The sequence below is a fragment of the Tamandua tetradactyla genome, chromosome 8, assembly GCF_023851605.1.
Source record: "Tamandua tetradactyla isolate mTamTet1 chromosome 8, mTamTet1.pri, whole genome shotgun sequence".
NCBI lineage: Eukaryota > Metazoa > Chordata > Mammalia > Pilosa > Myrmecophagidae > Tamandua > Tamandua tetradactyla.
In genome coordinates, this window is record NC_135334.1 from 125380408 (window position 1) to 125452496 (window position 72089).

The window sequence follows — 72089 nt, forward strand, 5'->3', positions numbered from 1 at the left end:
TCATTCTGGTCCACCAGTCATAGTAGGTGCTTATGGAGTTCAGGTGATCAATGTAATTTTAGCTAAGATCCATCTCGCAGTGGGCCCATTGGAACTCCAGACCCATTCTGTAGTCATTTCCCCAGTTTCAGATTGAATAATTGGAATCAACACACTCAAGAACTGGCAGAATCTCCACTTTGGTTCCCTGACCCATGGAGTGAGGGCTATTACAGTAGTAGAGGCCAAGTGGAAGCCACTAGAACTGCCCTTACCTAGCAGAATAGTGAATCAGAAGCAATCCCATATTCCTGCATGGTTTGCAAGGATAAGTCCCACTCTTAAGGTTTTGAAGGATGCAGAGGTGGTGATTCCCACCACATCCCCACTCAATGCTCCTAATTGGCCTATGCAGAAAACAGATGGGTCTTGAGCATGACAGTGAATTATCTTAAACTTAACTGGGTGGTGACACCAATTGCACTTACTGTTCCAGATGTGGTATCATTGCTTGAGCATTTCAACCCATCACGTGGTAACTGATGTGCAGCTATTGATTTTACAAATGCTTTTCTCTCAACAGCTATCATTAAGGACCACCAGGAACAGTTTGCATTCAGCTGGCAAGGCTAGCAATATATCTTCACTATCCTGCCTCAGGCATATATAAACTCTCCAGCCATACTTCACAATATTCTCCACAGAGACCTTGATCATTTCTCCCTCCTACAGACATCACACATCCATTATATTATTGATATCATGTTTATTGGACCTAGTGAACAAGAAGTAATAACTACTCTAGATTTATTGGTAAGTCATTTGCAGGTCAGGGTATGAGAGATAAATCCAACAAAAATACATGGGCATTCCACCGTATGAAATTTCTAGGTGTTCATTGGTGTGGGGCATGTTGAGATATCCCTTCTAAGGTGAAGGATAAACTATTGTACTTGTCCCTCCTATGACCAAAAAAGAGGCCCAATGCCTAGTTGGCTTCTTTGGATTTTGGAGGCAACATATTTCTCATTTGGGTGTGCTACTTGATCTCATTTACTGAGTGACCAGAAAAGCTGATTGTTTTCAGTGGGGAACTGAACAAGATGAGGGTCTGCATCATGTCTGGGCTGCTGTGCAAGTTGCTCTGCCACTTGGGCCATATGACCCAGCACATCCAGCGATGTTGGAAGTGTCAGTGGCAAATAGAGATGCTGTCTAGAGCATCTGGCAGGTCCCTCCCTATAGGACAATCACATCACAGACTCTTAGGATTTAGAAGGAGTGCATTACTATTCACTGCCAATAACTACTTTCCTTTTGAGAAGCAGGTTTTAGCCTGCTACTAGGCTTTAGTGGACATAGAATGCTTAACCATGGGCCACCAAGTTACCATGAGACCTGAGTTGCCTATCATGAGCTGGGTGTTGTCTGACCAACACCCCATCATAAAATAAAAATAACATATTAGAGATGGAGCTCAAGCAGGTCCTGAAGGCATGAGTAAGTTACATGAGGAACTGGACCAAATACCCATGGTCTCCACTCCTGCCACATTAGCTTCTCTTTCTCAGACCAGAGCAATGGCCTCTCAGGGAGTTCCTTACACTCAGTTGACTGAGAAAGAGAAAACTCAGGCCTGGTTTACAGGTTCTGCATGATACACAGGTACCACCCAGAAGTGGAGAGTTGCAGTACCACAACCCAATTCTGGGTTGTCCTTAATGGACAGTGGTGAGAGGAAATCCTTACAGTGGATGGGACTTCAAGTACTGTACCTGGTTGTTAATTTTTCTTGTAAGGAGAACTGGCCAGAGGTGCATTTGTATATTGGCTCATGGGCTGTTGTTAGTTGTTTGGCTAAATGGTCAGGGACTTGGAAGGAGCATGATCAGAGAATTGATGACAAAGAGGTCTGGGGAAGAGGTATATGGATAGACTTTTCTGAATGTGCAAAGAACTTGAAGATGTTTGGGACCATGTGAATGCTCACCAGAGGAAGTAGAGGAAGGTTTTAATAATCAAGTGAATAGATGACTGGTCCTGTGGATACAAGTCGTCCTCTTTCCTCAGCCAGTCTTGCCATTGCCCAATGAGTTCATGAATAAATTGGTCATGATGGTAGTGATGGAGATTATGCATAGGCTCAGCAACATGGCCTTCCACTCCCAAGGCTGACCTGACTATGACCACTGTTAAGTGCCCAATTTGCCAGCAGCAGGGACCCACACTTAGTCTCTGATTCGGCACCATCCCCTGAGGTGATCAGCCTGCTACCTGGTGGCAGGTCGATTATATTGGACCACTTCCATCATGGAAGGAACAACATTTTGTTCTAACTGGAATAGACAGATACTCCAGATATGGGTTTACATTCCCTGCATTCAGTGCTTCTGTAAAACTACTATCCATGGACTTACAGAGTGCCTTACCCACTGTGATGGTATTCCACACAGCACTGCTTCTGATTCCTACAGCAAATGGAAATGGGCACATTCTCATGGAATTCTCTGGTCTTATCATGTGCCCCATCATCCAGAGGCAACAGATTTAATAGAAAAGTGGAATGGCCTTTTGAAGACCCAATTACAGTGTCAAGTAGGTGGCAATACCCTGTAGGGCTGGGGTGGTGTTCTCCCAGGATCCCGTGTATGCTCTGAATCAGCGTCCACCCTATGGTGCTGTTTCATCATAGCCTGGATTCATGGGTCCAGGAATCAAGGTAGAAATGGGAGTGGTGCCACCCACTACTATCCTTAGTGATCTATTAGGAAAAATTTTGGTTAATGTCCCTGAAAACTTAAGCTCTACTGGTAAACAGGTTTTAGTTCCAAAAGGAGGAGTGTGCCTATCAGGAAACACAACAATGATTCCATTTAACTGGAAGTTAAGATTGCCATCTAGCCATTTTGGCTTCTCATGCCACTGAATCAACAGGCACAAAAAGAGATTACTGTTCTGTCTGGGGTGATTGTTCCTGATTATCAAGGGGAAATAGACTTCAGCTACACAATGGAGGTAAAGAAGAGTTTTCATGGAGTACAGGAGAACCTCTGGGGCATTGCTTAGTACTACTATGCTGTGTAATTAAAATCAATGGAACAGTGCAGCAAACCAATCCAGGCAGGAGTACCAATGGCTCAGAAAGTTCAGGAATGAATGTCTGGGTCACCCCACCTAACAAAGAACCATGGCCAGTTGAAGTGCTTGCTGCAGGTAAAGGGAACATAGAATGGGTAGTAGAAGAAGGTAGTGATAAATATGGACTGCAACCATGCGACCAGCTACAGAAACGAGAATTGTAATTGTATGAATATTTCCCCCTTGTTTTATTATGATTATGTTTACATTTGTACATAAGCATATCTTGTTTTCCCCTGATCATGTGACATCAGTTGATTGTTCATGTTATACTATTTAAGGCACAAGATATAAATTTTAAGAGCAAATGTTACCTAAGAACTTTCACCTTATTCTGGAGAGATGTAGCACATTTAACATTGTATGCAGGACAGTTGAGCACTGTTAAGTGAAACTTACATCTGTGGCTGTGTTCTATTTGGAAATTAAGTGTGTTTCAAGGTGGTGCATATAGCTGCCATGTTGGCAAGGTGTGAACTGCCATACCTTGGTTAGGTTCTGGTGTCAACTTGGCCAATTGATTATACCCAATTGTCTGATTAGGCAAGCAGTGGCCTGACAGTTGCTGAAAGAATATTTTATGGCTGCTCGATAAACCATAAGACTGGTATATTAAGTCATCAGGGAGTCAATTGCATGTGTGACTTATTTACATCTGCAATCAACTAAGGCATGACCCTGACCAATGAGATAATCCAATCAGCTGAAGTCTTTCAAGGGAGAAGAGAGTCTCTTTCACTGCTTTCTCAGCCAGCAAGCCTCTCCTGTGGAGTGCATGCATTGGAGCCATCAGCTTCACGACCTGCCATATGGATTTTGGACTCTTCCATTCCCACAGTTTCAAGAGACACCTTTATAAATTTCATATTTACAGATCTTTCCTGAACCGTAGCAGCTTGAAGCAACACACATATATTATCTCTCCATTTCTGTGGGTCAGGAGTCTAGGCACAGCTTTGAGGGGTTCTTTGCTTCTCAGGGTCTCCCAACCTGCAGCAAGGTGTTGGCTGGGGCTGTGCTCCCATATGCTGGCTCAGTGGGGAGATGAAGGCTGACCTTAGCTCCAGTAACTACTGGGTGTGCCTGTGGAAAGCTCTTTGGTACACTGAAACTAAAGTGCATTTGAGAGGGACTATCTTTATGACGTTTTTGGGGGAGCTCAATATTTTTGGATGCAAAGCCTATTCTTGAATTTCACTCAAACAACACATGTATGGCAACAACATATTTGGTGGATAAACTAACAATGCTGAAAATGTTCTAAAAGAGCCTTGGTGAGCTTGGTAGAGATCTAGGATTCCAAACAGAAATTCTCTTTACTAAAGAGAGCCATAATGAGGAAATTGACTTTTCTTTATTGGTCACAAAGAAGGGATATTTTAGTTTCAGACATCAACTTGGCCAGATGATGGTTCCCAGTTGTTCTATTGCTGTGGACTTAAATCACCAGCATATGATTTTCATCTATGGATGATTACATCTGTGGTCAGCTAAGGAGAGTGTCTTCCATAATGTGTGAGGCTTAAAAGGAGAGGTCAGAAGAGAGAGAAGGAGCTCAACCCAGCCCAGCACAGCATAGCTCAGAACTCAGAGCCAATATGGAGATGCAGAAAGGAAATCCCTGGGGAAAGCTGTTTGAACCCAGAATCCAGAGGGAAGGTCAGCAGATGTCACCATGTGCCATCACATGTGACAGTGAAAGCCAGAGGAAAGCTAGCTGTCTTTTCTCCAAAGAATGGTAAATTTGTAACTAAATAAATCCCCTTTTTAGAAGCCAGTCCATTTCTGGTATATTGCATTCTGGTAGCTTTAGAAAAGTAACAAAGATTTTGGTAACAGAGAAATGGGTTCTGCTGCATTTGCAAATACCAAGCATTTTGGAATGGCTTTTTGCATGGAGAAGGGCAGGATTTGGGAAGAGTTGTGAGGATCTTGATAGAGAAGGCCTATATTGCTTTGAAGAGACTGTTGGTGGAAATATGAACTCTAAAGATACTTCCAGTGCTGGTTTGAAACTATTGCATACTATAGGAAGGCCATCTTGATCCGTGTCCTGGGGTTCCCTTTGTCCTTGGGCGCCTTCCATCCTTGGGGGGCATTCTTATCTTCAGTGTCCTGACTCTCCACACCAACAGCAGATTCCAGGTGGCTTCTTCCCAGGGTGGCCCTGAGGGGACTGCTCACCATTCACAGCTAAAGCTCTGAGCCTTGCCTTATTCTGGTCTCTTCTTGCTCCTTCCTCCTCTGACATCTTTGTCCTGACTATTAAAGACAGAAAAAGTAGCATTCCCAAGTTCCTCATGTGTGTCTGGGGCCCAAAGACATTTTCTGCATCTTCCTTCCTATGTCTGAGTCTTACTGGCCTATAAAACGTGTTTTTAACGTGATTTATCCTTCCTCAGTGTCTGGGTCTACGTTAGTATACTTTTTCAGAGCTTCTACTAATCTTCCCTGAAACAGAGCACAATTTTCTTTGTCTTCTTGGGTTGTGTTCTGCAGCATAGTATGATTCACAGGGTTGACAAAAGACTTTCTCATACCCTCAGTTAGACAAGTAATCATATGATTCCTTGCCTCAAGATCTTATCTCCTGTGATAGCTCCAATTGGGGTATGTGCCAGGAACAGCTTCAGTCCCCACCATAGACTGTGTTGATTATTGCCCTTGCAGTTTGCCTACACGTCTTTGGGCTTCTGCCCAGATTCTCTGCATCTCAGGAGTGCAGCAAGAGGAGAGAATGACTTGTATATCCCCCCCAGTTAAACTCATAAGTCAGGACCAGATTTTTGAACACCTCCATAAATTTGGTGCTCCTTCTCAGAAAACTTCCCTGGTTGTCTCTTACATGGTGATATATCTGTCATGGAGAATGGGACCTGGACTCTCATACTTCCAGTGTCCATTAGCCAGTTCTTGAGGAGGGTACATTCCAGTTTTCCCTGAGTTTTTCCCTTTCTTCTCCAGAGGGTGGTAGAGGGCTCTGCTGAGAGTATACTCCACTGAGCTTGAGTAAAGGAGTCATGTAGTGGGCACTTTTCCTAAGGTGGAGGACCCAAGGGGGGCCCTGGCTTTAAGGGCTCAGGGCCTGGGTCCAGTGGCAGATTCCTTCTTGGAGGAGTTTCCAAAAATGAATCACTCAATATTTGCTTCTTTTCTTCTCTGTTCCCTGAAGGGTCCATCCATACACTCCTCTTCTATTTTTTTTTTGACACTTTTACATCTTTATTGACTAAACAGCTTTTAAAAATTATTGCAGCCATTTCCTTTTTAGTCTATTTTTTCTGCTATAAATATCACTCAGAGAATGCAAGCAAAATATAGTATTAATAATTATAGAAAAAAAGTAGCTTGTAAAAATCTTAAACACACTGAGTCATTTTATACACCTTAAATACACATTGAGTATCTATTATACACAAGGTATTGTAGGACAAAGGAAGATAAACAAGCTCCATCCTCATGCCCAAAGGTTGCATTGATCTGGCAGTGGAGGTAAGACAGGACCCCAAATGGCCAAATGATAGATGGCCTAAGGTCTGTGAACTACAAAATGTCATGTGAATTCAGAGAATTCTCTTCTAAATAACAGACTTTACAAGGTTCCTTCATGGCCTTGTCCTGACAAAGGGCCAGGAAAAGCTGGATATTTGGTATTTTGGACCATTTCCTTCTTCTTTGGCAAAAACAATCTAATTGGAGAATGGTGTTAAAGCTGAGTGCCATTTCTCTCCATCCCAGACTTGTAATGGCCTTGGCAACATTATAATAAAAAGTTTGCTTTTTCTTTTTAATTCAGTGATTGGTAGTCATTCCAATTATTCAAGAGGCATCCTAGTGGCCTGTTGACTGGAATATTGGATTCACTGCCTATATTTCTGAAAGGAGAGTGTAAATAAGATAGTCACTCACTGGTGCACAGTGTCCTGTTGCTTTCAGTTGAGGAAATCCATTGGGAAACCTTCTTATCCCTTGGCATCCCCATGGGAGAGGGCTTGAGACTCAGGAGATGGGTGGCCTGGGTGCACCCCTTGATTCCTGAGCCAGACTTAGAGGGTGGCTATCCGGGCTTATCACCTGGCTGCTCAGAGTGGGACCTCTGCTCCTTGCCCACCCTTTGGGGAGGGGCATTTTTGGAAGGCCTTATTCATGACTCTGCCCAGGAACCACCATGAGCAGAGAGCCTGGGGAGAAGGAATTTTCACTTTCCCAATTCTTAACCCTGGGAAAGAGGGCTCATATTGTGAGGAGAGTGAAAAGCGGATGCCTCTAAGAGTGGTCTCTAGGATCATTTGCAGAGGAGGAGATGAGAAAGTATTCCTTTAAAAATGTCCTCAAGCAGGAGTTGAGAGTAAAGGAGAGGTCCGGGTCAAGGATGCATGTCATCCAGAAGAATATAAAGCCGGCAGTAAGGCTAAAGAGGATGGCTCCACCAGAAGTCTTAAGGCTGATTACACTGTGACAGACTCAACATCTTAGAGAGGAAAAAATGGGCTGTGGTTGGACCAGGATGAGAAGGAATTAGCAGGAAGAAGAGTCTCCCAAGCCTGGGAGGAGAGAAAGACACAAGACAGTGATAATTTTCACTAATTGTTGGTCCTGACTTAGAAGATAAAGAGTTGGACTCAGGGCCCAGGTGGGACTCTCCTATAGAGAAAATGAAGGAGCCTGGCCACAGTTAGGGTCCTAGAAGAAAAGTAAATAAACCCAACAGAACAAGAGAAGAGAAGACAAAGAATACCCAGAAAGTGCAGGAATAGACAGCAAGAAGCAGGCATTGTAAGGGCTGGAGGGAGGAAAGGACAGAAAAAGAAGATATGAGTTCATACTATTTCCAAATTGTAAGACCTGTCACTCAGGCCCCTGGGGGGAAACAGAAAGCTATGAAGAACACAAGAATGAGGAGAACCATGGCCAAGAGGAGAAAAATAAGGAGAAAGGGCCAAGCAGTACAGCAGGAATCAGTGTCCAGGGGCGTGACATACAAAGCCCAGTTCCTATGGACCAGCAGCTCACATGGTAAGCAACTTCTGCTCCTGGCTGTCTTGCCAAATGATTTATCTGGAGTTCTTCCCTAGGCTCAGTTCAAGGATGAGAAGTAAAGCAAAGGCAAACAGCAAAGTTTATTCAAGGCAAGTCCATGCTAAGGGATTAGTGTGAGTAAGCTTGAGAGAGAGTCATGCCTTTGGGTAGATAGGATTGGTCAGTTTTACAGGGACTTTAGCCTACAGTAATTTTTTATTTTTTCCCATTTTTTTCATTAATTTTTAATTTTTCAAATAATATAACAACAAACTCAAATATTCTTAACAAATGATCATTCCATTCTACACATATAATCAGTAATTCACAATATCATCACATAGTTGCATATTCATCATCACGATCATTTCTTAGAACATTTGCATCAATTCAGAAAAAGAAATAAAAGACAACAGAAAAAACTCATACATACCTTACCCCTCCCTTTCATTGATCACTAGCACTTCAATCTACTAAATTTATTTTAACATTTGCTCTCTCTATTATTTATTTTTATTCCATATGTTCCTCTCATCTGTTGACAAGGTAGATAAAAGGAGCATCAGACACAAGGTTTTCACAATCACACAGTCAAATTGTGAAAGCTATATCATTATATGATCATCTTCAAGAAACATGGCTACTGGAACACAGCTCTACATTTTCAGGCAGTTTCCTCCAGCCTCTCCATTACATCTTGACTGACAAGGTGATATCTATTTAATGCATAAGAATAACCTCCAGGATAACCTCTCGACTCTGTTTGGAATCTCTCAGCCATTGACACTTCATTTTGTCTCATTTCACTCTTCTCCCTTTTGTCCAAAAAAGTTTTCTCAATCCCTTGATGCTGAGTCCCAGCTCATTCTAGGATTTCTGTCTCACGTTGCCAGGAAGGTCCACAGCCCTGGGAGTCATGTCCCACGTAAACAGGGGGAGGGCAGTGAGTTTGCTTGCTGTGTTGGTTGGAGAGAGAGGCCATATCTGAGCAACAAAAGAGGCTTTCTTGGGGGTGACTCTTAGGCCTAATTTTAAGTAGGTTTCACCTATCCTTTGTGGGGTTAAGTTTCATATGAACAAACTTCAAGACTGGGGACTCAGCCTATTGCCTTGGTTGTCCCCACTGCTTGTGAGAATATCAAGAATTCTCCACTTGGGGAAGTTGAATTTTCCCTCTTTCTCACCATTTCTCCAAGGGGGCTTTGCAAATACTTTTTTTTTACTCACTGTTCAAATCACTCTGGGATTTATTGGGGCATCACTCTGGACAAACCCAAAAAATCTTATGCCTTACTCAAGGTTCCATGTACTTATGGTGTTCAATTAAGCTGTACACATAAGTTATATTAGGATCTGCACTAGTCAAAATAAAAATTTGGTACCAAGTAAACATTTTTTGCTTTAGTCTCACACATAAGTTAAAATTTTAAAATATTAATTACCATCTATTTTCAGCACCCTGCAGTAATGACATTTCTTTGCTCTTCCTCATGCAAAAACATTTTTAAATGTGTACATTTAGTCACTATCATTATACACTCTAGGCATTCCTAGATTATACCATCTCAGTCTTTATCAGCTATCTTTCTTTCTGATTTCATTTGTGCCTCCATCCCTCCTCCATCATTCTCACATTCAGCTTCATTCAGTGTTCTAACATAATTGTATTACAGTTAGGTAGTATTATGCTATCCATTTCTGAGTTTTTGCACTCAGTCCCACGATTTTTTGGTGTCCACATTGTTTCAAAAGAGTTGACTGCCACCTGCACCCTTGGCCTTCCCGTGATCCCAATAGGAAACTGGTTTGCAACTTTACAGCTGGAACTAGTGGTGAGGTCATGCCTCAATTCACCCTGGGGTGCTAGTGGTGAAACTTTCACTCTTTCATGACCAGGTGGAGGACGAGTGATCAGAGCCCAGATGCCATACTCTATCCTGCTTCACCATGTCACTGTGGTTCTGTTGTGGTGCAGTGTGTTAGTGGATCTCTCAGCCTTTTATGTCCAGTGTACTTTCTGGGCATGTGAGGCAAAAAAGAATGTTTTTGCATATATCTTTCAGACTGCCACTAGTTGAATTGGAGCAGATGTACATGCACACCAATGAACAATGGTTTACTCTAACCCCTCTGGAATCCAGGAAGGAGACTCATACTGAAAATAAGGGTGGTGCCACAGGGAACTGAGGAGGAATTAGGGGTAATAAAGGCACCATGAGGTTTTGTTACCATTTGTTCTTTTCTTGATTCAGCATTTGTTTAGTTATTGTAGCACTTTGACTGATTTCCACAGTTTCTGAAACAGTTTTTTCTGACATTTGTTACTTTTTTTCAATGTTTCTTTGGAGGGATGGAAATTTGTAGTTTCTTTCTCTACTATAATGCTGATGTCATGCCTATATTCATTTATATTAAGATTTCTCACATTTATGCATGATTTGTTAATAACTCACAATAAAAGATGAGAAATACAGGGTACTAACTAACAAATTTCACCTTTGATTTTATGTTTTTACTTTCAATATAGCAAGTTATATAGTGTTTACATATTGCTGTTATTGAAATTAAATAATCCTTAATTTGCATATAGAACTATTCAAAAATTTTGAATTCCATGGTATGCAAAGCAGGCTGATTCTTTCCATAGGAAAAAATTTAATCAGCATTACTTAACCCCTGGGGTAAATCTAATTTTTATACTAAAATATTAATCTCAGTTTCTTCTATTTCTTATTATATCCTTTACTGCATTCTTTGTTTTGTTTTGTTTTGTTAGAATAGATTCTCAGATAAGTCTCTTATTCATGGTGCTTGACCAGTAAAATTTCTGAGTACTTGCTTTAATGAAAACTTATTAAATTCTCATGTTTGAAAATAGATTGGCAACTAAATAGATTATAGAAGAGAGAATAAAGGGTGTTGTCACAAGTGGAGTCTGGCTTCAGTATGAAGTCAGTGGAACTCTGAAAAAACATATTCCAATGCAAAATGGATTTCCACATGAGTCAAGGTGTCCAGTACTTTGTAGCTCCCCAGATGATGCAGCTCTCATTTCATCTGGTACAAATGTCCAAAGAAGGATGGTCTGGAGCTATTAGCAGCCCAGAATCAAAGCAGCTGGGACATGGAGGCACTGACCTAGTGGAGATTATTTTCCTAGTGGACACCTGGAAAAAACGGTGTCCGCCACAGTCTGAATCCCCACTGGCACCAGCACAGTTCAGGTTTCCATTCTCCCACACTTGAATCTTTGGGATAACCTCTTAAATGTTCTCCTACTTCAAGTCTTTTACCCACAATATAGCTAAAATTATTTTAACACTCAGGATTTAATGTATCACTCTTTATAGACCTTTCTATACTTTTCACATTGTCCTTAGCCTCAAGTCTCAATATCACTGTAAGACTCTTCTTGAGCTTCACCATTCATGTCTCTCCGGGTTCACGCCCTGCTAGTTATCCTTTCACACTCTCAGTGCATAGACAGTGCTTGGAGCACAATAGGGATTCAATCAATATTTTGTTATATATTCTGTCTCCTAGGAATGCTTTCACCACAACCTCATGCCTGCTAACCACGCAGACTCGTTTGCATCTCTCAGGTCCCGTGCTCTGTAACTTTTGTCTAGGAGGTTTTTGCTCACACTTTCCCAACTTTGCTGACATCACTCCCAGGTGCTTCCATAGCAGCCAATGCCCCTGCAATTCCTGCTCTCTTCTGGGAGTCCACCAGCACACTATAAGCTTTGAAGATGGGCAGTGGGGGAAGATCTAAGGATCTAAGCTTCTTTTTATTTTCACCGCTGAAGCCCAGCACTATCACAGGACCTGATAGTGCTCAAAATATTTGTTTCTTAGTGAAGAAAGGAAGGAAGGATTGGGAAATAGTCACTTCAGAATTGATTTATGTGCAGACAAAACCATGCGTTAGTTCAAAACAGCATTTAATAATGAAATGCTACCAAAAATTAAACTGATTAAGAGAGAAATATAAATAATTCACATTCACAAGATAATGAAGCCTTGCTGACAGCTTATAATATAGCAAGTTAAACCATTTGCTCATATGCCAGGAATCTTTTTTAAATTTCTTCAGCACTTCTGAGTTTAAGCAAGAGTAGATGAAAATTGTGATTACCCAATGAGAGTTAGCTAAAATTCTCTTTAGAATCTGGGTGAGATAAATGTAGGAAATAATTCCTATAACTTCATATTATTTTTTTCTTTATTAGAGAAAATGTAGTTTTACAGAATTATTGTACATAAAATACAGACTTTCCTTACACCACTCTATTAACACCTTTCATTGGTGTGGAACATTGTTTCACAATTGATGATAGCACATTTTTATAACTGTACTATTAACTATAGCCCACAGTTTAATTTAGGGTTAACTACTTGTGTAGTGTCATTCTACGGATTTTATTTAAAAATGTATTTTGTTACCATATATGCAATCTAATCTTTCCCCTTTTAATCACATTCAGATATATATTTCAGGGTTATTAATTACACTCACAATGCTGTACTACCATCACCACCATCCATTACCAAAATACATCCATCATTCCAAAATATAGCACACTTCACAAATCTGGGAGTCATTTTTGCACAGAGGCCATGTAATCTCTGTAACATTCCGAGCTTAGTAAAAGTGCTGCTGAAGTGAGCACCTTCCATCCTACTTTTATGCTTTGTATTTTATGTAATTTATTCACATGGTCTATACTTGTGTACATTCATCCAGTGATTGTTGTGTACCACCTGCTGTGCTACTTTGAAAAAATAATTGCATCTCACTGACAAGTAATCATCATTCTTTATTTGGGGCTATTAACATAAGCTGGGTTAAATGAGCAATACAAATTTGTTCTGAATCCCAGAAGAACGTTGGACACATGGGAAAATCTCATTACTTATCACTCAGAGATTAAATGTCCATTGTTTTTATAGCCATGAATTACAGTTTGTCACAATGATGTTGCAGAAAATTATATTCCTGAGTATGTACTGTGATATATGAAAATAAGCAGTTATTAATTGAAAATTAATGAATTTTTATCTCAACATAATGATAGAATATATACAACATATCCAGCAGAGCCCCTGGCTCAACACTTGCTGTTATAATTATTTACCATTTCTTTCATCACTGCCTGGAAGAATCTCATAGCAGTTAGAGCATGGCTGTGAAATCTATCAAAAAATGCATCTGTATTGTTATGTTCCCCTTTCTGTCAGTTTCCTGTTAGGTAAAATGGGGATGGTAGCAGAGTGTAACTCTTTGGATTGTTATATGTTTTTCAATACCAATATATTTTATTAATTCTTTGATTTTTTATGATGGAAAGTTTATGAATCCATACATTTTGATGAAGTCTATAAAACTAAGCCCAAAATTTAGTTCAATTTTCCAAATAAGCAAAGAAACATGAGGTCCTCAGTTGGTTTTTCTCCCATTCCTTGCACTCATTTCTGCTTCCTTTGATGCTTTGAAGCAATTAGTTTTTCATTCTCCCACAAGCATTTCTTGTATATACTTTGATATAAAAGTATATCAAACTTTTGATATAAAAAATGATATACTTTTTTTTAAAAATGGTTTTATTCATATACCATATAAACCCTGGTATAATCCCAGAGTTGTGCATTCACCACCAAATATACTTTTGATCCTTTACTTAGTTGAAATTCTGTTGGGACCTAAAAACATTTAGAAGTCATCTGGACCAGCTTTCTTACCAAACAGTTTCCTCATAGCATTTTTCATCTGGTCGTTTCTTAAGGTATAAATTAAGGGATTTAACATGGGAGTTATGAGGGTGTAGAATACAGCAACTGCTTTATCAACGGGTAGAGTAGTTGCAGGTCTCATGTACACAAATATGCAGGGCACAAAAAACAAGACGACCACTGTGATGTGGGATACACAGGTGGACAGGGCTTTGCGTCTCCCCTCCAAGCTGTGGTTCCTTAGGGAGTACAAGATGACCACATAGGAGACCAGCAGGAGGAGGAAGTTTAACAAGCAGAGGAACCCACTGTTGGCAGCTACAAAAAGCCCTAGAGTGTGGGTGTCAGTGCAGGCAAGATTGAGCAGAGGGTTCAGGTCACACATGAAGTGATCTATGATGTTAGGGCCACAGAAAGGTAATTTGAACGTGAAGAGGATCTGTATGGCTGCATGAATAAAACCTCCCAGCCATGACACTCCCACGAGCAGGCTGCACAACCGCCGGTTCATGATGGTTGCATAGTGCAAGGGCTTGCAGATGGCCACATAGCGGTCATAGGCCATCACAGTAAGCAGGATGACCTCAGCACCTCCAAAGAAATGTTCCCCAAAGACTTGGGTCATACATCCATTGAATGGGATGGTTTTCTTTTCATGGAGTGAATCTATGATTAGTTTTGGAGTATTGACTGAGGAATAGCAAGCATCTATAAAGGAGAGATAGGCCAGGAAATAGTACATGGGGGAACCCAACAGTGGGCTGGCAATGATGGCTACCACAATGACCACGTTTCCTACCACAGCAGTGATGTAGATGAAAAGAAACACAGCAAATATGATTTCCTGCATTTTTGGATTGTCTGTAAGCCCCAGTAGTACAAACTCTGTCACGTTGTTTCTAGTCTCCATGAATTTCATGAGGCATTTAATTACATTACCTGAAAAAAAGTTTTTATTAATGCAGGTTTGAATTTATTAAACTTCCTCATTATAAGAAAAAGTAATGTCAGGATTCTATTGATTTATCAGTTCTCATGAGTTTTTTTCAACATGGCAGAAAAAGTTTATGATTTATTGGAGCTTGCTAAAACTACTTCCCATATGAAATTCTATATATGAAGAAATTTTGTAAACAAATAATTTACATCACCTGTGCTCATTGGTGTCTAGTAGGCTAATTTATAAGTGGTGGTGAGTGTATATATTTGCATATAACCCTGAAAATGTAAGTAGAATATGCATGTAAAGTCAATAAGTATAAAGCTAAGGAATGTACTGTTCAAAGTGTAGAAAATGGAAAACTATGGAAGATGAATGGAATATGAGTAGAAGGATGTAAAATTATCTGGGGAAAGGGAAATATTGGGTTATTGGGGTATTATTAAGACCTTTGTGTGTCTTGAAGGAAGAATGGGCCAAGATTTAGAAAGGAGGTGGAAGTCAGAGACAGAGAAACTAGTTAGGAGACTATTCATTACAGTTGACATAAAGAATAATAGGGTCATGATAATGCAAGAAAGGATAAAAAAGTCTGTTGTGAAGCACTCATAATATTTTTTTGTTCATGCATACTCATATTATTATAACAAGCAATACCAAATAGCAATCTACTTTTCATATTGCCATAATATTATTATTCTGGTACTCTTATGGATCTGTGTTCCTCGGTGAATATACATATATACACATACATATGTATATATATATATATATACACACACATAATATGCATCTTGGATGTTTTAAATGTGGTTGCTCTTCCATTGAAGGGACCCTTAAATTTTAGTCCTGGCCTCTCCCTCCATCTCCAATCTCCCCTCCCTGTCTCTATCTCCCTTGGTGGTCCTCCTTACAGACTTGTGCAAAGTGCTGGAGATGACTGTCACAGTGGCTAAGTGTATTGGTTTAGAATCAGAAAGACCAGCTAAAATCCTAGTTCTTCCATCTGCAATTTCTTTTTATCTAGGGTAAATGTACCTAGGATACATTCCTTGCTGTCTCACATCATGTATAATAGAGCAGTACAGTCAATCCCATGAATCTTCATGCTTTTGGTTGTGCTAAACTTAGCTGATTTTTATGTTGTATCCTATTCCTATTTGTGTCTGTCATGTTGTTTTAAAATATTGTTTCCATCCTTATGATCAGTATTGATATAACGGAGATTTGCTCAAGATTAAAGTTCCGCAACAGAAGTCAGAGATCTTGATTACAGTGCTAGAAATTGCATATCCTCTATGAGTCGCAATATTTTTACATGTTAAATGAAGGTAATGATAGTTAAGATCTTTTGAAGGATTGGAATGGAGAAGAAGTACTCTATTACTATATTTGAAAACTGTTGAAAAGTATGACTTGTATATATGGAAAATAATCTTTAATAAGAGTCAGCACTATTGAAAAAATTCCTTAGTAGTCTTTATACATGATTTTAATGAAGTTTGTGGCGTATTCACAACCAATACCATTTTCAATCTGACCTCCTCTTAAGATAAATAACTTTCAGTGTGAAGATGTCACACATTTGAAAAGTTAACTCCAATCAACAGTGTTAAGAAAGTATTCTTAAGAGTGTTAGTCATTTCTCTTAACCTAAATCCTGGAAAACCTTTCCCCTAAAATCTGGGTTTTTAATTTTGAATGGATTCACCTGAAACACTATGGAGAACTGACCTTTTATATATGGGTGGCTCTTCTGCAGGACAAGAGGTGGAAACACATTTATGTACCACTCTGCTCATGATGAATCTTGCTCTGGGGATGTGACCAACAGCAAAACATTGTCACCTTGTACTGACTAGATATTTAAAGTTTTCCTTTATATACTAGATATATAAAGGTTCAGAGATCTGGTCTTGTGGCTGTTGCTTGCTCTCCCAGGAATTAATTAACTCTTTTGATGGAAAGCCTCTGCACTAGAAACAGGTATTTTGGTGAGTCACATTTGAAAAAACGTCCATTCATTAATGGGAATTGTATTTCCTGCACTTGGAAACTTAACCAAGTGAGAGCGTCCTCATTCTATGAACCTCTGGATATTGAGAAAGCTGAATGCTACACAAATAGCAGGGTGATATAATTCCAGTATCATTTTTCCTGTTGACTCACGTCACAGAAGGACCTTCTGTTTCTGATTAGTCTCAAACTTTTCTGGACACCCACTATTGACACTTGAGAGCTAGATCAGTGATAGCATAAAAATACTGGCAGCTATTTCAAAGCACGTTGTTTTTCCTAACATTGTTTTTCACATTTTACCATAGGGCTTCAGAAGTAGCCAGAAATACCTAAATACTGCAGATCAAAGTTACCTCTGGAGCTAACTTTAGTTAGTTAGTTCACTGGAATTCTATATATTTAGTTTATATATTTATACATAAGCTAAATATATAGAGTTTATATATATAATCACTTTATATATTTAGTTTTTGTCTTTCTTTTTCCCTTTGAGTCAATTTTGGGGGTATGTAGTGATAAATTTTTTCATGTTCTTAGTGACTAGCTCTATACCATAATTTGTTTATTTTATGTTCAAGTAGTTTATTCATTTCACAAATGGGGAATCTGGGAACTCTATGAATGAATTGAAAGTTTTATACATATATTTATGTAGTTCATTTGTCATGTATGCGATATAAGTATAATTATCTGTAAGTCTGTGGGTTGCATTTTCACTTTTAATAAAGTGTTATCTGATGATCAGAAGTTTCAAAATTTTGACAAAGTCTAATTTTCATCTTTTTCTTATAATTTATGCTTACTGTATCATAAAATAAATAGTAGTCTACTTTAATGTCATACAAAATTCTTCTATAATTTCTATAGTTTTAGCTTTAATATAAGGGTATCTGATGAAATTTGAGTTGATTTTGTCTATTTTGTGTGATTATGTTTAAGGTCCATAGTTTTCCTGTGGGTAGCCAGTTGATCCAGCAAAATTAATCACAAAGTCTATTCTTTCTTGTTGATTTACTTTGACATTTGTGTGAAAAAAAACCTTATATTTGACTCTGTTTTGGGGTTATTCATTCTGTTCTGCCTATCTGTATAATTACCCTCTAGTCAATGCCACAGTTTTTATTATTGGAGCTTCACAGGAAATCTTGAAATTAGGTAAATAAATTACTCCAACTGTGTTCTTCTTTGGAATGTGATTTGATATTCTAGATTCTTTAAATTTCTGTATAAATATCAAAATAAACTTACAATTTTCTCCAATAATTCTGTGGGTTTTTAAATAGAATTGCATTTATTCTATAAAACAGATACGGTAAAAATAATGAGTCTTCAAAGTCTTCAACTTGATACATGTCTCCATTATTTATGCTTTTAGTTTCTCTCAGAAGTGTTTTCTAGTTTTCATACATACTACTTGTATATATATATTTTAAATTTGCTTCTAATATTTTATGTTAACTATCAGTATTAGACATAACATTTTCCTTCTCATTACATTTGTAATCTGTTTTTTTGCCTGTCATTATACAATCAATTTTACTATTTTGACTTTGTGTCCTGTGACCTTACTAAATTCACTGACTGTGTCTCTTAGTGTTTTTAAAGCTTTTAGTAATTTCTTGTGAAAAATCATGCAATCTGCAAACAAATTTTACAATTTTGTATCTTCATTTCCAAAGTCTATGTCATTTATCTCTTTCTTTTACTTTATTATAAAGGTCAGAACCTCTGGTACAATCTTGAATAGAAAAATTGAGAGTAGACATTCTTATCATGATATCAGTCTTAGAGGGAATGTATTCACCATTAAGTGTGAAATTGGTTGTAAATCTTAAGCATATGCCTGTATTAGCTAGGGTTCTCTAGAGAAACAGAATCAGCAGGATATATCCTTAAATATAAACTTTATAAAAGTGTCTCATGTAACCGTGAAGACATAGAGTCCAAGGTCTGTAGGGCAGGCTGCAACTCTGATGAAGGTACTTAATGAACTCTCAGGAGAGGCTGGCTCGGCAACTGTGGGGGATGTAAGGGTTCTAGATCTGTTGGGAAAGCCACAAGCTGTTAACTCCAATAAGGTTCTTAAATGGGCTATCAGCAAAGGCTGGCTGGCTGAAGCAGGAAAAGTGATTGTCTCTTTTGAATCCTCCTTTAAAGCCTTCTGATAATTAGATTAAGCAACACTTATGCAGAAGACATTCCTCTTAGCTAAATCAGCTGTGGATGCAGCCAACATGACCATGATTTAAGTCCATGAAATATCCTCATAGCAACAGATGGGCCAGCACTTACCTGACAGTACCACTGGACACCATCACCTGGCCAAGTTGACACATGAACCTGACTATTACAGTACACCTCTTGTCAACTTGGCAGCTATACACACCACCTTAAACAACACTTACTCTCTAAATAGAAAACAACACAGACACATTTTCTCCTCACCTAACAATACTCAACTGTTCCACGTACAATCAGAAACATATCAAATCTCTCCAGAATAGGGTGCAAGTCCTTGGATAATATTCACTCTTAAACTTGATATTTTACGACTTAAATAGTATAACATGAGCAAAACAGCATTACAGTCCTCAGTTCTATGACTGATCAGGTGGTCATAGTTCATATTTATCACTACCTTCTTCCACTACCCATTCCATGTTCCCTTTACCCTCAGAAAGCACTTCAGCTGGCCATGGTTCTTTGCCTTGTGTGGTGACCCAAACCTTCATTCCTGAAATTTCAGAGTCATTGGTAGTCCTGCCTGGATTGTTCCAGTTTTCCATTGATTTTAATCACAGGGCATGGTAGTTTTAAAGACACTGTAGGAGATCTCCTATATTTCAGAAAAACTCTTCTTTACGTCCATTGTGTAGTTGCAGTCCTATTTCCCCTGATAGTCAGGGTCAGTCACATCAGCCAGTAAAATAATACCTTCTTGGCTTGTTGATACAGTGGCATGAGTAGCCCCAAGTGACCAAGTGGCAGTTTTAGATTTCAGTTGAATGGAATCACTGTTGTTTCTCCTGGTGGAAGCACTCCTCCTTTTGGAACTAAAACCTGTAGGCAAGCAGAGGTCAGGGTAGCAGGGACAGGAAGCAAAAATTTTCCTGGTGGATCACTAGGGTAATAGTAAGTGGTGCCACTCTTGTTTCCACCCCGTTGGTTCCTGAACCTATGGGTTCTGGCTATGGGAGACACAGCACCATAGAGTGGATGCTGGTTCAGATCACACAAAGCTTCTGGGAGAATATCACCCAGCCCTGCAAGGTATTGCCACTTAGTTGAACCATAATTGAGTTTTCAAAAGGTCATTCTGCTGTTCTGTCAATCCAGCTGCCACTGGATGATGGGGAACATGGTAAAACCTGAGAACTCCATGAGCATGTGTCCATTCCCACACTTTATTTGCTGTGAAGTGGGCTTCTTGATCAGAAGCAATGTTGTGGGAAATACCATGATGATGAATAAGGCATTTTGTAAGCCCACAGTTGGTAGTTTTGACAGAAGCATTGCATGCAGGGAAAGCAAACCCATATCCAGAGTATGTGTCTAGTCCAGTTAGAACAAATTTACATGAGGAAGTGGCCCAAATGCCCATGGTCTCCACTCCTGCTACATTACCTTCTCTTTCCCATGCCATAAAGGGAGTGTTCCAATGTAATCAACTTGCCACCATGTAGCTGGCTGGTCACCTCGGGGAATGGTGCCGTATCAGAGGCTGAGTGTGGATCTCTGCTACTGGCAGATTGGACACTCTGCAGTGGCTGTGACCAGGTCAGCCTTGGTGAGTGGAAGTCCATGTTGCTGAGCCCACGCATAACCTCCATCCCTACTACCATGACCACTTTGTTCATGCGCCCATTGGGCAATTACAGTAGTTGCTTGGGAAAGAGACCCGTATCCACAGAACGGGTCATCTTATCCAGTTGATTCTTAAACCTTACTCTGCTGAAGTCACCCTCTGGTGTGCATTCACATGGGACACAAACACTTTCATGTTTTTGGCCCACTTAGAAAGGTTTATCCACATACCTCTTCCCCAGACCTCTTTGTCACCAATTTTCCAATCATACAATTCCCAACTCCCTGACCATTCAGTCAAACAATTAGCAATAGTCTACGAGTAAGTATATAAATCCACCTCTGACCAGTTCTTCTTCCAAGCAAAATGAACCACCAGGTGCACTGCTCAAAGTTCTGCCCACTGGGAGGGTTTCCCCTCACCACTCTCCATCAGGGGCATCCCAGAAAAGGGTGATGGTGCTGCCTCTGTCCACTTTTGGGTGGTACCTGCACATAATGCAGAACCATCTGTAAAACAAGGTCTCAATTTTCTTTTCCTCAGTCAACGTAGTGTAAGGAACTCCCCAAGAGGCTATGGTCTGGGAAAGAGAAGGTAATGTGGCAGGAGTGGAGACCATGGACATTTGGGCCACTTCCTCATGTAAATTACTTGTGTCTTCAGGACCTGCTCTAGCCCTATCTCATAGATACCATTTCCATTTTATGATAGAGTGCTTCTGCCCTCTATCTTTATGGTTTATGGTTTGGTGGGTCAGACAACACCCAGCTCATGATAAGCAAGTTGGGTCTCATGGTAACTTTGTAGACCATGGTTAAGCATTCTGCCTCTACTAAGGCCCAGTAGCAGGCCAAAAGCTGTTTCTCAAACTTAGAGTAATTATCTGCAGCTGATAGTAAGGCTTTTTTCCCAAAATCCTAAGGATCTGTGTTGTGATTCTTCTATAGGGGCTTGCCAAAGGCTTCAGACATCATCTCTATTTGCCATTGACACTTCTAGCCCCATTTGATCTGCTGGATTATATGTTCCATGTGGCAGAGCAGCTTGTACAGCAGCCTGGACCTGTCGCAGAAGTTCTTCTTGTTCAGGTCTCCACTCAAAATTGTCTGCTTTTCTGGTCACTCGATAAATGGGCCAGATTAGTACACCCAAATGAGGAATATGTTGTCACCCAAATTCAGAGACCAAACTAGGTATTTGTGCCTCTTTTTTTGTCGTATTTGTGGCCAAATGCAGTGACTTATCCTTCACCTTAGAAGGGATATATCAACATGCACCACACCCCTGGACACCTAGAAATTTCACTAAGAAGGAGGGCCCCTGTATTTTTGTTGGATTTATCTCTTATCCTCTGACATGCATTTGCCTTACCAATAAGTATGGAGTGTTTGCTACTTCTTGCTCACTAGTTCTACTCAACATGATATCATAAATATAATGGACCAGTCTGATGTCTTGTGGGAGTCAGAAAGATCAAGGTCCCTGCAGGTGAGATTATGACATAGGGCTGGAGAATTGATATACCTCTGAGATAGGGCAGTGAAAGTATATTGCTGAACTTGCCAGCTGAAAGCAAAATGTTTCTGGTGGTCAAGCCATTAAGAATGAAGCATTTGCCAGATCAGTAGCTTCATAGCAGGCACCAGGGGATGTGTTGATTTGCTCAAGCAATGATACCACATCTGGAACAGCAGCTGCAATTGGAGTTACCACCTGGTTGTTTATTATAATCCACTGTCATCATCCAAGATCCATCTGCTTTCTGCACAGGCCAAATAGGAGAGTTAAATGGGGATATGGTTGGAATCACCACCCTTTCATCCTTCAAGTCCTTCAGAGTGGGAGTAATCTCTGCAATCCCTCCAGAAATCTGGTATTGCTTTTGATTTACCATTTGCTAGGTAAGACAGTTCTAATGGCTTCCACTTGGCCTTTCCTACCATAATAGCCCTCTCTGCAGTAGTTAGAGAGTCAATGTGGGAATTCTGCCAGTTGCTCAGTATGCTTATTGCAATTATGCATTATAGAACTGGGGAAATAACTACAGAGTAGGTCCAGGGACCCACTGGACCCACTGGACCCACTGTGAGATGGACTTGTGCTAAAACTCCATTGATCACCTGACCCTTTTGAGCCCCCACTCTGACTGGTGGACTACAGTGACATTTTGGGTCACCTGGAATTAATGTCACTTCTGAATCAGTGTCTAATAACCCCCGAAATATCTGATTATTTCTTTTTCCCAAACACATTGTTACCCTAGTAAAAGACTTTCAGTCTCTTTGAGGGACGGCTTGGAGGAAGATTGACAGTATAAATTTGTGGCAGTATAAGAAGGTCCTCCCCCAAAGGGACCTGGCCTGTCCCTCATTCAAGGGCCTCTGGGCCTATAAATTCTCAAGTCTGGAAATTGTTTAAGGAGCTGTGACTCTCTGTTTATTTAATTCAGGTAAGACATCTGTTCGCTTGACCTAGAATTCTATTTGCTTACATAGCTCAAACAAGAATTTAGTAGATTACCCATCTTGTTGTACTTCTAGATTCTCCATGATCTACTAGCCAATGTCACACGACTCTGTAAGTCAGATCAATTTGACTCCTGCTTTAAGTGTGCTGTCCATTCTGATAGCCACAACCACCATGTCTTTGGCAATTAAGTATTGCCACCTGGCTTCTACCTACTTGGGATTGGATCACCCCCATTCTGTTTAAGGATTCCAGCTCAGTGATAGCAGTTCCCACAGTAATAACTGACCTAAAGAGAAGGGCAACTACAGAGCTCTTCAGGGATGATGGAGCTAGTCTCACTAATTTATTCCTCACAGTTCTGCTAAAAGGTACATCTTCCAGACATTCTTGGGTATATGAGAAGGCTTTCCATGATAAATTCACTGTAACATTCCAATCTCTCTAAGCCACTGGATCCCCTCATCTACATTATATCAGGGCAATTCTGACATTTCTAACTCAGGTAATGTCGGCCACCTTTTGATCCATGTTTCAGCCAACCATCCAAACAAACTCTTAATGCCTTTTCTAGTCCCTTGAGTTACATTATTGAATGCAGAATTTCTGCTTAATAGGCTGATATCAATATATTCAGCTTGATCCAGCTTTATATTCCTCCCACCATTATCTCACATCCTTCAAATCCATTGCCACACATATTCCTACGATTTCTGTCTATACAAATTGGAAAACTTATCTAGCTCTTTTAGAGTATAATGTACCTCCTTATGGGTAACACTTTGTATCTCATTTTTTGGGGTCTGTTTGGACTTTAGTCTAGTTATAGGTCTGGAAGAAATGAGAGGTGGTGGGAGTGGGTCATGAAAATAATTAAAAGCATTTTCCAAGCAAATTGCTTCAGGGAATTAATTTACAGCTTCATCTGGTGAAACAGAATTGATCACTGTAAGGTTAATCCCTTCAGGTGGAGGTTCGGTGACCAACTCCTCCAGAGGAATAGCCATTTCCTCTGGGCAGACTATTACAGGGTTATCTAGAAAAGACTGAGCACCATCTAGGGTTTCAACCTCTCCACAGCCATCATTATCAATCCATATGTCACCATCTTATTTTTCAGGGTCCTACTCCTTTCTGCCAATGCCTTCACTTTACTGGCAGACAGCATGGAAGGTTGACATTTCATTTTATGTTGTAAAGTTGCTACTCTAGCAATGAGAGTCTGAGTCTGGTTTTCAGAAATTTCAAGTCTGTGGCTACATGAAATAAGATTTTTCTTCAGGGTACTCATAAAACATTTACATCTGTCAGATGGTGTGTAAACTTCTCATTTGAAATCTTCAGCTCATCCTCTTCCCTCTTCAATGTATACAGCATGTCTAACAACAACCAACAAAATAGGAGGTATGCAGCCAACATGTGCATACCTCCTATTTTCACAAAACTCCTTAAAGGTGTAAAAAACATTATTCCCCAGTGCTTCATGTAAGCAAAGTATTAGAAGAATCCAATGGTGATATTTTGACTATCTCTTTTGCCAGCTCCTTCTATGGATAGGTGGTGTCATTCTGATTATGGGAAACAGAGTCCTTAGTGCCTTTGAGTCCAGTCATAGTAGAAAACCAATTGTAAAAACCCATTTTTAAGATTCTGCTTCTTAAGAACCACTCCTGGTACAAAGCTGTATTAGCTAAGGTTCTCTAGAGAAACAGAATCAGCAGGAGATATCTGGAAATATAAAATTTATAAAAGTGCCTCACCTAACCATGGGAATGTAGCATCCAAGGTCTGTAGGGCAGGCTGCGAGGCGGCAACTCCAATGAAGGTCCTTGGTGAACTCTCAAGAGGGGCTGCTGGTTGAAGCAGGAAGAGTGACTGTCTCTTCCGAATCCTCCTCTAAAACCTTCCAGTGATTAGATTAAGCATCACTTATTGTAAAAGACACTCCCTTTAGCTGATTACAAATGGAATCAGCTGTGGATGCACTGACGTGATCATGATTTAATTCTGTGAAATGTCTTCATCGCAACAGACAGGCCAGCACTTGCCCAACCAGACACCATCACCTGGCCAAGTTGACAAATGAATCTGACCATGACATTGCTCTTTATCAGGTTCAAAAAGTTCATTTCTAGTTGCCATTTGATAACTTTTTTATAAATCATATTTCTGGGTTGAATTTTATAACATAATTCTAAATATTTCTTGAAATGGTTGTGTGGTTGTTCTCTTTCATTCAGTTAATTTAATGAATTTCATTGAGTGATTTTTGAATGAAAAATCAAGATATCACACAGGATAAACTCCAGATGGTCCTGGTAAATATCATTAGTTTAAAAAATTTTTATGTAATTTTATTTTGCTATATCCACATACCATATAAACATCCAAAATGTATACTCAATGTTTATAGTATCATACTATAGTTTGGCATTCCTCACCAAAAGCAATTTTTGAAAATTTTCATTACTCCTTAAAGAATAAAGTAAGAATAAAAATAAAAAAACTCACCAAACATCCCATACCTCTTACCCATTCAATTATTAATTTATTTATTGTCCTTATTTTGATTCATTTGTCCATAAACTGCACAAAGTGGGTGTCACCCACAAGGACTTCACAATCACATGGTTATACTGTAAAAGCTGTATCATTATACAATCATCTTCAAGAATCAGGGCTGCTGGAACATAGTCCAATGGCTTCAGGTATTTTCTTCTGTCTATACTAATACACTACAAACTAAAAAGGGATGCATGCCTATATATCCCCTAAAAATAGCCTCCAGAATGAACTCTCAACTGTATTTGAAATCTCTCAGCCGCTGAAACTTTGTTGTTTAATTTATCTTCTCATTTTTGGTCAAGAAGCCTTCCTCAATCTGATGATGCCAGGTCCAGGTTCATCCCCAAGGGTCACGTCGCATACTGCCATGGATATTTACACACTAGGTGTCATGTCCCACGGAGGAAAAGACCAATGAGCTTACCTGCCAAATTGGCTTAGAGCAAAAGAGGCTACCTCTAAGCAATGAAAGAGGTTCTGTGGGGTGACTTTTAGACAAAATTATAAGTAGATTTAGCTTCTCCTTTTCAGGAGATATTGTAATGTTTATGTCTAAGTCTAGATCATTTATTATATTATCCAATTGATCTGTTTCCTTATTGATCCTCTATCTAGACAGTCTATCCACTGATATAGGTGGTGGATTGAAGTCTTCAAATCTTATTGTAGATGTGTATACTCCCTTCTGTGTTGTCAGTGTTTGCCTCATGTATTTTGGGGCACTCTGACTCAGTGCATGAATATTTATGATTGGTAGGTCCTCTTGATGAATTATCCTTTTTATTAATATAGTTTCCTTCTTGTCTTTTGAATTTTTTTACATTTGAAGTCTAATTTGTCTGATATTAGTGTAGCTACCCCCACTATTTTCTGTCAATATGTTTTTGTCCTTAGGACTTAAGTGAGTTTCTTGTAGACAGCACATAGATGGATCTTGTTTTGTTATTCACCTATTTGCTTTGATTGGGGAGTTTAATCCATTACTACTTAGTGTTATTACTGTAACGGCAGTTCTTTCTGCAACCGTTTTGTCTTTTGTATTCTGTCATATTTTATTTTTCTCTCTCTTTCTTTTTACCCTATTAATTATCCTTTCTGCTATTCATTGTTTCTACACTCTTCTCAGGACCTCTTTCTCCTCTATTTTCCTATCTTCTTGTAGCAGTCCTTTTAGTATTTCTTGTAGGGCATGTCAATTGTTCACAAACTCAGTGTCTTTTTATGTGTAAATATTTTAAACAATCCTGTTGTAGTTTGCTAGCTACTGGAATGCAACACACCAGAGATGGACTGGCTTTTAATAAAAGGGGATTCATTTCATTAGTTCTTCAGAGGAAAGGCAGCTAAGTTTCATCTGAGGTTCTTTCTTACGTAGGAAGGCAAAGGGTGATCTCTGCTGGCCTTCTCTCCAGGCCTCTGGGTTCCAACAACTTTCCCCCAGGTGATTTTTTTCTGCATCTCCAAAGGCCTGGGCTGAGCTGTTAGTGCTGAGATGAAGTATGCTGAGCTGCTTGGGCTGTGCTACGTTGCACTCTTTCATTTAAGCACCAGCCAATTAAGTCAAACATCATTCATTGCAGTAGGCATGCCTCCTAGCCGACTGCAGATGTAATCAGCAACAGATGAGGTTCACATGGCATTGGCTCATGTCCACAGCAACAGAACTAGGTGCCTTCACCTGGCCAAGTTGACAACTGAATCTAACTACCACATGTCCACCCCTTGTCAACTACACGCATCACCTTAAACAATATTAAGGTGCAAAAAATTACCTTCTGGCTGTGGACCTGTGAATCTCAAAACAAGTTGTCTGATGCCAATATGCAAAGGAGGGACAGTCACAGGATCCATAGGGAAAAATTGGAAGGAAAACCTGCAGGGCAAACAACATTGGATTTCAAAGTCTGAAAGTCATTTATCCTTCAGCTTTAGCAAGTGGCAGCCCCACCCCTTCCAAGGGCCTATGCAGTGGCCCGCCTCTTTCCAAATCAACCTCGGGGAACATTGAGGAGACCACCTTTTTCTTGGCTCCACTCTCTCCAGGTATCAGGGCCACCCCTGGGCTCTCTGCCATTTCCAGGGCACACACCCAACCCCTTCATGTGGTGGCAGCCAGGATCTCCCCAGTCCCCCAAGAAGCTTGCTATACCTTCTCCAAGGCCTGAGGCTGCACAACTCTTCCACTGCAACAAGGTGGGAGACTCATCCTTGCCTTTCAGGGTAAACTCACCCTCTCCATGTATATGCGTGGGTCCACTCTCCTGGCCGAGGTTTCTTGGTGTCAGATCCGAGCTTCCATGGTTCTCACTCTGCAAACTCCAATTTGTCCCTCTGTGTCCCCCTTTGTCCAAACTGGCAGTGGTTCTGTTTACACCAACAGTCTCTTCAAGCACTCCAGGACTTCTCCATCATTCTTTTCACAGTTCCTCCAAAATCTTCCCCTTAGGCATCAAAAATAAAAGCCATTCCAACATATCTGGTATTTGCAAACCACAGCAGTACCCTACTCTCCAGTACCAAATCTGTTGTAGTTTGCTAGCTACCAGAATGCAACACCAGAGATGGACTGGCTTTTAATAAAAGGGGATTTATTTCATTAGTTCTTCAGAGGAAAGGCAGCTAACTTTCATCTGAGGTTCTTTCTTACGTAGGAAGGCAAAGGGTGATCTCTGCTGGCCTTCTCTCCAGGCCTCTGGGTTCCAACAACTTTCCCCCAGGTGATTTTTTTCTGCATCTCCAAAGGCCTGGGCTGAGCTGCGAGTGCTGAGATGAGGTATGCTGAGCTGCTTGGACTGTGCTATGTTGTGCTCTCTCATATAAGCACCAGCCAATTAAGTCAAACATCATTCATTGCAGCAGGCATGCCTCCTAGCTGACTGCAGATGTAATCAGCAACAGATGAGGTTCACATGCCATCAGCTCATGTCCACAACAATAGAACTAAGTGCCTTCACCTGGCCAAGTTGACAACTGAGTCTAAGTACCACAACTCCTTCCGTTTTTTGTTTTTTGCATGGGCAGGCACCAGGAATTGAACTCAGGTCTCCAGCATGGCAGGCAAGACTATGCCTGCTGAGCCACCATGGCCCACCCAACTCTTCTTCATTTTTGAAGAACAGTTTTGCTGCATATAAAATTCTTGATTAGCAGTTTTTCTCATTCAGTATCTTAAATGTATCATACCAATGCCTTATCACTTCATGACTTCTGCTGAGAGATCCACACTTAGTCTTATTGAGCTACTCTTGTATGTGATGGATTTTTTATCTCTTTGATTTCAGAATTCTCTTTGTCTTTGACATTTGACCATTTGAATAGTTAGCGTATTGGAATAGGTCTATTTAGATCTATTCTGTTTGTGATATACTGCACTCCTTGGATCTGTAATTGTATGTCTTTCCTGAGTGTTGGAAAACTTTCAGTGATTATTTACTCCATCATTCTTTCCTCCTCTCTTCCCTCTCTTCTACTTCTGGGTCACCCATAACACATATATTCATGTGCATAATGTTGTCACTAAATTCCCTGAGACCTTGCTCATTTTTTTCTGATTCTTTTCTCCATCTATTCTTTTGTGCATAGGATTTTAGATGTCTTGTCCTTTAGCTTGCTAATCCTTCCTTCTTCTTCTTCTTCTTCACATCTGCTATTGTATGACTCCATTTTGTTTTTCATCTCTTCATTTGTGACTTTCATTCCGATAAGTCCTGCCAGTGCTTTTTCAAGCTTTCAAGTTCTTTCGTGTGGACACCCTTGTCTTCTTTACATTCTTCTTCTCTTTTTCCATATTTTCCTTTAACTCCTTGAATAGGTTTATAAGATTTGTTTGAGCATCATTAATTAGTTGTTTCAACTCCTGTATCTATACTTCTTTTCCTCTCTGCTCCTCAGACCAGATAATCTCAGTTGACATATTTTTAAGTTTATTGATTCTTTTTTAAACATTTTTAATTGTGAAATATAACACATACACACACACACACACATATGCAATAATTTTTAAAGGAGATTTTATCAAGTAGTAACAGAACAGATTTCAAAGTTTAGCCTGTACTGCCATCACACATTTTCAGGGTTTTCCTTCTAGCTGCTCCAAAACAGTAGAAGCTAAAAGAAATATCATGGTAGTGATTCAGCAGTCATACTAATTCATTAATTATTTTCATTTGCCTGAGAAAATCTTCTGTTGAATTGCTCTAGTTAATTTTTTATGCCAGTATTGTACTTTCACTCCAGAATTTCCATTAAGTTCCATTATAGTTTCTATATATTTTTTTATTATTCCCTATTTTTGAGACATCATTATCCTGGTATCTCTTATTTCTTGGTCCATGGTTCCACTTAACTCATGGAAAATATATAAAACAATTGTTCAAAGCCTTTTGCTAAATTACCAATAATGGGCCATCTCAAGAATAGTTTCCACATGTTCCTGGTTTTCCTGAAAATTGAATACACTTTTTGCATCTTTCCTGCTTATAATTTTTAATTGAAAGCCCCACATTTTGAAGAATATTATGTAGTGTCATGCAGACTCTATTAGATTCTTGTCTCTCCTTACTGTTTTTTGTTGTCAGTGTATTTATATTTTGAAGTTAATAGTTATTGTAAAGACTGTATTTTGTTTTGTATGTGGTTCCTCAAGTCTCTATTCCATTAGTTCTGTGGTTTTGCTTATGATTTGACAGCGATTTGATTAAAAGATTGCAGCAAAAAATTGTACTGTTGCATTATTCGCTTTGGGTTTGGGTACTTCTTGAACACCTAGCCAGGCTCTTTACAAGTTAGCTTATACTTCCCTTACTGATTGTACTTCAGGCAGAGATAAAGCTTAAGGTCTCCTCAGGACATTTCTGAGCAGACACCTGTCTCTGAACATGCACATGGACTTCTAGTTTACCTATTATACACAAGAGCTTTTTAAAGACTTTTTTTTATTTCCCATGTATACACTTCCATGGTGTCTACCTTCTCAGATTGTTTGGTATCTCTGTTGCTTTTCACATCTGTTATTCGTGGCTTAGGCAAATTCAACCACTATATTTTCATTTGGTGTTTTATAAAATACAAACAAGGGGGTCTCCCCCAGCCTGAGAAATTTCTAAGGTATGAGTTACTTAGGCTACACCCATAGTCAGTTACTCAAGAAGCCATCAGATATGTCAAAGAACATATCAATAATTCATTGAAGTCAAGGTCTAAATTGTTCCCCATACACTAAGAACACACTTGGGTCTGTATGTCTGTCTTTGTGCCATTATTATTTTATTTAAATTATTGCAGCTTTGAAATAATTTTTAAATCAGCAAGAGTGAGTTTTTCACCTTCATTCTTTTTTCAAGGTAATTTCCACGACTCTGGGTCACTTCTCCTCATGTATAAATTTGATGACTGACCTTTCCATTTCTGCAAATAATGCCATTGGAATTTAATCAAGATTGTATTCAATGTGTAAATCACCTTGGATAAAACTGATTTCTTAATATTTAGTCTTCCAATCCAAAACACAAATGTCCTTCTATTCACTCAGGTCTTCTTTATTTCTTCTAGAAATGCTCTGTGGTTTTCAATGTATAAATCCTCTCCATCCTTGGTTAAATTTATTCCTGCATATTTGATTCCTTTCCTTATTATTCTAAGTGGATTTTAAAAATGTATTCTTCTTCAGAATGTTCATTACTAGTGCATAGAAATGCTAGGCCTGAGTCATTAAGGAATCCACACAGCACAGTGAGTCAAAGCTTAACAGATTTATTGAGGGGAGAAAGCAAGTAGAAGCCAGTAAAACCTGCCAGTGAAAGTAAAGGAAATGACTCCAGCTCTCCTTCTGAGAGCTGTGTTTTGAAGGGAAAAAAAAGGTGCTGGGAGGAGAGGGTTATTAAGCAGGGACAGGTCTTGACTGCATGGCTGTTTATCATCTTCTGATGGGTTTAGTGCCTTTTTATAGATGTAGCACTGTTATGCCTGGGGATGTTGCTGCCACAACTGGTCCTGCAAAAGAAGCTGAGGAGACCCCTGGCTAAAAAGTCCCTTTTACATGTTAAGTTCTTTTTCTGAGACCTAACATTCCTGCCTTTTTCCTTTAGCAAAATTGAATGAAGCTGGGGTTGGGTTGGGTTAATGCCTTAGCTTAGTTCAAAGCAATTTTTGGAGGGAGCAGGGGCATCATGTTCTTTCTTTAGCTATTTCCCACTGTGTCTGGGTGAAGTTGGGGACAGAATTGTTTCAAGTTGAGCAGGGGCATTATTAATTGGGTTCAGTAGCTTCTTCTGTTGGAACTGGTGGATAGTGATGTTTTTTCTGCGACAAGAGTAGATTTTCATATTTCTATTACAGCAGGAGTATGTTCTCAGAGTTTTGTTGGTTGGTCATAGCTGCTATTGACCATGAACAAACTTAGTCATACATTATAAGAAGCAGGGGGCTAGGAGGAAAATTAACAGGAGGATAATTAACAGCCCAATGAAGAGGATCAAAATAGTTCATAAAGGGGTGGAGAAGAATGAAAAAAAAACTTGAAAAAAGTTTTCTAGCCAAGATGAATTTGTTTCTGCATTTGCTAAGTTATTATTTATTATGGCCACATTCTCTTTTAGTATTTTTAAGTTTTATTCTACTTTACCTGTTTTATTGATGCAAAAACAAGTTTCAGCTGCTGCAGTTCAGACATCCAGGACTCTTCTATTTTGCATGACTACTTCAGCTAAGCTAGTTAAGGATTGTTCTTGTTCTTCTAAAGCCTGGATGGTAGCATTCCATGTTTTCTGAAGCATTCAGGATATATTTGAGATAGAGGCTTCTAGCATGAGGATGTTTACAAACCAGAAAAAACTTTGATATAAAGTATGACCAAGCCCTGGATGCTCTAGAATAAGGTTGTGGCATTCCCAGTGTCTTAATGCTGAGTTTTTACATAATTCTCCATAATTACATTTTAAAAGTTTGTTGAGATGCTTTTCAAGAGAAGATCAAAGGTTGGGAATTTTCCCTGAGGAAGCCATTTCAGGTGTTAATATCTGCACTTCAGGAAGTAATAGATAAGCCATGTTTCCACATAGGAAATAATATCCTGTGCCAATCATAGAGAGAGCTAGAGAGGATGCTCTAATCAGAACTGGTGGGAGTTAATAGGGAGAAAGTCAGCTTGGGGTTGAAATTTTTCCAACCCATAAAAAGTTCATCTTCACATAGTGGGAAACAGAAGGCCTCACAAGGTTGAGATATTTGATGTACTGGACCTTGACATAGTACGATGTGGAAGAGGAGTTGGAGTGAATTATTCCTCTTTGGTACTTTTGGGAATGAGGCATGGGCAGTTGGGTTGGCAGGGCCTTCTGTTATGTTACAGGTGCTAGTTCTATTGATATGGAAGGCACTAGTTTTATCCATGTTGGAACTGTTAAGGATTTTAATTTAACAGGATTTTAGCAGGAGACTTTGAATATTTGACTGGGTTGATGTAATTTTTTTAGTTTTAGTGATATTATGATGGGTTAGATTGAAAAGTTGGTCTGAGCAGGTCCCAATAACAGGATATTATTTACAGGACCAGGTAATAGGATTATATCTTCTGTGTATTGGTCTGAAGAATTACCTAATTTAGTGCCCTAAAGTAGAATACTAGCTTGTTTAGTTAATATGGTGAAATTGTTTAGAGTGTCAGGTACTCATTTGAGGAGGGTTGAGTTAAAAATTGGGATATAATTGCAAAAATAAGTGTTAAGATGTCCTAAATTGGTAGTTTGGGTATTGGAAGTGTAGTGGGAGAAACACAGATAGGGTCTCTCCATTAGCTGAGGTACTGTTTCAGTGGGACATGGGCCTTTCAGTTTGGGGTCTTTCTCTGATTTTGTTTCTCTCTTATGAAGTTTCTGGGGTTTGGATTGGCTACCTGGATTAAATTTCAATGTATAAGATCCAACATGTTGGAGAGTTATTTATATAAAGAAATTTAAAGTTTGGTTGGTCACCTGCATAAAATATTTTAAATCCATAGTATTGGGGAGTTATTGTAGGTAATGTTTCTAGGCTTGCTGGAAAGGCTGAGGTAGAAAGAGAAGCGGAGTGTATAGAATTTGGATATATCCAGCAGTTAGTTTTGTTAAGGGTTGTAGCAATGCTCTGAATAACAGGTCAAATGGGTGTTGAAATTGAGGAGGTAGCTGTGTTATTATAAGGAGGGACATTGTAAGCTGAGAAAGTAACATGGTGAAAAGATGCTAATAAAGTCAGAGATTAGTTGTTAAGATGATGAAAATGAAGGAGTATAAGGTAATTTGATTAGGGGTATAATCTTGCAAATCCCCTGAAGCCAAAGGTCAGTTATGAATTCCAAAAGGGCATGATAAAACACGCCAGACCACTGACACGGCAGGCCAAAGTGTCTCATCCCATTCTGGGGCTGCCCTTGGAGATCTTAAGTTTAAGTGCTCTAGTAGGTGTGCATGAATATTGCTGGTTGAGGCCCCTCATTTGGCTAGTGAGGATGCTGGGGTCCATTGCAGCTAGTTGTTGAATCAGCTTAAACCTGGACAGGAGAACCCAAAATATTAACCCTGATAATTTAGCTGCTCAGGCAGGACAGAGTATATGGTGCCAGTGTCTAAAATGAAATAAATGGGCTTGCCTGCCACCTTTATGGGTACCCTGGGTTCTGTGGCAGTGATGGTCACAGTTGGGGCAGTGCTGGAGCCTGGGCTTTGTCAGTCATCTGCAGCTAGTCTGAGGAGGTCACCCAGTTCTGGGACTGGTGACACCTGTTTAGGAGGGGAGGGCTGTTTGAATGCACAGGTAGAGGCTGCAGGACAGTTGGCTTTCCAGTGGCCTGCTTGGTGGCACCATGGGCAGGGGCTCAGCAGTGGGCCCCACTGTAGGAGACAGGATTAACATAAGACCTGCGGAACTACTTGGGAGTAGATGGCATTAGGGTGGTGGTGGCAGTAAGCTTCTTTATGTTATCTGATTTATGTAAGACAGTTTAGGAGGAAGAGAATGTTTGTTTACCCCAAATGGTTATTTTAAGTATGAAGGAAGAACACTGGAAGATAAGAACTTTGTTCCCTCAGGAAATGCATGCATGCTTATTGTCATCCTGTGGTATATAACCAGGATCTGGTTAATAAAATTGTCTGAAGTCTGTCTGAAGTAAACTCAAGCTCAGACCCCCTGAGCCCGTCTGTGTCTTTCTTTCTTTCTTCCTTTCTTTTTTTCTCATCATTCCTTAATATCCTTCGAGCTCCATTTCAATAGGAAGCAACACCCCATGATAGTTGCTGGGTGCAGCGTTTGGCCCAGTGGCCTGTTTTACCGCAATGAAAGCATGACAGATGGGACAGCATTTTCTTACCCACAAAGTTTTGGCTTCTATTGCTGTGGAATACTCTGGGTTGTCTCAAGGCATTGGCAAGGAGCAAATAATGGGTATCACCTCTCTCCTGCCTGACCAGTTCTTGCGTTGCCTTCTTTTATCCCTTATTCTGTTTCTTTTGCCTGTTTTCCTGTTCTTTTTGTCTTTCTGCCTGTTCTATTTCTTCCTGTCTATTGTTAAACACTTTAAAAGCTGCTTTCATAAGTTCTTGCTGGGGTGTCTGAGGAGACTGTTCTATTCCTTGAAGTTTCTTTCAAATATCAGGGGCTGATTGGGTGACAAAATGAGTACGAAGGAAAAGCACTCTTTCTTTGGAGGAAGGGTTAATATTTGTGTATTTTAAAATAGCCTCAGTTAAATGATTTAGGCAGCAGGCTGGGTTTTCTTCTTTTTCTTGAGTGATTTCTGAGATTTTACCATAGTTAATAGCATTGAATCCTGCATTCCTCATTCCTTCAATAATACAAGTAAAAAATGTTCCATTTTCTTTTTGTCTGGGGATTTGTCCTCATAGTTTCAATCTGGGTCTGCTGTGGGGACTGCATTTGTTCCTTGTGTACCTTGGAAAATAATGGGGTTATTTGCAAAAAGCCTGTCAGCATGTACTGTAGCCACAGCCCAAACATGATCTTTTTCTTCTGGGGTTGTAGTGTAAGTTATAATAACATAAACATCCTGGTAAGTCATAATATTAGGTTAAATATTTAAACTCTTTTGTAAACTTAGTTGGATCGGCTGAGAAGGACCTGAACCTTTTTTCAATTTGGTGTAGGTCTAAAAGAGAAAAGGGAATATGCTACCTCCTTATAGGGGAAACATGCCCTTCAATGGGGGATTTACCACCAGTGCTGGACCGTGAGATCAAGTACATGGTTGGGTAGAAACAGGGAGGGGGTATAAAATGTGGGTTCTAAAGTAGAAGAGGACTTATTGTGGATAAGGGAAGGTGTGGGATGGGAGGGGTTGAGGAAGAGGAAAGGGAAGCAGAGGGGGTTAAGGAGGATGGTGGAGGGGGAGTATAATCAGAAGGAGGATGGCCAGTGGGGTCAAAGGAGGAGAAGTGACTGGAGGACTCCTCAGCATTAGAGGAGTCTGCAGCTTCCATAGGAGAGAGAAGTGGAAGGCTTAGAAGGTTTTTCATTAAGGAGGAGGATTTGGTGTGAAGTGATAGAGTGGTACTGAGAAGGTCAAGACAGAGGGCCCAGAAAGCTTGGGGGCAGAGAGCTTCAGAGCATTTGCCATTACACTGAATAAAATGATCAAGTTTGGTGAGAATTTGCCAATCAAAAGTGCCATTTTCTGGCCATAATTTTGTTGTTATAAAGGGTATTGTGGCCAAATCATGTTGCAGAGAAAAATAAGTTTCTTTGGTTTTATTATCCCTTCTAACTGGATTTTACTGTGATTATGGAGTAAACATCTGAGGGGAGTAGATTTAGGGGGAAGAGTAGTTTTAGAGTCACTGTGAAGTGACTGGACATTGCCCATGGTTATGTGAGGAAGGGAAGGCTTATGGAGGGTTGCTCATGGAAAACGTAGGCTTAATATCTCCCTTGGAGGCTTACAGTCTCCTTGGGATGTGAGGCTGATATGTGTTGTGAGCCTTGCTCATGGGAGGCTTAAAGAATCCTGCTCATGGGAGGCTTATGAGTTACTGCTCCATTGGAGGCTTACCCAAGACATACCTCAAGTGAGATTGACCACCTATATCCATGATCCTTCACGGTGACAAAGCAGGCATCCCTGGTTTGTTTTCAAGGATCAAGAAATTGTGTGCAATCTTTCATTTAAGGCACCTTCTGTGCTACTTTTGACTGCTGCAATGGGGGAAAATGCTCCCAGAGCATTGGAGAATTTTGACTGAGCTCTGACTTTTAGGCCAGGTGTGCTGGAGTAGGCTGATGTGTTGCCAGGACACCAAACAAAACTCTCAAGGGGAAGATCTGAGCAATAAGGAATCACTTATCTAGGGCCAAATTAGTTGTAGACATTTGAGTGCCATGGATGTGAGTCGGCGTCGTGTCAAGATGGTTTGAGTTAGTGGACTTAAGCTGTCGACCTCATGGAAACCTGAACCACTATGCAGGGCAGCGAATCAAAGCTTACCAGGTTCACTGAGAGGGGAAAGCAGGTGGCAGCCAGCGAAACCTGCCAGCCATAGGAAAGAAAAGGCTCCAGGTTTCCTGAGAGCTGTGTTTTAAAGGAAAAACCATGCCAGGAGGGGAGGGTTATCAAGCAGGGAAAGGTCTTGACTGCATGGCTGCTTATCATCTTCAGATGGGTGCCGTGACTTCTGATGGGCACTGGCATGCCTGGGGATGTTGCTGCCACATCTGGTTCTGCAAAAGAAGTTGGGGGGGGGGCCCTGGCTTAAAAGTCCCTTTTATATGTGAAGTTCTTTTTCTGAAACCTGACGAGAAACACCGCTGATTTGTGACTGTTAATCTTGCATGCCTTCAATTATCTGATATTTTTACTAGCTCAAGTAGTTTGTTGTGGACTTCTCAGAACTTTAACATATCATGCTACTTGAAAATACTGAAACTTTCACTTCTTCCTTGCTAATTTGGACACATTTTATCTCTCTTTCCTAACTGCAGTGGCTAGAACTTCCAGTAAAATATGGAGTAACTTGTGGCAGTGGATATCCTTGTGTTTTTTCTGATCTTAGAGAGAAATATTCAGTCTTTCACATTTGAGTATGAAGTTAAATTTAGTTTTTTTTGTATGCTGTATGAGGGGGTCAAATTTCATTCTTTTTCCATGTGAGTGTCCCCTTATTGCAGCACCATTTTTGCTGAGTTTTTGTTTGTTTTTTTGTTTGGGGAAATGTATGGGCCTGGAATCAAGTCCAGGCTCCCACATGGCAGGTGAGAATTCTCCCACTGAACTACCCTTGCACCCCCAGCTTTAGGTTTTTTAATACAGGCTCTTTTTGTGTTGATGATTTTTCATTCTTTCCCATGTTTTGTAAGTGTTTTCATCAAAATAGTGTGCTAAAGTTTGTCAAATGCTTTTTTATACCTTTTGAGATGAACATGTGTTTTTATCTTAATTATTTTAACGTGGAATATTACATTAATTGATTTTCTTATACTGATACACCCTTGCATACCTGGAATAAATCCCAATTGATCATGATTTATGATTCTTGTCATGTGAGTGTGAATTCCATTTGGTAATATTTTGTTGAGCATTTTTTGCACCTGTATGTATTAGAGACATTAGTTTGTAATTTTTCCATAGTTTGTCTTTGTATGGCTTTGATATGGGGAGCTGTTGGTCCCATAGAAGGAATTAGGGGATATTTCCTTCTTATTTTGGTTTGCAAAAGCTGCTGGAATGCAATACATCAGACATAGTTGGGCTTTTACAATGGGGATTAATTAACTTACAATTTACAGTTCTTAGGTATGAAGATACACATTTTGAGGCTCTGTCCTTACGTGCATATATGTTCATAATTGTTATGTGTTCTTCCTGAATTCACCCCTTTATCAGTATATAATGATCTTGTAGTTACTTCAAATATAAATAGATTAGACTCACCAAGCAAAAAGTTTTGCAGAATGGATAAAAAAACATGATCCAACTACATGCTGTTTACAAGAGACACACTTTAAATTCAAGGACACAAGTAAGTTGAAAGTAGAAGTATAGAAAAATATATACTATCCAAAGTGTAACCAAAAGAAAGATGGGTTAGCTATACTAATGTCAGACTTTAAGTAAAAAAATATTAGCAAGGACAAACAAGATCATTATATACTGATAAAGGGGTGAATTCAGGAAGAACACATAACAATTATGAACATATGTCTGATGTATTGCATTCCAGCAGCTTTTGCAAACTGTATCATTACTTTTCACTCATTTGCATTTTAATACTTTATGAAGTCAGGTGCAAAACTGCATATTATAAACTACAATACAACAGTAGTTGTGGCAATAATTACCTATATTTTATCATAGAGCTTTACTTTTATCATAGAGCTTTATTTCTTTATGCCACTTTGATCTACTGTCTAGTGACCTTTCCCCTCAGCCTTAAGCCTGACTTTCATATTGCTTTTAGGGCCTGTATTGAGATGATCAAATTCCTCAGGTGTTGTTTATCTGGGAATATCTTAATTTCTCTTTCTTATTTTGGAAACAGTGTTACTGGATGTAAAATTATTGATTGGCAATTATTTTCTTTCAGCACTTTAAACATTTGACCCCACTGCTTTATTATATCCATGGTTTCTGATGAGAAATTGACACATTACCTTTAAGGACATGCAAATACAGAATACACTGAGGTTGCCTGATTCATGACATGCTGCTTTATTTTTGCTTTTTTCACAATTGTTTCATTGTTATTGGCATTCAACAATTTCATCATTATGTGTCTCTTTGTGGGTCATTTTTAATTTATGCTATTCAGAGTTCATTGAGAATCATGGATGTGTATGTTCATGTCTTTAGTCAAATTTAGAAGTTTTCAACTACTATTTCCTAAAATTTTCTTTCTTCCCCTTTCACTCTTCTCTTTCTGTAACTCCCATACTGCATATATGGGTAAACATGATGTGCCTGACAGGTTCCTTTGGCTCTGTTCAATTTTCTTCACTCTTTTTTCTTTACATCCCAAAGACTGAATAGTTTCATTTATCCTATCTCCAAGTCCACTAATTCTTTTTATTTTGTCACCTCAAATCTGCTTTAAACTCCTCTAGTCATTGTCTTTAGCTCCTTGAACAAGTTTAATTCAGTTAGTTTGAAATCTGAGTTTGATAGTACAATGTCTAGGTATCTTCTTTGATGGTTTCTTTGGCTTTAATTTGTTCCTCATAAGACCCATCTTGCCTGTTGTTGCTATATTTGTTTTGAATATCTTTGCTTTTTTTAAAATCAAAATCAGAACAGTTGAATATTTTTGTATGTATTATCTGTATTAGTTAGGGTTCTCTAGAGAAACAGAATCAACAGGGAACACTCGCAAATATAAAATTTATAACAGTGTCTCACGTGACTGCAGGAACTCAGAGTCCAAAATCTGCAGGGCAGGCTGTGAAGCCAATGATTCCGATGGAGGGTCTGGATGAACTCCACAGGAGACGCTCACCAGGCGAAGAAGGAAGAGAGCCTGTCTCTTTTGGATCCTCCTTAAAAGGCTTCCAGTGATTAGATTAAGCATCACTCATTGCAGAAGACACTCACCCTGGCTGATTACAAATGGAATCAGCTGTGGATGCAGTTGACGTGATGATGATCTAATTCTGTGAAATGTCCTCACTGCAACAGACAGGTCAGCACTTGCCCAACCAAACAGGTACCACCACTTGGCCAAGTTGACACATGAAGCTGACCTTGACAGTCCACCACTTGTCAACTTGGAAGCTATATATATATCACCTTAAAATGTACCTAATTTCTAAAAAAAAAATTACAATGCACATTTTTTCCTTTCACCTAACAATACTCAACTGTCCTGCACATAACTGAAAGTGCAGTAACTCTCTCCAGAATATGGTGCAAGTCCTTGAGTAATATTCATTCTGAAACTTGATATCTTACAACTTAAATAGTGTAACAGGAACAAAACAGCATCACATCCTCATTTCTGTAACTGATCACGTGGTTGTGATTCATATTTATAACTACCTTCTTCCACTATCCATTCCATGTTCCCTTTACCCTCAGCAAGCACTTAAGCTGGCCATGATTCTTTGCCTGATGGGGTACCAAAAACTTTCATTCTTGAAGTTTCAGAGCCATTGGTAGTCTTGCCTGGATTGGGTTGTTGCAGGTTTCCATTGATTTTAATCACAGGGCATGGTAGTACTAAAAGATTCCCTAGGGGATCTCCTATATTTCAAGAAAACTCTTCTGTACCTCCATTGTGTAGTTACAGTCTTATTTCCCCCTGATAGGGTCAATCACCCCAAACAATAATGAAATCCCCTTTTTGGCTTGTTGATCCAGGGGCATAAGTAGCCTCAACTGACTAGGTGGCGTCTTAGATTCCAGTTGAATGGAATCATTGTTGTTTCTCCTGGTGGAAGCACTCATGCTTTTGGAATGAAAACCTGTAGACAAGTAGAGCTCAGGGCAGCAGGGACAGGAAGGAAAAATTTTCCTAGTGGCTCACTAGGGGTAATAGTGAGTGGTGCCACTCCCATTTTCACCCCTTGGTTCCTGGACCCATGGATCCTGGCTATGGGAGAAACAGCACCATACAGATGATGCTGATTCAGAGCATATACAGCTTCCTAAAGAACACTACCCCAGCCTTTCCAGGTATTGCCACTTAGTTGGCATGTAATTGAGTTTTCAGAAAGCCATTCCACTGTTCTATCAATCAAGCTGCTTCTGGTTGATGGGGAACATGGTAAGACCAGAGAATACCATGAACATGTATCCGTTCCAGCACTTCATTTGCTGTGAAGTGTCTTCCTTATCAGAAGCAATGCTGTGTGGAATACCATGATGATGGATAAGGCATTCTGTAAGCTTATGGGTGGTAGTTTTGGCAGAAGAAGCATTGTGTGCAAAGAAAGCAAATGCATATCCAGAGTATGTGTCTATTCCAGTTAGAACAAATCGCTGCCCCTTCCATGAAGGGAGTGTTCCAATGTAATCAACCTGCCACCATGTAGCTGGCTGGTCACCTTGGGGAATGGTGCCATATTGGGGGCTGAATATAGGTCTCTGCTGCTGGCAGATTGGCACTCAGCAGTGGCTGTAACCAAGTCTGCCTTGGTGAGTGGAAGTCCATGTTGCTGAGCCCATGCATAACTTCCATCCCTACCACCATGACCACTTTGTTCATGAGCCCATTGGGCAATGACAGGAGTTGCTGAGGAAAGAGGTTAACTGGTATCCACAGAATGAGCCATCTTATCCACTTGATTATTAAAATCTTCCTCTGCTGAAGTCACCCTCTGGTGTGCATTCACATGGGACACAAATATCTTCATGTTTTTAGCTTACTCAGAAAGGTCTATCCACATACTTCTTTCCCAGACTTCTTGTTCACCAATTTTCCAATTATGGTCTTTACAATTCCCTGACCATCCAGCCAAACCTATAGCAACAGCCCATGAGTCAGTATGCAAACGCACCTCTGGCCAGTTTCCTTTTATCAAAATGAACAACAGGTGCACTGCTCAAAGTTCTGCCCACTGGCAGGATTTCCCCTCACCACTGTCCTTCAAGGATGCCCCAGAAAGGGGTTGTAGTGCTGCAGCTGTCCACTTTCGGGTGGTACCTGCATATCGTGTTGAGCCATCTGTAAACCAGGCCTGAGTTTTATCCTCCTCAGTCAATTCACTGTAAGGAACTCCCCAAGAGGCCATAGTTCTGGTCTGGAAAAGAGAAGGTAATGTGGCAAGATTGGAGTCCATGGGCATTTGGGCCACTTCTTCATGTAACTTACTAGTGCCTTCAGGACCTGCTCTGGTCTTATCTGATATATACCATTTCCATTTTACATTAGAGTGCTGCTGTGCACGCCTAACTTTATGGCTTGGTGGGTCAGACAACACCCAGCTCATGATAGACAACTCAGGTCTCATGGTAACTTGGTGGCCCATGGTTAAGCGTTCAGTCTCTACTAAGGCCCAGTATCAGGCCAAAACCTGTTTCTCAAAAGGAGAGTAGTTATCTGCAGCAGATGGTAAGGCTTTACTACAAAATCATAAGGGTCTACATTGTGATTCTCCTATACGGGCCTGCCAAAGTTTCCAAACTGCATCTCTATTTGCCACTGACACTTCCAGCACCATTGGATCTGCTGGATGATAGGGCTCAAGTGGCAGAGCAGCTTGTACAGCAGCCTGGACCTGTCACAGAACCTCCTCTTGTTTAGGACCCCACTCAATATTAGCAGCTTTTCTGGGCACTCGATAAATGGGCTGGAGAAGCACACCCAAATGAAGAATAAGTTGTTGACAAAATCCAAATTGACCAACTATGCATTGTGCCTCTTTTTTGGTTGTAGGAGGGGCCAGATGCAGCAACTTGACCTTCACCTTAGAAGGGATATCGTGACATGCCCCACACCACTGGACATCTAGAAATTTCACTGAGGTGAAAGGTCCCTGTATTTTTGTTGTATTTATCTCCCATCCCCTGACATGCAAATGCCTTACCAGTAAGTCTAGAGTAGTTGCTACTTCTTTCTCACTAGGTCCAATCAGCATGATATCATCAATATAATGGGCCAATGTGATGACTTGTGGGAGGTTAGAAACGGTAAAGGTCCCTGCAGACAAGATTATGACTAGGGCTGGAGAGTTGATAACCCCCTGAGGTAGGACAGTGAACGCATATTGCTGACCTTGCCAGCTGAAAGCAAACTGTTTCTGCTGGTCCTTACTAATGGCTATTGAGAAAAAAGCATTTTCCAGATCAATAGCTGCATACCAGGTACCAGAGGATGTATTGATTTGCTCAAGCAATGATATCACATCTGAAACAGAAGCTGCAATTTGAGTTACTTCTTAGTTGAGCTTATGATAATCCACTGTCATCCTCCAAGACCCATCTGTTTTCTGCAGAGGCCAAATAGGAGAGTTGAATAAGGATGTGGTGGGAATTACCACCCCTGCATACTTCAAGTCCTTAAGAGTGGCAGTAATCTCTGCAATCTCTCCAGGAATCTGGCATTGCTTCTGATTTACTATTTTGCTCAGTAGGAGCAGTTCTAGTGGCTTCCACTTGGCCTTTCCCACCATAATAGCCCTCACTGCATGAGTTAGAGAGCCAATGTGGGGATTCTATCAGTTGCTCAATATGTCCATACCAATTATGCATTCTGGAACTGGGGAAATAACTACAAAATGGGTCCGGGGGCCCACTGGACCCACTGTGAGATGGGCCTGAGCTAAAACTACATTGATCACCTGGCCTCCATAAGCCCCCACTCTGACTGGTGGTCCAGAGTGACGTTTTGGGTCCCATGGAGTTAATGTCACTTCTGAACCAGTGTCTAATAATCCTAGAAATATCTGATCATTTTCTTTTCCCCAATGCTCAGTTATCCTGTTAAAAGGCTGTTGGTCTCTTTGGGGAAGGCTTGGAGGAAGATTAAGAGTATAAATTTGTGGCAGTGTAACAGGGTTCTCCCCCAAAGAAATGCAGCCTCCCCTTTGTTCAAGGGGCTTTGGGTCTGTAAACTATTTCAAGTCTGGAAATTGATTAAGGGGCTGTGCATCTGTGTATTTGTAATTCAGGTTAGACTTCTGTTCACTTGACCTAGAACTCTTTTGTTTATGCAGTTCGAACAAGAATTTAGTACACTGACCTTCTATTGTATGTCTAGGTATCCCATGATTTACTAGCCAATGCCACAAATCTCTGTGAGTCATATAATTTTGACTCCTGCTTTGAGTTTCCTGTGTATTATAATAGCCACATCCACCCTGTCTTTGGTGATTAAGTCATGCCACTGGGCTTCTGCCAACTCGGGATCCCATCATCCCCATTGTCTTTAAGGATTCCAGGTCAGTAACAACAGCTTCCACAGTAATATCTGACCAACAGAGAAGTGCAACTACAGAGCTCTTCAGGGATGATGGTGCTAGTTTCACAAATTTATTTCTCACTGTTCTGCTAAAAGGTGCATCCTCCGGACATTCCTGGGTTGTAAGAGCAGAATTTTCATGATAAATCCCCTCTAACATTCCAATTTCCCTAAGCTTCTGGATCCCCTCAACTACATTATATGAGGGAAGTTCTGGCATTTCAACCTCAGGTAATGTCAGCCACCTTTTGATCCATGTTTCAACCAACCATCCAAACAAACTGTTAATACCTTTTCTGAACCCTTGAGCTATAACACTGAATGCAGAATCTCTGCTTAGTGGGCCCATATCAATAAATTCAGCCTGATCCAGCCTTATATTCCTCCCACCATTATCCCACACCCTTAAAATTCATTGCCACACATATTCCCCTGACTTCTATCTATATAAATTGGAAAACTCGCACAGTTCTTTGGGAGTATAACGTACCTCCTCATGTGTGATACTTTGTACCTCACCTCTAGGGGCCTGTTGGGACTTTAGTCTAGTTATAGCTCTGGAAGAAATGAGGGGTGGTGGGGGTGGGTCATGAAAAGAATTAGAAATATCTTCCAAGCCATTTGCTTCAGGGCCTTCATTTGCAGTTTCATGTGGTGAAACAGGATTAATCACACTAGGGCTAATCCCTTCCGGAGGATGTTGGGTGACCAACTCCTCAAGGCAGCTGAAGGTGGGGTGGTTATGTCCTCAGGGAAAACTATTACAGGGTTTTCTAGAGAAGACTCAGCATGAACTAGGGTTTCAACCTCACCCCTGACATCATTATCAATCCACATGTCACCATCTATTTTTCAGGGTCCCACTCCTTTCCAATCAATGCCTTCACTTTAAGGGCAGATACCATGCAACATTGAGATTTCAGCTTATGTTGTAAAGTTGCTATATTATCAATAAGATTCTGAGTCTAATTTTCAGAGATCTCAAGTCTATGGCTCAGGAAATAAGACTTTCCTTTGGGATACTCATAGAAACGTCTGTATCTGTCAGTTGGCACTTAAGCTTCTCCTTTGAAGCCTTAAGCCCATCCCTTTCACTCCTTAATGTAGCCAGTGTCTCTAATAGCAACCAGCCAACTTCTCTATTCCTCATATTTCCACAAAACTCCATAAGGGTATCAAAAACATTATTCCCCAGAGCCTGGCTTCATATAAGCGAAGCATTAGGAGAATCGAACGGTGATATTTTGACTATCTCTTTTGCCAACTCATGCCATGGATTGGGATTGTCATTCTGATTATGGGAATTGGAGTCCTTAGTGCCTTTGAGTCCAGTCAGAGTAGAAAATCATTCATAAAAACCCATTTTGAAGATTCTGTTTCTTAAGAACCATTCCTGGTACCAAGATATATTAGTTAGGGTTCTCTAGAGAAATAGAATCAACAGGGAACACTCGCAAATATAAAATTCATAACAGTGTCTCACGTGACCGTGGGAATGCAGAGTCCAAAATCCGGAGGGCAGACTGTGAAGCTGACAATTCCGATGGAAGATCTGGACAAACTCCACAGGAGAGGCTCGCCAGGCAAAGCAGGAAGAGAGCCTGTCTCTTCTGAATTCTCCTTAAAAGGCTTCCAGTGATTAGATTAAGCATCACTCATTGCAGAAGACATTCACTCACCTTGGCTGATTATGGAATCAGCTGTGGATGCAGCTGACCTGATGATGATCTGATTCTATGAAATGTCCTCATTGCAACAGACAGACCAGCACTTGTCCAACCAGACAAACAGGTACTACCACTTGGCCAAATTGACACATGAAGCTAACCATGACATTATTTTAGGAAATCAGATTCTCACAATTCCACTGTGTTTGGTGATTTTTGCTTTTACCTTTTATTTGTTAATGACTATAGTAATCATTTAATTGAGTGAATTTTTTCAGACTATGCAAAGACTTTATCTCTTCAGTGTGTAGTGACTGAAGTGTCTGCTGCTTTAGTGATTGCAGCTAATGTTATAATGGTGGCTTTCCTGAATGGCAGTAAGTAACCAAAGAGTAAACTAAAGACTCTAGCTTTCCCAGTCCTGCAGATTGTCTCTGTGCTGGCTAGCTCTTCTAGCGCTTAGCAGCATTGCACAACCTGGGGTGAACGTGTAAGGTGCTCTCAGGTCTCTCTGTGCATGTTTATGCATGAACTTATTAATTCTCTCATGTGCAAGTTCATTCCAGGGCTCCACTTTCCCCAGAAAATCTCAGATTTTCCTCACAGCTCTGTTTTTTCTATTGATAGTCCTAACTTATCTTTTGCCCCATGCAGCAGTGGTTCACACATTATCTTACAGTGTTTAGTGAGTGATCTTGTCAGCCACTGTCCAGAGTTAGATTCTGGGAGAGGCAAGGCAGAAACACGGGTGTTTCATCAGCTGTTCAAACTGCCCCCAGATGAACTCAGGCAGACATACATGCAATCCAACAGCTAGGAAAGATTACTCTACTCCTTCTTGAATCCAGGAAAGGGACCTACATTGGAAGGAAGAGCTTGGATGAAACAAAGCTAGGGAGAAAATGTGAGGTGGCTAGTGAATATTCTAGGAGTTATTCCACCATTTTAAGTTTTCTTCTTTTTAAATTCAGCATTTGCTAACTATTGTAACATGAGTATTTTCTAGAGATTTGAGAAAGTATTTCTTGAAAATTATTGCTTGTTTATCAATATTTCTGTGCAAGGGATCAACATTTGGGGCTTCTAACTATCAAAATTCTCATATCATTCTTCTAAGTTTTCTGTTTATTGATTTCTCTATTTGTACATGATTTATTAATTCCTCAGAATGAAAGTTGAAAAATTTGGTGCACTTCCCAATAAATTTCACATTTGAGTTTGCATTTTATTTATTTTTCACATATTAAGATTTATGATATTTATATATTTTGTGTTATCATAAAACTTTAAGTGCTTTTCATGTAGAGTGATTTCAAAAATTTAAATATAAAATCTTCTTATAAGAAAATTATTACTTTATAGTTTCTTTTCATTGCAGAAGCAAGGTTATTCTATTTATAGAGGAAAATGTAATCAATATTATTATATCACTTTATAGTTCTTTTTTTAAAATGAAATTATTCCCCTCAGTTTCCTCTGTTTCTTATTATAACCCTTATTTGTATTCATATTTTGTTGTTTGGATACATTCTTGGTGTATTTTTTATTCAGAATGCTTGACCAGTAAAATGTCTGAGTTCTCTTTCTGCAAACTTATTTATTTTATTTTCAAATCTGAATGCTAGAATTGATGATATAGAATTAAATGTTGCATCTCCTGCCCTTAGGTCACCGAAGACTTTGCTCCATGCACTCCCATTGTGCACACTGCCAGAATGCACTATACTGAAAATGGTTTGCATTGCAATAGGGATTTATTAACTTAGAATTTAAAGTTCTTAGTGTTTGAAAATTTCTCAGCTCAGGGCATCATCAGGATGTACCTGGACTCTGAAGACAGGCTGCTGGTATCTGAGACACCTCTGTCACCTGGGAACGGTACATGGCCGATATCTGCTGGCCCTTCTCTCTTGCGTTTCATTGTTTTCAGTTTCTGGTTTCAGTGTCTTCTTCTATGTTTTCTGTGGATCCTCTTTTAGCTTCTTCGGGGCTTTTCTCTAAATTTCTTTGGGCTCTTCTGTTTTTTTTTAATCCTCTTAAGAGGATTAAGACTCACATTGAATCTTCAACTGAGATAATTGAGTCAAATTTTTTTATTTGATTATTTGATTATTTGATTTAACCTACCCACAGTAAGGTTAAACCCACAGGAATGGATTAAAAGAGCATGATCTTTTCTGGGGTACAATAAAGCTTCAAAATACCATATAGTGTTTCAGGTGAAAGATCTCATGCCATGTGTTTTTGTTGTTGTTGTTTTGTATGGGCGGGCACTGGCACAGCAGGTGAGAACTCTGCTATTGAACCACCATTGCCAGCCCATGCCACATGTTTTTAATTCAATTTTAGGAAGAGTATTTTTTTCTCTCTGCAAAATTTATATTGCCTCTATCATTGAATGGTGAGGTAGCTTGGGAGTGGGTTCCTTTAAATTCACGCTGATGCCAGCTGATAGGCTCTTTCCCTATAAACACTTGTGTCTTCATCTCTGGAACATTCACTTCCTAGCTATCTTTGATCATTTTCTCTGCTCCATTGTTTCTGTTCTTTTCTCAAGGGACAGCAGTGAAATGTTTTGCATATGTATTTTAGTAAATAAAAATTACTCTTACATATTTTCACATATTTCCTTTATAATATCATTAAAATAGCATCTTAGATTTTAACCCATTTACAATGAGCTATTCAGTCTATAACTAATTTTTCTTCATGCTGTCAATTATTTTTACTTATCAGGTCCTATTCATTCTTTACTGCTTGACCTTCTTTCTTAGTAATGCTTTTATATTACAGACTTCATATCATTTTAAATTTCTAACAATATACAAACTAGAATTTATTAAAGTTGAAATTGTTATCAATTAGGAAATGCTATTCGCTCCTCATTTCTCACTTTATGTACTTTTCCAGTAAAGCTTTTAAAAGTTTTTATGGCTTTAATAATCATCTACATAAGATCAAGAATTCTACATTTCTTCTACCCAGTTCTTGTATTGAACATTAGATCCATTTATTCAATGCCTACAAAACATTGCTCCTTGGATGTCTTCCATGGTATCTTACCTAACATATTCCAAACTGCAGTCATCTTCCCTGTTTTGCATCCTGCATTACCCCCTTCATTCAGCGATCTAAGCCAAAACCTGGATTCCATTCATGTCTTCAACTCATATATATTACTTGAATCCTTTTATATCTCTCCATTGTAGCTCAAATTCCTTAGAAGCAAAGTCTGACATGGAGATTTTTATGAAAGTGATTTTAAAGGAGAAGGGTTGATGGTTGCAGACAATAGGGAAGAGAAGAAAGGCTGCAGTCTCTACTGGAGTCTGACTTCAGCATGGAGCCAGAGGAACCCTGGAAATGCACTGCACTACAGAGCAATGCTTCAATTCGAGGCAATGTATCCAGTCTTTGGTACTCCCATGCCAGTCAATCATTGTGCTTTGTGGGCCCTGAGAGCGTGGTAAATGAGGCAGCTTTCACCTCATTTGGTACGTGTATCTAGAGAAGTATATATTGTGCTATTTGCAGCCTGGAAGCAAAGGTGCTGAAACCTGGGGCTGAGGCCTGGTGAAGAAGATCCCTGCTGACCATGACTGTGGCTGCCCAAGTCTGAATCCCCGCTGGCACCAACAGGACTCAGGTTTTCGTACTTTCGTAGCTACATCAGTGGAATGGACTCTTGAATTTGCTCCTGATCCATCTTGTTCCCACGCAACACTTAGAGTTATTAAAATTTCAAGTCCAATTTCAATCAGTTGTCCAGTGTTTCCTCCATTGTCCTTAGCACAACTATAAGACTCTTCTAGACCGTTGTCATTCATGTCTCTCCAGCTTTGCAGCTTCCTTTTTACACCTTTACCTTCTCATTGGCCAGCACAGTGCATGACACACAATGGGGATTAAAATATAATTGTCAAATTTATACATATACTAGCAACCACAGCTATACTGAATTGTTTATATTTCATATGTACATCATACTCTATTTGACCTCTTGGCCTTTGCTATATAGTCCTTCTCATAAGAATTCTCTTACAGAACCTCATGCTTATTGAAAATGTGAAATGCTTTTCGTTCTTCAGGTTCCGTGTTTTATGTCTTTTATCCAGGAAAGTTTTCATGACCCCTTTGTGGCTTTTTCTGGGTATCCCTCATATGTGCTTTCAGAGTCCCCCACGCTGTTTTAATTTTTGCCCTACACAGAAGTTCTTCCAATGGATAATAAGCTCTGATAGTCTATTGTTGATAGCTAGATAGTTAGGAAAAATATTCAATATAATTCTTTAGTTGGAAAATACTTTGTAGTTTTCAGTAGCTAGAAAACTATTTATTATGATATGTCACTCAGGTAGCCTTGAATTATATATATAAAAGCCTTTCCTTAAATGGCTTACTGTTGATCTAATCTCAAAAAACTTACACTCCTAGCATTGCTTGCAGGATGATGCAAGAGAAAGCAAGCTATGATCTGATAATTAGTGCCTTCCTTTCCTTGTAAAACAGGCCTGGATAAGAGAGGACCTCCAAGATAACAGGATATGCTAACCAAAAAACTTTTCCTTACTTTTTTTCTTTTCTTTTCTTCCTACTTCTTCTGGATCCTGGCCATTTAAAAAATCTGTTTGGGGTTATAAAAGCCAAACTCAACCTCTTTCCTCAGAACTGGTGTTGGAAAATTTTTCCTCCAGTTCCTTAATGTGCACCTGTAATAAATCTCACCTTCTCAATAAGACAAGGAAACTTGTTTCTCTGTTTGCTACAGGATCAGGTGGGCCTAATACTAAAGACCATGTTTTCCTATGGTAACAATTTGGAGAGCCAGCCAGGAAACCTGCTGCTTTAAGTGTAGCCCTGATCCATGGCTTGTCTTCCGTGAGGCTCTCCTGGACCACTTGGCTCTGTGCCTAGCAGCTTCCCAGGAATTGTTCCTTGAGGACTGTGACTGGAGGGTCCAGGTGGAAACTTTGCCACAGATGGACACCAGGCACGTCTATGTGAATGCGACTTTGCGATCAAGACTTTCCCTGTCTACGTAAGTGTGTGCTCTTTTGTTTGTTGTACTCACTTTGCTTCCTTTTATTTCAATTATCCTGTTGTGTAAAAAGGTTTTTGAATCGATCAAAGGGTCATGAATGTGGACTCAGTGGGTGTGAGCCTCACCATCCGTGACCTTGTATTTGTAATTTTCTTGTTGATTTTATACAGTTACACTCTTAAGTTTTGTGGGAAACCAGTTATGTTTGAGGAGCTCCTATCCTGATGTTCTGTCTTTTTTATTTCTGTTGGGATTGGCCAGCCATGGGAAACTCTCAAAGAGTGCTGGCTACATCTCCCTTGGGAATTATTCTTAATTATTGGTCTAAATTTAAAAAGCATAATTTATAGAAGAATGGTTAGAACATTATTACAACTCTGTGGAGCCACAGTAACCGTGGAAAGGAGTGGAGTGACCAGAAGATGGGACTCCTGAACTTCAGGTAATAATACAATTAAAAATGTATTATAAGAACAAATGAGATGCACTGAAGCTGCAGTCAGCTGACCATCATGTGTGGTATGGCTAGTGATGACAGACTCTCTCGAGAAAGCCGGAGATATCTGCAATTTGAAGGAAAAGTTACAGTTAGAAAGACAAATCCTGACTTCCACATCTTTAGTGATGGCCTTCTAAAGCCATTAAATAAGATAAATAATGATATATAAATGCTGGCTTGTCAGGTTTTAAAATCAGGAAGTCAGAAGAAAAGACCCAGTCAAAGGTTAGAGCTATCTTAGCTAAAAAGGATTGGGATCCAAAAATCTGAAATTCTTGGGAGGTCATCAAGAAATAACTGATACAATTAAAAAATGAACAAAAATGCAAATTGTCATACAAGTGCAAAGTCCTTTTAACAGACTTGTTTGTCCAGTAAATAAAATTATGGCTGAGTGCAAGTGTGGTTCAGTGGTAGAATGCTCACCTTTCATGCAGGAAACCCAGGTTTGATTCCTGGACCATGCACCCCCCCAAAGAATATATGGCTATGAGGAAATAATCTGCAGATGATTAATTGAATTGGGAAATTTTCTCCTCTTAGTAACCAAGTAGCAAATATTTTAACCCATATCCTCCTAAGATGTCCTATACCTGCTAAGAAGAGTGCATTATGATACATAAAAAAGGGGTGAGCATAAAGAAGCAGCCACTAGGTGGCAGATGACAAAAGCATTAGGGATCCCTCTCAAATTCTCTGATTTAACAACTGTTATACACCATTGTGAAGCTTGTTCCTGGCTTCACTCTTGTTCAGTATCCTGTAGTAGTAGGCACATACATAAAGCTAATATGCTCCTGAAAGTTTTAACAAAACTGTAAAAACAAAATACCTTCATGGATTAAATCATTGTATTTAAGGGAAACAATGTGATACCGATATGTTACATTAATCCTTGTCAAAAGATTGCATACTATTGTTTCAAAATGCATTGACAAAAGTGTCTAAAGTATATAGTATTATTCTGACAAGTTTGATTTTAATGGTAATTATATATTGTTAGATGTTTGCCCGAAGACAATTTCCCAAATTATTTTTGTAACTTCAGTATGTAAGGTATAAAGGATGTATTTTTATTAAAATGGAAAAAATAAGTTTTTCCTGAATAACAGATGGTTCCAGATTAAAAAAGAAAAAGAAAATGTAAAATAAAACCTGAATAAATATGGTAAGCCACGGAAAGTTCACAGAAAAGGAAATTATAGTTAATGTTAGCAAAGATTTGATTGGTCTAGGCATGAAAAAGTTTTAAAAGCATTAGTATCAACTAATATAGCAATGCATAACTAAAATTTAGTTTTGTTGAAGTGACAAAGTTTTCTTAAATAATTAATCTGTTTTAGTAAAGTGTTATAAATTTTTTTTCTGGATGATCAGCAGAAAAGGCATTACTTCTTGTACTTTATGGTCAACAACGAAAGACTTTTTTTTAAAGAAGCAAGACAAGTATATAATTTATGTTCTCCCCATTAACTAACATAATCCTAGTAAAAATGTAAAGAATAAATTGAATTTCTATTTTAACTGAAGTGCTTACATATTTAAACAAGTCTCCTAGTATTTGCGTGGTGTCTCCCATCTGAGTTATTGCCTAGACCCATTTCTGTGGTCCCTGAAACTTTTAAAGTATCAAACACATCATATGGACATGCTCCAGAAGGAGATAGGAACATGCTCTTAATGAAAACACCCTGTAATATGGGTAACTTCGGCTCGGCCTGGCAGAAAAGACTCAGTCATTTTAGCTTTTCAGTGGACACTGCCTCCAGACTAGCTCTGTTATCTGTGCGTTTATGTCCAGAGAATCTTCCAGATTTATAAAAACTTCTCCACCCTTACTCAGCAGGATGCAATTATAGAAGATGGGATCTCTGCCCACTTTTTAAGAAATGCTTCTTAAGAAAATGTTATATAAATGTGAGAACTTGATAGCTAGATAGTTAGCAAAAATTCTCAATATAATTAAAATGCTTAGTATTGTCTTCAGTAGCTAGAAAACCATTATTATGATCACTTCACTCAAGCAGTTGAGTTAATTTAAGCTTAAAAGCCTTTGTTGAAATGGTGTGCTGCTGATCCAATCTCAAAAAACTTACTCCCTTTTCCAAAAACCCTTCCAGTATTGCCTGTAGGATGATGCAAAATAAAACAAAAACAGTCTGCACTTTCTCCTTTTGAAAAACAGGCCTGGATGGTGGGAGGATGTCCAAAATAACAGGGTCTGCTGACCAAACAGCTTTCCTCTCTCTTTGTTTTCCCTTCTGCCTTCTAAATCCTGGTCCTTTCTTTGTCTGTTTGAGGTTATAAAACCAATGTCTACTTACTTGCTCCAAACTAGCCTTGGAAAAATTTTCTCCAGTTCCTTCCATGTGCACCTGTAATAAAGCTCATCTTCTCATGAAGGTGAGGAGACTTGTTTGTTTCATGTGGGATCAGGTGGGCCTGACTATTAAAGTCAGTGTTTTCTGATATTATCACATACAGTAGGACCTGGGTCTCTTCTTACTCTCCACGGAAGCCCAGCAACTGTCACATTACTTGGGCTCAAAAACATTTATTGTTTAATTAATGAATGAAGGATGAAAGAAATAATGGCATATATTGACATGTGAGTAGACAGAGACAAGTATTTTACAAAACATTTTGATAAAATAGGTAATGAATGTTACCAAAAATTAAATGGGTTAACAGAGAAACATTACATAAACAGACCACATTTGTAAAATAATAAAAGCCTGCCAACAGTAGAGAGAATGCCAAGGTAAGCTATTTTCTCATACCTGGGAACTTTGTTTCAATTTCCTTTTCATTTCTGAGTTTAAAAAAGACTGAAAAATAAATAAATAAAATTGTGAAACATAAGATACAGTTATAACTCTTCTTAAAATCTAAAAAGGATAACAGCAAGAAATAATTCCCCAGTATTTCATACTATTTTTATGCTGAATATTTTATGCAACTTATTCACATGATTTATACTTTATGCATAAATTCAGGATTTATTGTGTATCCCCATTGTGCTACCTTGCAAAACTAATTGCATTTTGCTAACAAGTACTGCATTGACTATGACTGCTTATTTAACAAATAGAAATTTATGCCTGGCATTCAAACATTTCTTTATTTGAGTCATTATTCTTTATTTTGGATTCTAAGCTTAAGGTAGGTAAAATGAACAATAAAAATCAGCTCTGAGTCGCACAAGGAAAGTTGGAAACATGGGAAAATCTCAATACCCATTACTCAGAGATTAAATGCCCATTGTTTTATAGCCCTGAATTACAGCTAATTATAAATAATTTGTAAGTAATGACTGACCCTGAATTGTGATATAAAAATAAGTTGTTCTTAATGAAAAAATATTAGCTTTATATCTGTAGAAAATGGGATAATACATACAACATGCCAGAAGAGTTTCTAGCTCAATAAATTGTTGCTATTATAATTACTTAAATTTTGCATCATCATTGTCATAGCAGTTAAGAGCATGGCTGCGAAATAGTTAAAACATGATTCCTTACTCTTCAATTCATCTGTATTTTTTTTACCTTCCCTTTTTGTCAGTTTCCTCACTTGTAAAACAAGGCTTACCCCTTTGGATTATTATATATTAATGATGAATATCAACATATATTATTAGTTCTTTCTTTTTTGTTAAAAGCAAAATCTATGAATCCATACACAGGATAAAGCCAATAAATCTAAGACAAATTTGGCAGAATTTTCAAATACACAAAAATGGCCCTGTTAGAATTCTTCTCATTTCTTACTCTTCTCTCTTTCCTTCAATGTGGAATCTAAAAATTTTACCCATTGTTCTTTATTTTTTCTCACCCCTTAAGCATTCCTTGTTGAGATAATCCCAGATATCCTTTTGACACTTTCCTTAGTTGAAGTATACTGGAGGTCCAGAGATAGTTATTTATAACCTGAAACAGTTTTCCTATTGCACAGGTTCCTCATAGCATTTTTCATCTGGTCATTCCTTAAGGTATACATTAAGGGATTTAACATGGGAGTTATGAGGGTGTAGAATACAGCAACTGCTTTATCAATGGGTAGAGTAGTTGCAGGTCTCATGTACACAAATATGCAGGGCACAAAAAACAAGACGACCACCGTGATGTGGGATACACAGGTGGACAGGGCTTTGCGTCTCCCCTCCAAGCTGTGGTTCCTTAGGGAGTACAAGATGACCACATAGGAGACCAGCAGGAGGAGGAAGTTTAACAAGCAGAGGAACCCACTGTTGGCAGCCACAAAAAGCCCTAGAGTGTGAGTGTCAGCGCAGGAGAGATTGAGCAGAGGGTTCAGGTCACACATGAAGTGATCTATGATGTTAGGGCCACAGAAGGGTAACTGGAAGATGAAGAGGATCTGTATGGCTGCATGAAGAAAACCTCCCACCCATGACACTCCCACAAGCAGGCTGCACAACCAGCAATTCATGATGGTTGCATAGTGCAAGGGCTTGGAGATGGCCACATAGCGGTCATAGGCCATCACAGTAAGCAGGATGACCTCAGCACCTCCAAAGAAATGTTCCCCAAAGACTTGGGTCATACCTCCATTGAATGGGATGGTTTTCTTTTCATGGCGTGAATCTACGATTAGTTTTGGAGTATTGACTGATGAATAGCAAGCATCTATAAAGGAGAGATAGGCCAGGAAATAGTACATGGGGGAACCCAACAGTGGGCTGGCAATGATGGCTACCACAATGACCACGTTTCCTACCACAGCAGTGATGTAGATAACTAGAAATGCAGAAAATAAGGTTTTCCACATTTCTGACTCTCTGTAAGTCCTAGTGGAACAAACTCTGTCACATTCTTTGTACACTCCATGAATTTCATGTGGCTCTTAATTCCATTACCTAAAAAAAAGAACAGTTTTTGTTAATGTAGTCTTGAATTTATAATATTTTCCCATTATATGAATGTCCATATTCTATAGATTTGTGAATTCTTATGAGTTTTTCTTGTGATGAAAATAAACATGAATTCCTAAGGCTTACTAAAAACTGCCCCACAGGATAAATTCTGGTAAAAGTAGAATTATGAAGAAATTTTGTAACCATGAGGGCATTAGATCATCTGTGTTCACTGATGACTATTAATTTAATTTAGTTGTAGGTCCAAGTATACTATTTGCAGATTACCATGGAAAGGCAGATAGAAGCTGGATGTAAGGTCATGACTGTAAAGTTAAGAAGTTTTCCATTCATCTGAAGGAAATAGAGAAACAGGGAAGATATTGCAAAAAGTGGGTGGATGCATAAAGAGGAATCTGGGGATAGGGGAATATGGGAATTGCTATTACGAAGATCTTTGTGTATCTTGAAGAAGAATGAGCTGTGGTTCAGAAAGGAGTGGAAGCCAGAGACAGAGAAACTAGGTGGGAGGCTATTTTTAGTAGTTGATTTAAGGATTAATAACTATGGGTGATGGTGATGAAGGAAAGCATTAAAAAGGTATTGTTAATCATTTATATTGTTTTTTGTTTGAATGAAATTAAATATATCATAGCTAATATATTTATTTTAAGAGCTTTGCACACATGCTTCCATGGATTCCTTCTAACAACCTGTGTAGTTGGCATTGCTCCCCCGTTTTGCACATGAGATAAGAGTACCTGATCCTAATGTAAGTAGTTATAATAATGATAATGTGAGCTAATACCTGCTCTTCACACTGTGTTCTGAGTGCTTTGCAGACATGGCTTATTAATGCCCTCTATACACCTTGGATATGGGTAACTTATTTTTGAACTTATTTTAGACATCAGACACAGAAACATGGACTGCTTCTGTCTTTTAGAAATTGTGAATATTGCTGCCATGAACATCAGTGTGAAACTATATATTTAATACCCTGCTTTCAATTCTTTCAAATTGGGAAGAAGTGGGATTTCCAGGTTATATGGAAATTCTATACTTAATTTCCTGAGCAATTGCCACAATGTTTTATACCATTTTACATTCCCAAAATCAAAGAATGTGTGTTGCTATCTCTCCACACCCTTGTAAGTTTGTTTTTTAAATACTGACCATTCTAGTGGGTGTGAAATGGTATCTCACTGTGGTTTGGATTTGCATTTTCCTAATGGCTAATGATGTTGAGCATCTTTTCATGTGCTGTTTGGCTATTTGCATGTTTGCTTTGGAGAAATTTCTATTCAAGTTTTTCACACATTGTTTAATTGGGTTGTCCTTACATTGTTGAATTGAAGGTTTTCTTTATATATTCTGGATATTAAACCATTATTAGCCATGTTGTCTCCAAGTATATTTTCCTAATGTGCAGGATGTCAACTTTAATTCTTTGTATAGATTCTAGATCCTGGTTCATGCCCTTTCATTTCAGTCCAAATGAATCCCTACAGCAATTCTTGTAGAGCAGGACTACTAACAGTGAATCATCTCTGCTTTGTTTTCTGGGATTGTCTCAATTTCTTCTTCATGTTTGAAGAATAGTTTTGACAGATAAAATTTCCACTTGACAGCTTTATTATTTTAGCACTTTAAATAGGTCATTCCAGTATCTTCTGGCCTCCAAAGTTTCTGAAGAAAATTGGTCATTAATCTTATTGGGGATCTTTTTTATGTGATGAATAGATTCTTTCTTGCTGTGTTCAAGATTCTCTCACCATCTTTGTCTTTTGAAAATTTGATTATAATGTGTATTGGTGTGGACCTTTTTAAATTTTGTTCTACTTGGAAGTTCATTGTAATTCCTGAAGGTATAGATTCTTGTTTTGCAACATATTTGGGAATGTTTTTTGTCAATTATGTCTTCAAATATTCTTACTGTACCTTTCCATTTCACTCATCTCTGTCTGGGATGCCCATTATGCATATGTTGACATGCTTATTGAAGTGCCCCACAGTCTCTTTTGTTCTGTCAATTTTTCTCCATCCTTTATTTATCTCTGCTCCTTAGACTAGCTTATCTCAATTGACTGCTTCTTAAGTTCATTGCTTCTTTCTTCTGCTTGCTGAAAGCTTCTATTGAACCCCTCTATTGAGTTTTCATATCAGTATGTACTATCCATTCCAGAATTTGTATTTATATCCTTTTCATAATGTATTGATAATTCCTATCTTTGTGAAACATCATTCTCCTAGTTTACTTAATTGTTTGTCCTCAGTCTCACCTAACTTTTCTTTTCTTAAATACTTTTATTGAGAAATATACAGACATACAGTTCATACATATTATAAAATCAATGGCTCACAATATCATCACATAGTTTTTCCTCACCAAAATCAATTTTAGAACATTTTTATCACTCCAGAAGAAGAAACAAAAAGGAGGAAAAAGAACTCATACATCCCATACCCCTTACCTCTATCATTGACCCACAGTATTTCAATCTACCCAGATTTTACCCTTTATCACTCCCTATTATTTATTTATTTTTATCTTTTTTTAAAATCCATACCCTGGATAAAAGGGGCATCAGACACAAGATTTTCAAAATCACACCTTCGCATTGTAAAGCTTTGGTACACAGTCATCTTCAAGAATCAATGTTACTGGAACACAGTTCAACAGTTTAAGGTACTTCACTTCAGCCATTCAAATATACCATAAACCAAAAAGGGATATTTCTATAATACATAAGAATAGCCTCCAGGATAACCTCTCAACTCCAAAACCTCTCAGTAACTGAGATTCAATTTTGTCTCATTTCTCTCTTTCCCCTTTTGGTCAAGAAGGCTTTCTCATTCCCATGATGCCAGGTCCTGGTTCATCCCCAGGACTCAGGTCCCATGTTTCCAGGGAGATTTGTATCCCTGGAAGTCATGTCCTATGTAGGAGGGAGGGCAGTGAATTCACCTGCTGAGTTGGCTTAGAGAGAGAGGCCACATGTAAGCAACAAAAGATGTTTCCTGGGGATGACTTTCAGGGATAAGTTTCAAAAAGCTTAGCTTCTTGCTGTAGGAATAAGCTTCATAGGGCTCAGCCTACTGTATTGATTGTCCCCACTGCTTGTGAGAATATTAGGAATTCCCCAAATGGGGAAGTTGAATAGTTCCTCCTTTCTCCCCAGTTTCCCAAGAGGACTTTGCAAATACGTTTTTATTCTCTTCCAAAATTACTCTGGGATATATTAGGGCATGACACTAACCTGTACAAACCAACAAGATCTCATGCTCTATTCAAGATTCCATGTAATTATGGTGTTCAAGTCAACTGACCATGCATGTTAAATTAGATAATGCGCTACCAAAAATATTATTTTTGCATCAAATAAACATTTTTCTTTGGTCTCACATAGAAGTTGAAGTTTGAAAATATGGGCCATATCATTCTTTACCCAATATTCTGATTTACCTTAGTTCTATCCAGATAAGCTTCCTTCGTATCGCTAGACGGAATCTGATCACTTTGTAAGCTCTTTTAACAGTTACTGAATGGATTAATGCTAGCTTTCATAGATTCAGTGCTCTAACTCTGTGTCTCAGGTGTCACATATATACCCAAAGTTTCAGGGAACCAGATTATATATAAGTAGCTCAGTATTTCAGACTCTGGAAATCAGTTACAACTCCTAAATATGTGAGACTGTGGTAAGAGCTTACAATTTAGGATCCCTTACAATCAGCCCCACCCTGACAATCCATGCTCTAAACTTCAATTCTCTGAGCTTGTAAATTATAGTTAATCCATGTAAGAGAGGCATGATAATATTTGTCTTTTTGTTTCTGAAATTTTATTCAGCATACTGTCCTTAAGGTGCATTCACCTAGTTGCATGCTTCACAACTTAATTTATTCTCATAGCTGCTCAGTACTTTATTGTGTGTAAACACCACACTTCCCCTTCCATTCCTCAATTGTTGTACCCTTAAGCCACCTCCATCCATTGTGAATCATGCCTCCACGTGTGCAAATGCCCATTTTTGCCCCCACTCTCAGTTCCTCCAGGTATATACCTAGCAAATGGGTTCATTGTACAATCCGTTCACTGTACAATCTGTATTCTTTCACCAACAGATGCCCAATCTCAACCTTCTTTCTATCTCTTTTTTTTTTTCTGGGACAGGCCTCCTCAGGCAGGCCACTTCCACACCAGGGGGGCTTGGGGATGTGGGCAGAGCTGAGAACTAGTGCCTGCTCTCCCACTGGCCTCAGTACCTGCCAGTTAAGGCTCTTAGCAAATGAGTTGGGAGCCAGAGGTTTCCTCAGAAGGTGAATAGGAATTTTTGCGGTTGTTCCCAAAAGGGCTGGAAGCTTCTTTTTTTTTTTTTCTAGCTCAATAGCTCAAGACTTCCTTTTTTTTGTAAACAGTTTTAGTCTCACACCATACAATTCATTCGAAGTGTACAATCTATGCCCTCAATATAATCACAGAGTTGTACATTCATCACCACAATCAGTTTGGAAACATTTTCATTGCTCCAAAACTAAAAATTCCGTATTACTTATACTCCCCTATTATTGACATTTGGCATTGGTATGATACTTTTGTTACAATTGATGAAAAAATATTACAATATTACTGTTAACTATGGTCCATAGTTTGCATTAGTTGTATTTTTTCTCATATACCCCCCTATTATTAACAACTTGTAATAGCGATGTTCATGGAAGAACATTTGTATATTTTTTCTATTAACCACAGTCGTCATCCACAACAGGGTTCCCTATGTTGTACAGCCTCATGTCTTATCCTCTAGTTTTCCTTCTGGTGACATACATGACCCTAAACTTCCCCTTCCAGTCACAATCATACCCGTCATTCATCACTGTTAATGATACTCACAATAATGTGCTACCATCACCTCTATCCATTTCCAAACGTTTACAGTCAGCCTAATTTAAAATTCTGCACAAATTAAACACCACTTCCTCATTCCTTACCCTCATTCTATCTCCTGGTAAGTAGAATTCTAGATTTTAACTCCATGAGTTTCGCTCATTCTAATTAGTTTCATATTCTGTTTCTCCTTTTGTGTCTGGCTTATTCCACTCATTATTTCCCCAAGGTTCACCCATCTTGTCATGTACTTCAGGACTGTGTGTCATCTTACTGTTATGTAATATTCCATCGTATGTATATACCAAGTTTAGTTAATCCACTCATTTGTTTATGGGCACTTTGGATTGTTTCCATCTTTTAGTGATTGTGAATACTACTGCTATGAACATCAGTGTGCAAATCTCTATGTCACTGCTTTTAGCTCTTCTGGCTATACACCAAGTAATGGCATTACCAGATCATAAGGCAACCTGATATTTAGTTTTCTGAAGAACCTCCAGACTGTCTTCCATAGCAGCCGTACCATTGTACATTCCCACTAGCAATATATGTGTCCCAATTTCTCCATATCCTCTCCAACATTTGTAGTTTCTGTTTAATAGTAGCCATTCTTACAGGTGTGAGGTGGTATCTCATTGTAGTCTTGATCTGCATTTCTCTTATAATGAATGAGAATGAGCATCTCTTCATGTGCTTTTTAGCCATCTGTATCTGCTCTTCAGAAAAATGTCTATTCATATCTTTAGCCCACTTTAGAATTGGGCTGCTTGTTCTTTTATTGTTGAGTTGTATGATTCCTTCTTTCTATCTCTTGATAACCTGTGCTCTTAACTTTAACTCTCAAAGTTCACTCATTAAAATTAGTTCATATAAGTGAGATGATATGTGTGTTTATCCTTTTGTTTCTGGCTAATTTCACTCAGTATAATGCCCTCAAGCTCCACCCACATGGTTACATGCTTCATGACTTTATTCAGTCTTAGTAGTCCACCATATGTAAATACCACAGCTTGTTTAGCTACTTATCTGTTGGTAGATGTTTGGGCTGTTCCCATCTCTTGGCAATCAGAAATAATACTGTTATAAACATTGATGTGAAAATGTCCACCTGTATCCTTGCCTTCAGTTCTTTTGAATATATACCTAGTAATAGGGCTGGTGGATCATATGCCAGTTCCCTAGTTAGCTTCCTGAGGAACCACAAAGCTGTCTTCCAGAGCAGTTGTACCATTTTACTTGTCCACCAACAGATAAGAGGTAACTGTGCCTCTTTTTCCACATCCTCTCAAGCACTTGTTGTTTTCTGTTTGCTTGTTTGTTTTTATAATTGTCATTTTAGTGGATGTGAGATGATAGCTTATTGTGGTTTTGATTTGAATTTCTCTAATAGCCAATGAAGTTGGGCATCTTTTCATGTGCCTTTTACCCATTTGTGTTTCCTCTTCTGAAAAGTGTCTGTTCATGTCTTTTTTCCATTTTTAAATTGGGTTGCTTGTCTTTTTGCTGTTGAGTTGAAGAATCTCTTTATAAATGCTGGATACTAAACCCCTTACCTGATATGTGGTGTGCTATTATGTACCTCTGAAAAGCCATTTTTAATCTTGACTCAAACTTTTGGGAGCTGCCATTTATTTTCATTGTGATTCAGCACTATAGGTTGGAAACTTGATTAGATTATCTCCACAGAGATGTGGTACACCCAATCATGGGTGTGACCTTTGATTAGATGGAGAGTGACTCCACCCATTTCAAGTGGGTCTTGATTAATTTATTGGAATCCTTTGAAAGAAGAACCATTTTGGAGAGAGCCAGAGATGTCAGAAGCCTCAGAGCTGACAGAGAAAAGATGCAGATGCTTGGAGAACAGTTGCTTCAGAGAACAGACACAGACGTTGGAGATGCTAGGAGCCCAGCATATATCACCATGAGATGTTAAGCAAGTCACAACCTGGAGAGAGCCAAGGGAAGCCAAGAGATGAAAGTCAGTCCCAAAGAAGCAAAGTGAGGAATCCCCACAGGGACAGAGGCTGAAATCATGGATTCCAGGAGGAAGAGATCAACAGATGCCAGTCACAAGCCTACACAGCTGACAGAGGTGTTCCTCACTCATTGGCCTTTTTTAAGTGAAGTTAACCTCTTGTTGGTGCCTTAATTTGGTAATTTCCACTTTCTTAGAACTGTAAACTTTAATGTATTAAATTCCCCTTTCTAAAAGCTGTTCCAGTTCTGGTATATTACATTCTGACACCTTAATAACTAACACATGTGGCTTCCACATATTGTCTCACATTGAAAAGGCTGCCTTTTAATTTTCCTGAACAAGTTCCTTGATGCACAAAAGTGTTCAAATTTTGGTGAGATTACATTTCAGTGTTTGTGCTTTCAGTATAAAGTCTAGGGAACCACCTTCTATTACAAGATTTATAAGATATTTCCCTTCATTTTCTTCGGAATGTTTTATGGTCTTAGCTCAAATGTTTAGGTCTTTGATCTATTTTGAATTAATTTTTATATAAGGTGTGAGATATGGATCCTCTTTCATTCTTTTGCACATGAATATCAAGTTCTTCAAACACCATTTATTGAAGAGGCTGCTCTGTCCCAGGTGGGTTGGCTTCACCCCCTTATTAAAAAACAAATGCCCATAGATGAAAGAGTCTATGTCTGAACCCTCAATTCGGTTCCACTGGTCAGTATGTTTATCTTTATGCTCTTTTCATCACTGTAGCTTTGTAATAATGCTTTAAGGTCAGGTAGTATGAGGTCTCCCACTTCAATTTTTTTTCTCAAGGGTATTTTTAGTTGTTTGGTAAACACTGCCCTTCCAAATAAATTTGGTTATTGGTTTTTCTATTTTTGTAAAGTAGGTTGTTGGGATTTTAATTAGTATTGCATTTAATCTATAAATCAGTTTAGGTAGAATTGACATCTTAACTATATTTAGTCTTCCAATCCATGAACACACTATGTCCTTCTATTTATTTAGGTCTTCCATGATTTCTTATAGCAATTTCTTATAGTTTTCTATAGAAAACTGTATAGATCTTTTGTATCCTTAGTTAAATTTATTCCTAAATATTTGATTCTTTTGATTGATATTGTAAATGGAATTTTTTCTTGATTTCCTCCTCATATTGCTCATCCCTAGTGTATAGAAACACTACTGATTTTTGGTTGTTGATCTTGTACACTGTCTCTTTGCTGTACTCATTTATTAGCTCTAATAATTTTGCTGTAGATTTTCTCAGGATTTTTGGCAAATAGTACCATATCATCTGCAAACAGTGTGAGTGTGACCCCTTCCCTTTCAAATTTGGGTGCCTTTTCTTTCTTTTTCTGGTCTAATTGTTCTGGCTAGAACTTCCAGCACAATGATGAATAACAATGGTGCCAGTGGGCATCCTTCTTGTTCCTGATCTTAGAGGGAAAGCTTTCAGTCTTTTGCCATTGAGGATGATGTGAGCTGTGAACTTTTCATATATTCCCTTTATTGTGTGAGGAAGTTCCCTTCTATTCCTATGCTTTGAAATGTTTTCATTAAGAAAAGATGTTGAATTTTGTGTCAAATGCTTTGTTTGCATCAATCAAAATGATCATGTGATTTTTCAACTTTGGTTTATTGATATGGTGTATTACATTAATTGATTTTCTTTTCTTGAACCAGTCTTGCATACCTGGAATAAATCCCACTTGTTCATGTTGTGTATTTCTTTTAATGTGTGGTTGGATTTGATTTGCAAGTATTCTGTTGAAGATTTTTGCATCTGCATTTATTCAAGAGATTGGTCTGTAATTTTCTTTTCTTGTATCTTTGTCTTGCAGTGGTATTATAGTGATGTACGCTTCATAGAATGAGTTAGGTAGCTTTCCTTCCTCTTCAATTTTTATGAAGGGTTTCTGCAGGCTTGGCACTAATTCTTTCTTTAACACTTGGTAGAATTCACTTAAGAAGCCATCCGTCCTGGACTTTTTATTATTTTTTTTTTGGAAGCTTCATAATGATGGCTTTCTTTACCTGTGATTTGTTTGTTGAGGTCATCTATTTCTTCTTGAATCAACATTGGTTCTTCATGCCTTGCTAGGAAGTTGTCCATTTCATCTACATTAGAGTTTATTAGCACATAGTTGCTCATTATAACCCTTCATTACCTTTTTTATTTCTGCAGGGTCACTGGTTACATTCCCTCTAACATTTCTGATTTAATTTATTTGCATCCTTTCTCTCTTTTCTTTTTTTCAAGCCTAGCTAAAGGTCAATTAATATTATTGGTTTTCTTAAAGAACTAACTTCTGTTTTTTTCTTTCAATTTCTCTGTTATTTTCATGTTCTTAATGTCATTTATTTCTGCTCTGATCTTTGTAATTTCTTTCCTTTTGTTTGTTTTGGGATTAGCTTGCTGTTCTTTTTTTAGTTTTTCCAAGTGATCATTGAATTCCTCAATTTTTGCTCTTTTTTCTTTTTTTTGATATAGCCATTTAAGTCAATACATTTCTCCCTCAGCACTTTGCTGCATCCCATGAATTTTGAGATGCTCTATTTTAATTTTCATTTGCTTCAAGATATTTACCAATTTCCCTTGCAATTTCTTCCATGACCCACTGGCTGTTTAAGAGTGTGTTGTTTAGCCTCCAAATATTTGTCAATTTTCTGGCACTCTGCCTTTTATCATTTTCCAATTTCCATTCCATTATGATCTAAGAAAGTGTTTTGCATGATTTCAGTCTTTCTAAAAGTTATCAAAACTTGATTTTTGACCCAGCATATGGTCTGTCCTTGCGAATGATCCATGAGCACTGAAGAAAAATGTTTATCCTGCTATTGTGGGATGTAATGTTCTATAAATGTGTGTTAAGTCTAGTTCATTTACTATATTATTCAAAATCTCTGTTTCCTTATTGACTCTCAGTCTAGATGTTCAATCCATTGATAAGTGCAGGGAATTGAAATCTCCAGCTATCATGGTAGAGGTGCCTACTTCTCCTTTCAGTTTTGTCAGTGTTTGCCTCATATTTTGGAGCCATCTGACTTGGTGCATACATATTTATGATTATTATGTCTTCTTGTTGAATTGCTCCTTTTATTAACACATAATGTCCTTCTTTGTCTCTTTTAATTTTTTACATTTGAGGTCTAATTTGTCAGATATTAGTATAGCTACTCTTGCCATTTTCTGGTTGTTATTTGAAGGAAATATCTTTTTCCAACCTTTCAATTTCATCCTATTTTTGTCCTAAAGTGAATTTCCTGTAGACCACATATTGATGGGCCCTGTTTTTAAAATACATACTGCCAGTCTATGTTTTTTAATTGGGGAATTTAATCCATTATTAGCATTAAATGTTACTACTGTAAAGGCAATACTTTCTTCCAACATTTTGTCTTTTGGATTTTATATGTCAAATCCATTTTTTTCTTGTTTTACTTTTACTGATAGTCTTAATTTCTACACTCTTCTCCAGACATCTCTCACTTGCCTTTCCTATCTGCCATGTAATGTTCCCTTTAGTATTTCTTGTAGACACAGTCTCTTAGTTAGAAATTCTCTCAGTCAGTGTCTGAAAATATTTTAATCTTCCCCTAATTTTTGAATGACAGTTTTGCTGGGTATAGAATTCTTGGCAGTTTTTCTCTTTAAGCATCTTAAATGTATCATACCACTCACTGCCTGCTCACCATCCCAATTTCCTCTAAGAAATCAATGCAGTCTTATCAACATTCCCTTTTACATATTGATTGCTTTTCTCTTGCTGCTCTCAAAATTCTCTTTGTCTTTGACATTTGACAATCTGATTAGTAAGTGTCTAGGAGTACGTTTATTTGGATCTGTTCTGTTTGGGTTATGATGCACTTCTTGAATCTATAATTTTTTGTCTTTCATAAGAGACAGGCATTGGATTGTGATTGAGTTTGGGAACACTTAACTAATAACTTCTTCAAGGGTCCTATTAACAAATGATTTCACACTCACAGGACCAGGGGTTGAGATCTGAAGATGCATTTTGTGGGGGATATGATTCAGTTTCCAATAGTCTAGGTTCTGAATTCTAAAAATAGATGTTCCCCTCACATACAAAATACATCAATTCCATCACAATGTTCAAAAAAAACTTAAGACATTTTAGAATAATTTTAGGTACAAAGTCTCATCATATCAATTTTGGGTGTCCACCATCCTGGGGCAAAATTCCTCTTTCTGATGGATCTGTGTGTTATGTATTGAAATGATATTAATGATCTTCTATCTCAAAAGCAGTGTAAACATATTGAGCACAATTAGAATGTAAAAACTTGAGGAAAACATATTTGTGTAAAAGTTATAACCAGATATTCATGAAAAGATATATACGGACTGGCTTCATTCTTACCAGAGGGATGCTCCCCCAATAATGCTATTATGACCAGATTTAGCATAAAACCTAAGATAGTCACCACTTTCATGAGTATCGGATAAAGGCTGATTTAACCTCCAATGCCCTTTCTCTGCTGCAGGGCTTGCTTCCTTTCTTTCTGCAACCTGTGCCTCTGACCAATGTCTTTGGACCCAAAGGGACTTGCTTACTTTGTGTGGGCCCTTGGGATGATAGAGTTTAGAGACTCTGGCATCCTCCACTTGTAAGCATGTTGAACGTCCTTTTGCATATTTGTTGTTATTAGCATTTTGTAATTAAGCAAGTCTATCAATTGTGTTGACTTTAGTAATACTGAATCTTCTTTCAATTTGTGATCATTTCCTAGGTCATTTTACGACAATTTTATGACACTTATGCAAATTGTTATATGCTTCAAATATACAATGGTGGGACAGGTATAGGGCAAATATCCCCATTTCAGAGAGAGAAATTGGGAGGAAAGCAGGGGTCATGGGTCCCGAACTAGTCTAAAACTGGCAAATTAATGATTTGGAAAATTCCCAGCTCATCCAGATTGTGTGCTCTGAGAAAGTGGCTCTATCAGTAACTTCCGTCAGCTTTCAGGAAGCAACACCCCAGAGCACAAGGTTCCATATGAGAATTTAAATGAACAACACTTTGCTAAACAGTGTATGGCTGAACATGGATCTTGTCAGTCATATTGACAGAAATCAAGATTGGAAGGAAAATTAGCCAGGAAAGATCTGTGGAAAGTTATTTTTTCTGATGTTTTTGCTTGTTTACTTTTACTGTTGTTATTTTTTACTGATGGTATTTTGCATGCTCAGAAGCTGCACAAAGCTTGGAAGGAGTGGGTTTGCCACTCCATCATTCCTTGAGAACAAGAACCAAGTCACAGATGGGTCGCAGATCTTGCAACCTATCTGAGTTTTCCCTGCTGGGTTTTGGGTTTGTTCAGGACCCCTGAGATCTGTATTCCTTCCAATACAGAAAAAACTTTTTCAAACTTTACATTAAGAATAGGCTAACAATTTATGCTATTTTAACAGAGAGAAAAACTAAACTCTAGTTTTGTGTGAATACCTGGCTTGACACAAAATCTTTCTTCCTGAAATATATGATAAACAGATTGATTAAATTTTGGTCAGCACTGACTATGACTGACAGAATGTTTCCATCTCTCTTTCTCCCTCCCAGTCAAGAAACCTATCATCTCAGTGTCAAAACCTGGGACTGGGAATGGAGACAAAACCTCCAACACTGGTGAATCATCTCAGGATAAAGAAAAATGCTCTCCTCTTCTCTGTCCAGTGCAAGACCCAGAACTGCCTGTTTTACATTATAGTGGATAGGATAAGGAGAAACTCTTGCCCTTAGATGACTCAGAAACCATCAAGAGGGTGTCCCCCTTGAAAGCTTTAAGTTCTAGTGTGTATGTGGAGGAGTGAATGGGGTGTCTCATTTCACTGGCTCATCAGGTCCAAGACCCAGCAGAGGCAGCTCTTCCCTAGTGCTGGTATTTCATATGTGTTGTGCTAGACAACAGAGAAAGAGAGCACTGGACAGAAAAAAGGAGAGCATTTTTCCTTATCCTGAGATGATTCACCAGTGTTGGTGCTGAAGTAAGGCATGTGGGTTTCATCCATCCTATGGAGGTTTTGTCTCCATTCCCAGTCCCAGGTTTTGACACTGAGATGATAGGTTTCTTGACGGGAGGGAGAAAGAGAGATGGAGACATGATTAAAGGAGCTGTATTGTGGGGCTATGCACAGATGGGCTGATGCTTAAGATGGCAATAGTCCTAAGCAGGAGAGGATATGCAGTTTATATAGGATAGGTTGGCAGGGGTAGGGAGATGGTGGATTTCCAGCTGTCTAGCTTCAGAATGAGAAACTGGCAGGCTAAGTGGGAAGTTATCACAAGCTTGTAGCCACTGGGGCTGTAACTACCAGAAGGGGGCAGGTTGGATAAGGGGAGCCATTGCGAGACAGTAGCTGCTGGGGTTGTAACTGCTGTAGGGTGGAGGTTGGTTAAAGGGAGCTATCACAAGATTGTATCTGCCAGGGCTGTAATTGCTGGAGAGCAGAGGTGGAATAGGCAGAGCGATTGCAGGAATGCAGCTGCCAGAGGCTGGATGCAAAGACAATCATAGGGTTGCTGCTGAAGCAGGTTTGGTTTTGCAAGGGTCCTACTGGAAGTTATGGGTGGGTGGGGTGGACTAATAGTCTGATTCTCTCTTATCCCCTTTTCTGCCTCCAAAGGAAAATGTCTAACATTTGTTTTTGCTTCATGTTTGGGTAAAACTCCTTGCTGCTGCTGTCTTAATCATCCATTCAGGTTGGGAGATATTTTCATGGTTTTGTTGTGTGAAGATTTTCTGTATCATATTTTGTACACACATCTTGAAGACTTATCTTAAGAGTTAATATGTAATAATGCTTAGGAGCATAGCATCTGCGTAGGTCAGTCCTGAATCCAAATCTTAGTTTTGTCACTTACAATGTGAATGTGAGAAAGCATGACCAAGTTTAAATTTCAGTTAAATGAGAATGTTAGCAGTATTATCAGAATCAAATACAATAATCTTTGCAAAGCCTTAGTACCACTAAATACTTAATATATGTTAAATATTATAAACCTGCTTTATTACTGGACTATCTGAAATAATAATGGAACTCCATGCTAGTCTCTTGTGTGTGTGTGTGTGTGTGTGTGTGTGTGTGTGTGTTTTGAAAGTAATTAAGCATAACTTCTCCATCTCTGATGTGAAGAAGAGTGCCCTGACTGATGATTCACCTCTTGGGATTGGGGGGGCTCAACCTTCTTGGCCCTTCCTGATTTCTCTTTCTTGGATTTCTGATTTCTGATTATGCTTCCAAGGCTTGGAGGTAATGCAATTGTTCCTTCAATTTTCACCTCAAAAATCCTGTAGGAAGTCAAAGAATCACTTTTCTTATGTATTGAATCTTAGGTTAAAAATGTAGAAAGCCAGATAGTGAACAGAGTCAATTGAAATGAACGATTATGGTGTGGTGGTTAAAAACAGACTTTACCAGTCTCTAAACTTTGTCTTTTTAATATCCATAGAAGATTTGTCCAGCTATGAATGTGTTTCATGTGTGCATGTGTTTGTGTGTGTGTGCATCTATGTGGCAGGGCTTGTGTGGGGGCTTCTCTCTGTGTGTTGAAGGCCACATACTGACAAAATAATATAATGGTGGAAAATGGTGGAAGCTAGCATTAATGACAAGACTAGTAATAGAGACTTTTCCTGGACTGAGCTGTATTCTCAAAAGGAATTCCTTGGAAATTTATATTGAAAAATACAAATATGAAAATAACCCTGAGTATATTTAAAGTAGTAATATGAAGATTGGTATTTGTTAGAGTTTAACTTTTGACAGAATGTTATTGTAGTAAAATGAGCATGGATTGTTAGAGAAGTAGAAAAAAAAAAAACAGACTCTATGTCAGATTTTGGGCTTGATTGGGACCTGGACAATTTATTTAACCTTTCTAAGATGCATTTTCTTCATCTGTAAAATGTTAAGAATAGTTGTTTTTAATGTATGTTAAGTGCCTATAATAGTTCCTAGCACCAACTAAACATAAGTGGCTTTTAGATAGACTAAATATTGAGTGGTGCTGATCCAGCTTGCAGTTCAGGCGGACTGGGGATGCTGTCTCTTCTAGAAAGAGGAGGAGCATCATCCTATTGGGTCAGGACTTCTGTGGATCTCGCCAGGACCTCAATCCTATACTACATAAGATTTCTTTGAACTTCACGCAAAGACATTATTGACCTTTAGGAACATCATTCAGTTTCTGGAAGTCCTGTGGGGCCAGTGTATTTGAAAATGTAAATAGCCTACTGCAAAAAACGGCTGCCTAAAGAGCTTTCAGGTCTAAAGTTGCAGGAGAGAATGATTCGGCACATGTTATGTAACCATGATTCAGCATACGTTATATAGTCTTTTGGCATGTTACCACATTTGTGTACCTTGTTATAAAAACCCATTGCTGCATAGATTGTGGCATAGATGAGAATGATTAAAGTATGACCACTCTACCGGCAGCTCCTCCTGCTTTCTTTCAATTCACTACCAGGCCAGAACAACTGATCTTTGAGCTGGCATCTGACATTTGGTATAGTTGGTGGGAAATGTTGAGTGGCCACTCTGCCCCAGAGGATGAAAGGCCAGAT

The 72089-nt window shown here is 38.9% G+C and overlaps 1 protein-coding gene, 1 non-coding gene and 1 pseudogene across 2 annotated transcripts; all 3 read right to left on the reverse strand.

The window, feature by feature from the left end:
• Positions 1-11776: 11776 nt before the first annotated feature.
• LOC143645297 (olfactory receptor 4C13-like) lies at positions 11777-17495 on the reverse strand. Its single transcript, XM_077114800.1, has 4 exons — positions 17470-17495; positions 13879-14768; positions 12855-12908; positions 11777-11964 (listed from the first exon to the last, which is right to left on the reverse strand). Exons 1-4 carry the CDS (start codon positions 17493-17495, stop codon positions 11777-11779), a joined length of 1158 nt encoding a protein of 385 aa, XP_076970915.1.
• LOC143645397 (U6 spliceosomal RNA) lies at positions 12707-12809 on the reverse strand. Its single transcript, XR_013157107.1, has one exon. It is a non-coding gene; the product is annotated as a U6 spliceosomal RNA (small nuclear RNA).
• A 38169-nt stretch (positions 17496-55664) lies between the features above and the next one.
• Positions 55665-56602, reverse strand: LOC143643803 (olfactory receptor 4C46-like; annotated as a pseudogene).
• Between the last annotated feature and the right edge of the window lie 15487 nt (positions 56603-72089).

Coding starts and splice junctions, on each gene's coding strand:
- LOC143645297 (XM_077114800.1), bottom strand. CDS start 17,495: ATGACAAATGAACTACATAAATATAT. Junction 14,769..17,469: donor AATGAACTACATAAATATAT/GTATAAAACTTT, acceptor CATGGAGACTAG/AAACAACGTGACAGAGTTTG. Junction 12,909..13,878: donor TGCTATGAGGAAACTGTTTG/GTAAGAAAGCTG, acceptor TTTTCAAAGTAG/CACAGCAGGTGGTACACAAC.